Source organism: Lytechinus variegatus, chromosome 4, assembly GCF_018143015.1.
Source record: "Lytechinus variegatus isolate NC3 chromosome 4, Lvar_3.0, whole genome shotgun sequence".
Classification (NCBI taxonomy): domain Eukaryota; kingdom Metazoa; phylum Echinodermata; class Echinoidea; order Temnopleuroida; family Toxopneustidae; genus Lytechinus; species Lytechinus variegatus.
The window spans coordinates 14492155-14564243 of record NC_054743.1 but is presented as its reverse complement, the minus strand read 5'-3'; the positions used below and the strand labels follow the sequence as shown (position 1 = coordinate 14564243).

The 72089-nt window shown below is 35.3% G+C and overlaps 1 protein-coding gene and 1 pseudogene across 1 annotated transcript in view; one reads left to right on the top strand and one right to left on the bottom strand.

Moving 5' to 3' along the window:
- Positions 1-12040, top strand: part of LOC121413459 (betaine--homocysteine S-methyltransferase 1-like) — a 12103-nt gene extending 63 nt beyond the window's left edge. Inside the window, exons 1-7 of the mRNA XM_041606278.1 lie at positions 1-170; positions 2395-2585; positions 3274-3468; positions 4147-4258; positions 4680-4864; positions 5747-5828; positions 11387-12040. The exon at positions 1-170 is cut by the window's left edge and continues 63 nt beyond it. Coding sequence (XP_041462212.1) covers positions 152-170; positions 2395-2585; positions 3274-3468; positions 4147-4258; positions 4680-4864; positions 5747-5828; positions 11387-11670 — 1068 coding nt within the window. The 5' untranslated portion in view covers positions 1-151 and the 3' untranslated portion in view covers positions 11671-12040. The remainder of the gene's footprint in view (positions 171-2394; positions 2586-3273; positions 3469-4146; positions 4259-4679; positions 4865-5746; positions 5829-11386) is intronic.
- A 4673-nt stretch (positions 12041-16713) lies between these two features.
- Positions 16714-58081, bottom strand: LOC121413460 (annotated as a pseudogene).
- Positions 58082-72089: the final 14008 nt, after the last annotated feature.

Genomic DNA, 72089 nt, shown 5'->3' with positions numbered 1-72089 from the left:
ACCTATTCACGCTCACACTTGTTGGAAGGGTTCAATTCACCTATGAATGCTTGTAAATCCATGGGTTCACAACAAACGAGTTCTACATATAGTGTGATACTTGCACAATTCCATTTCAAGCACATCACGTCCTGAACAGAGCTGAGCAGGCATGTCCAAGAAAGTCAAAGGTAAATTCACTTGTTTGTAGTTATTTTGAGTTTGTTTGTGCATGTTGACATGATTTGTATGGTGTAAACATTGTATGTAATTACGAACATCGAGGGCAGTTATAATTGGGTTTTATGATCTCTTATTACATCGGAAGTACCCGGGAGGTACATTGTCATGCTAACACGTTTTTCTCCCCGTGTAAACAGTATAGTGATCTATTCAAGTTTAATTAGGGGTATCGCTTCCGACGATTGTGATAATTACGATTTGATTTTTTCGACAGCGCCTTGTATATAAGACTCCCTCGTAAATAAGAACATAATATTCCCAGCATGCCCGGTTCAGTGTATTAATTATACATTATTTTATTTATTCATTTATTAATAAGGATAAAACATGTGCAGCGCAGTTGTTTTACATGATGGTCCTGATTAACAGGTTCAAAAAATTAATAAAAAAATGATATCTATATGTTCTGGTATTAGATGTCGCGTGTATTTACGCATGGAAGTACATTCGATCGCGATCCGAGCTGATACTTTTAATTAACCTTTCTGTAAAATGACATGTTCAGCAACTGTTTGCTGTGACTCATGAGTATATACATTTCTCACTAATCAAATGTGGCACATTTTAATGAGAACACAGTAAACAATCGAAGCGCGAGCTGAAGTTTTCATAAAATTTAGAATTTAAAAGAGAACATTCGAAGTAATGTTACTACGGCGAATGTCGGCATAGAACTAACCATGCAACTGTTGCGAGCGTGAACTTATTTTCTTATTTTACAACCTGAAAATTAGACATTTTTAGCACTTATTGCAATCATGAACATGATGGTTTTATCTAATAAAAAGTAAGAGTAATCATGAAAACCATCTGTAGGTTTAAGCACTGTCCAACATGAAGAAAATGGATCACTGTCCGTACAGAACGAAGCGCGAGCTGAGAACTGTTGATGTTTTGACTCGAAAACCTAACATTTTCACACGGTTTTTAAATAAAGAACAAACTCAGCTATGCATATTCAATTTAACATTCTGTGTATCTTAATGCGAGCGCTAATATTTTTGATAATCTGGGTGCATGTATACTTCTTTGGAGTGGAACATGGGAGTACAATTGATTTGCACGTATATCGAAGCATTGTGTAAATAGCTGATCAAGTTGGACTTTGGACTGACTTAATTCTTTATATGTCCGAAGCAGCGCTGTAAGGTCAAAAATCAAACCAGCATTATTTACCCGATCCAAATTTGTGCCAAACGACCGTGTATACAATGAAAGTATGAGCATAAACATAAAAATGGATATAGGCCCTAATAGCTCCTATATATAATCTGGACATACTGCAGACTCTTTTTTGTGATCTTACATCAGTTTAGTATTGGGTCAAAGCTGGACAGAATCACTGAAGGCATGCAATCGCACATTATCGAAAGCAAACTTCTGAAATCATACAAGCATTTTTACTATGACATAATTCATTGCACTTCCGTACAGTGTCACACAGTCACTCAATTAATTTTTCCAAATAATTAGGCAAAACGCTTTTTCATGCGATGTCAAATTTTGATTGGCATTGTGAACAAAAAAACGTTTATCAGTTACGTAGCTATTGACTCCTAAACCTGTATTTTCACAGAAATTAGAAGAGAATAAAAGTTCAATAGCAAATAACACGTTATACCAATGACTTCTTAGATATTACAGAAATCAGAATATATAGCAAATTTGTTCGTGAATTGACTTGCCTAGTAGTAAAATGTCCTTTTTGGAAATGGGCCTGGTATCAGGCGGATAACATAATCTGCAACTGTTGTAACGACCAATTCGTCTAATAGCCAAATGATCTAATTGCATTTGAAATTCTACATGACCTATTTTGTTTGTTTGTTACGTGAAATAGGGCGGCAATTTGTGGTGTCCCCTCTTCCACAAATTTTCACCTAAATGAGGCGACAATTTGTGCAGGGGTGACAATTTGTGATGTCAAAATTTGCACGCAGGGGCGACAATGTAGTGCGACATCCCCCTCGATTTTCAACAGCAGCCTAGTGGAAATCGAGGGTTGTTTTATAAGATGAACCAAAATCTCATAAATCAACGCCTATGCATCTGAGCATATTCATTTCATATCGCGAAGTCCAAGTCAATCACTACTTCACAATAGTATAAAAATAATGAAGATATTACAAAACATTCTTTTTAAAACCTCATTTTTGTGTCATCTCTATAAAGGATTAATGGAGCGCCTAAGGGCGGGTGAGAAGGTCATTTGCGCTGAGGGATATATATTTCTGTTTGAGAGGAGATGTTACGTAAGAGCTGGACCGTTCGTTCCCGAGGTCGTACTTGATCATCCTGAGCTCGTCAAGCAAACCCATGAGGAGTTCGTCAATGCAGGCAGCGATGTCGTCATGGCTTTCACGGTATATTCTATCATCTAAGTCTTTCTTCGGGGATGAATTTTGTTCTGTACTTTTCAAGATCAATCATCACCTAAACGACTTTGATATAACTTCATCAAGGAGGCCATCTCTTGTGTAATCAATTTGTTCCTTTAATGGTGAAATTACAGTATTAGATTCATAGGACAAATGTAAGGTATACAATGAATAGAGAAGGATGCTTACTATTCTTTATCATTTTAAGCATCCCTTTGATGTCAACCCGACATTACTACGGACCGAAGGAAATGAGCTTATGGCAGCAGACTATTTTATAAATCACTTTTAAACTTCATTTTCAGTTGCTATCTTTTTAAAATTTATTTATACATATATATATATATATATTTTTTTTTTTGGGGGGGGGATGGGCGGAGGGATGAGTGATGCTTGAAACGAGTTTAACCCCCCCTCAAAAAATGTTTAAGCAAGAACACTAGTCATAATTTTTACATCCCAGGTCCAAACTGGGGGTCCAAATTAGGCAGAGAAATGCCTGTAATTCAGTTTTTGGAAGAACATATTTTGGAATAATTCCCATATATTCCAAAGCGTTCCACACAGTCTGGTTAGATCAAATTTGCTATCTTCTACCCATAAGAGCTCAAATGATAATGAATATAATCATTATAATTATTTTTCTTTAAACTCCGCATTAATTTTCATACAGTATTATGCGCATCGTGAGAAACTTGCTCTTATTGATCGAGAGAAAGATATTGAGAAGATGAACCGTACTGCTCTTCGAATCGCCAGAGAGGTAGCTGACAAGACTGGTACCTTGGTCGCTGGTGATATCTGTAATACCAATGCTTTCGATCCAAAGGATCCTACTTGCAGAGAGAAAGTTAAAAATATGTTCAAAGTAAGTCTTCCTGTCGGTGTTGTAGAATATATTTCAACATAACTTGTTTGAATATGGAATGATTAAACACGATCAGAGGAATGACGACTTTGGATACAAGAAACATTGTGTAAGTACACTGTAAAATCTGTGGTGTTAAAACTGACACCAATTGGTGTTAATAGAGGACCACACCCTGAGGTGTTAAAATAACACCCTAGAGAGTGAACATAACACCAAAGAGTGTAAATGTATCAACCATAGGTGTTGTAATAACACCTATAGGTGTAAGACTAACACCACAAATTTATTAACACCGGTGTAAAATAACTGGTGGTGTGGTCCTCTATATACATCGGTTAACACCAGAGCTTTTGCTGTGTACAGAATGAAGAAAGGTGATAGGGATAAGAGAACGATAAAAGAACGTAGATGGTATTGGGATGCGAAGAAGGGTCAAGACGATGATTTTGTCCGATGGGCCTTCAATTACCCTGGAAAAGATATACACGAAGGAGGATAGAAAAGAAGTGGACTTGGGAAGATGAGAGAAATCAAAGCGCATGAAGAACATTGACAAGAAGACTTATGGAAATAATTGGATGATGTCAGGTTTGATGGTGGTGGTATTGATAATGATGTCCTGATTCACGAGTTATTGCTCTCTTTTCTTCTCTTCTCATATCACTCATCTCCTAGGAGCAAATATTATGGGCTGTCGAGGAAGGGGCTGACTTCATCGTAGCAGAGACTTTCGGTATCTTTGAGGAAGCTATGATTGCTCTCAAGGCCATAAAAGAATTTGGAAGCGGTAAGATGAATATGGTATATCGAATAATCTTAAGATTTTATTTTCTGACACTTTAAGCCTTTTACCGCTCTCAAAATAAACTTGCCCCACCCACTGATTAAACAATTTGTATGTTTACCTAGTTGAATAAAGTTTGAATTTTTGTAGCAAAACTTTTCTAATCATGATATATTCTTCAACCAACTCTTATGATCTACAATTTGTAATTCTAAGGTCGATTTGCGATGGTGTTTTGCCTGAGTAGCGATTCGTGATTGGTAACTTTTAGTTAGTACAGCGTTAATTCTCTTGTGCCATAGAAATAATGCAGATTAAGACTGAAACACAAAACTTTCACAAGTGTCACATGCTTTATTGTAAAGATGGGGACTAAGTTGAGTTTGACCTCTGATGACCTCTATCATGTCATTTCCTGTTACAGGTCTCCCTGCTGTCATCACCCTGTCTGCATGTCAGACGGAGCCAGTCTCACTAGATGGAGTCGATCTTATCGAATGTTTCAGACAGCTGGAGGCTGCTGGAGCAGATGTGATGGGTCTGAACTGTGCCAGAGGACCTGCCACCATGTTGCCACTCCTAGAAAAGATCAAAAGCGCTGGTTTTAAGGTAAGTTATTTAGAAGAAAAGGAAAAGAAAAAGAAATGAAAAAAGATAAAGAAAAAAGAAAGATTAAAAGAAAACAAAAGGAGAAAAAACGAAAGAAAAAAAAGTAGCTTTCCATCCTCTCAAGGAAGGCTTCAAGATTAAAGCAGTGGTTGCCAACACATCAGAAGACAGAAGAAGAAGTATACTATTTGAAATCAGTTTCCAATCTCACCGAATGGAGCGTGAATTGAGCTCGAAGAGAGTGCGAAGATGAAAACTTGTATTTGATGTTTTTTCAAATATACGGGGGCGGGTGGTGGGAGTGTGGTTGTGAATAATATTGCAGAAAAAATAATCTTTAATTTCAGGAATAGATTATCAAATCTCCATTGAGTCTCAATCTATGGTTTAAATCTCTATGGGCCAGAGGTTTATCCAAGGACAGACGTATGATTCTGTATCAAAAAAGGGCAAGTAGGGTTATGCCGGGTAATTCCTGTGACAAACTCTGATTTGGTGTTAACTAGCTGTAGACTGTAGCAAGTTATTGGATACATCTCTTATGTGATATTTTTTAAATGGTCTAAATGGTATTATTAAATATCGGTCAATTTAGTTTGATGGGAAATTTGATATGCCAGAAATTTCAGTGCTAGCAGTGATAAGTGTAATTCGAACAAATAACTCGATTTATGTGATGATAAAAGTAAATGCAATTTATGAAGCGCCATATCCATTCTGTAAGAGATGCTCAAGGCGCACATCAATTAAGTGAAGTGGGAGCAAGCAAAATATAAAATGACAAAAATAACAATGTACAGTAACTGTTGTTTTGTTAAATGACATTCACTGTGGTAACCTGCTGGCTATTTGAAGGTTAAGATGTAATGATTTGTTTTTCAGACTCCCATTGCAGCTGTACCTGTGACATACCGAACAACAGAAGAAATGCCGTGTTTCTTTGGACTCTTAGACCCCGTAACAGGTAAGAATTCCCAGAAACAAACAAGATTTGTTGACCCCTTGTGAAAAGTATGATCAAACATAATTATGCTATGCCAGTTAGTTTTTATTTTATTATTATTATTCTTTTCAATTTACTTATTTATTTTTATTATTTATTTTTTTTTTTTTGGGGGGGGGAACTGTTAATCAATTTTACCTCTATGATCGAATGTGTTTTACATCACGAACAAAGTTTTCTACAAAGTGACACCCACATTCTTGTAGGTGTAAGGTGTTGCCAAACATATCTTATTGAAAACAAACGAATTGAATTCAAACAACAACATTTGTGCTCAGTGTTTAGTATATTATATGTAAAACATAATTATCTTTCTTTGCAGTAAACATGTTGTTTAGAGAAGGTACATGGCATGAGTCGTGCCTGGCTCACTTATCTGAATATAACTTACAAAACTATATAACTGGAAATGGTTTTGTTATTGTGCCCCTTCCCTGCATCTTCCTCTGCTCCAAACACACCTGCACACACCCCCCCCACACGCACACTTTTAAAGACGTTCAGGTGACAGAGCTTCTACAAAATACTGAGTGAAAACATGTTTTATACCTTTTCTGTAACTCGAGTCCTGAAGCATATACCGTTGCGACATGATGTGTTATGTGATGTTATGCCATAGCGTTATGCGTTAGAAAAGTTACGACATTATGCGTTGACTGTGACTATATGCGTTGGACAATTCAGGCATAATGTCACTTCCTGCGACATCATGCGTTGGTGTTACATTATGCGTCCCGGTTAGACATCTGGTCTGCAATTTCAAAGGTAGGACGATGAACGTATTAAGATGACCAATGATCCAACTTGACAGGATCTTCCTATCAAGACGCCACCCTGCCTGGCCGTCCGCATCGTCCGTTTGGCCAGAATCAGTTGGTTACGGAATTCTTCTTCGCTGCACATTGTCCGAGTTCGAGACACCTTTAATTCCGCAATGATCAAGTGGGGCAAATAGGACATGATAGATCGTGAGTAGGCCTAATGGGGGTAAGGCCTTAAAACACAAACCTAATTGCATTGGTTGCTTCCCGATTTAAGAATTTAGAAAAAAATAATGGCAGTTACTAAAATGACAGTCTTTCCTAAACGACCCGATTTGCCCTCAAAATTGATAAGCATGCTTAGACATATTTTCTTACAATGACTTCTCCCAAACAATCATGACAACCTTTACACGTTCATAAAATATGTGAATTCTACATTTTGGGGTAGAATTCACATTCCCGTCAACATATTCAATTTCTTCGTAGTCTATGTTCCCAGACCATATAAGCTCTCTACGACATTATGTAGGTCAAATTTTTCATTTCAAAGTACAAGTAAACTGTCATTACACAGTAAACAAGACGCACATGCGTACGCACATATAAACAAGAAAAGGTGTTTTTTTTTATTGACGAGCGAACTTTGGGAGCATTTTGATAAGGATGAAGAATACTATTAGTAGACTTGTTAAGAGGTTGAACGCTGCATTTTTGAGTACAAATGTCCCACTTGGCACAAATGTTCCTTGAGTCAAAAGAAAAAGATTCATCCAAAGAGACACGCTGTATCTATGCAAATAAGCAAGTAATTTGCATAAATTTGCATATTATGTCGATATAGTATAAACAAGTAATTCAGAATATATATTTCACCAGAACTGCCCTAAAATGGGAAATAAAGACTTAGGGTAAGACAGGGAAGAAAATTGTCATAAAATAATTGGGATATCCTTGTTTATTATTACCTAATTTACATAAATTATGCAAATTATAATCTCAAACAGAGTATTTTTTCAAGAATCCTGAACTGTTTTATAAATAACAGCAATTAATACAAAATGTCAACATTCTACATGAAAGAGAATATATTAGCGAAAACATCGATATGCTTCATGACAGTATTAGTGTCTTAATTTGCTTAGAAAGAGGGCAAATATGTCAAAATGTATGACGTGATATTGCGCTAAAACGAGACCAAAACAACCTCTATGTCACAGTCACACTCACGAATCGGACAATAAAGCGATCAATGGTATGTCATTCGAGATAACACAATCTCAACACAATAGCTTCCATCGGCTTCTCGTATCGCTTTTGTTGGTGTGTCTGCCACACCGTAATCTATGATACATACGGGCAAAATGCATTTCGGGATCGGTAAAACACTATTAATTTTGTTTTGTTTCTAATTTGTTTCTCTTGGAAAATTTACAGGAGACATTGCTTTGCAGGTTACTGCTTTAATGAAGCTCTGGCACATGAATCATGACGAATGTACCCCACCTCAATCCATATATTAACTTTGTTAAAATATATATCTTTTGGAGACCCCAAAGTGGCAAAACTGCATCTCCCCGGCATTCCCGCTACTTTACAAAACCAGTTTGACTTGTATTTTCAACTTGGAAAACACAGATGTATGGGACATCTAACAACACGATTCCTGAAAAAAAGGTTTTTTTTTTGTTTATTTAAGCCCACGGGAGCCCTCCGAATTTACCCCATCCCCTCTCCATATTTCGACTTTAAATTAAAAAAATATCATGTTTTAAAGCCATCGGCAAGGCAAATTGCGTTTTTGGTATAATAAAGCAACTTTTATATCTATATTTTTATATTTACATTCATCATTATTGATATTATTATAATTATTATTAATATTATTATTATTATTATTACTATTATTATTATTATTGTTCTGCCATTTGTAATAGTGCTCTAGCACAGTAAAGGCTATAACCCAACAGGAGCATGCCTAGGATACCCTTTCCCTTTTTGGTTTTATGTATTAAAAACTAGTTTATTGTCTTTAGAACTCTTAAAAGATTACTTTTGTTTGTATTGATACCTTGGAATAGTTTGAGGAGAAAATACTCTTCAACTGACGTGTAGAGGAGCTGTGGTAAATTGAAGAACAGCCACACGGTCCTTTATTGATTCCACTCTATGTTGAATTTAAATATTTTGAGAGCCCAGTCGGAAGAAAGATACATTTCTACTACACACAGTAAAGCCTCTTCGCGTTCTCCTCTTGAAAAAACAAACATAGTTCTAAGGCATTGTTTTATATCTCATAAAATAAGTTCGTGTACGTGACGGTGGCCTGTCGAAGTTGCCAAACAGTTTATTTTGTTTTTACAATATATATTTAGAATATCGTCTAAATGAAGCCCTCATCTGGAAAAGGGCACTTAGTAAAGGCAGCATTTGCATTATATAGAGGAGGCCTTGGTACTGGGAAGAGGGGGCTGAAGCTTGTTTAATTTCTTGGGACCAAAATTTTACATTGAACCTTTTTTGATTTTCAAATTTACATCAATAAATTTTACAGGCAAATAAACAAAAAGGATTGCACTACAAAATGAAGTTTTTTGGGTAACGTTTCTTTTTTTGGTCACATCTGCCGGAATTCCAGGGGGTGCTATCTATCGAGAATAATACACGCAGCACCCCCCCCCCCCCTCTTCCGGAAAATCAAGTACCAGGGCCTCCTCTATATAATGTAGATGCTGCCTTTAATAAGTGCCCTTTTCCAGATGAGGGCTTCATTTAGACGATAGTGTAAATATATATTGTCAAAACAAAATAAAGGGTTGGGCATCTTCGACAGGCCCCCGTCATGTACACGAACTTATTACGAACTTATTTTATGCGATATAAAACAATGCCTTCTATGTTTTTTTTTCAAGAGGAGAAAGTAAAGAGGCTTAACTGTGTGTAGTAGAAATGTATCTTTCTTCCGAATGGGCTCTGAAAATATTTAAATTTAACATAGAGTGGAAGCAATAACTGGGTTTGAGTATTATAGAGCTTACGTGTGGCTTCTCTTTTCAATGTACTACAGCTCTTCTACATGTCAATAAAAAATATTGTAGAGTATTTTCTCCTCAATCTATTCCAAGATATCAATACAAACAAAAGTAATCTTTTAAGAGTTCTAAAGACAATAAACTATTTTTTAATACATAAAACCAAAAGGGAAAAGGGTATCCTAGGCATGCTCCTGTTGGGTTATAGCCTTTACTGTGCAAGAGCATTATTACAAACTGCAGAACAATAATAATAATGATAATGATAACATTAATAATAATATTAATATAGATAAATATGAAATATAGATATAAAAGTTGCTTTATTATACCAAAAACGCAATTTACCTTGCCGGTGGCTTTTAAACACGATATTTTTTTATTTAGTGTCGAAATACAGAGAGGGGATGGAGTAAATTCGGAGGGCTACCGTGAACGTAGGCTTAAATAAACAAAAAAAAAATATCTTCAGGAAACATGTTAACTGATGTCTTATACATCTGTCTTTTCCAAGTCGATGATACAAGTCAAACTGGTTTTGGAAAGTAGCGGGAATGCCGCGGGGAATGCAGAAGTTGCCACTTCGGGGTCTCCAAAAGACATAAATTTAAACAAAGTTAAAATATGGATTGAGGTGGGGTACATTCGTCATGATTCATGTGCCAGAGCTTCATTTAAGCAGTAACCTGCAAAGCAATGTCTCCTGTATATTTTCCAAGAGAAACAAATAAGAAACAAAACAAAATTAATAGTGTTTTACCGATACCGAAATGCATTTTGCCCGTATGTATCATAGATTACGGTGTGGCAGACACACCAACAAAAGCGATACGAGAAGCCGATGTAAGCTATTGTGTTGAGATTGTGTTGTATTGAATGACATACCATTGATCGCTTTATTGTCCGATTCGTGAGTGTGACTGTGACATAGAGGTTGTTTTGGTCTCGTTTTAGCGCAATGTCACGTCATACATTTTGACATATTTGCCCTCTTTCTAACCAAATTAAGACACTAATACTGCCATGAAGCATATCGATGTTTTCGCTAACATATTCTCTTTCATGTAGAATGTTGACATTCTGTATTAATTGCTGTTATTTATAAAACAGTTCAGGATTCTTGAAAAAATACTCTGTTTTAGATTATAATTTGCATAATTTATGTAAATTAGGTAATAATAAACAAGGATATCCCAATTATTTCATGACAATTTTCTTCCCTGTCTACCCTAAGTCTTTATTTCCAATTTTAGGGCAGTTCTGGTGAAATATATATTCTGAATTACTTGTTTTTACATATCGACATAATATGCAAATTTATGCAAATTACTTGCTTATTTGCATAGATACAGCGTGTCTCTTTGGATGAATCTTTTTCTTTTGACTCAAGGAACATTTGTGCCAAGTGGGACATTTGTACTCAAAAATGCAGCGTTCACCCCTTTTTTTGCAGTTAACAAGTCTACTATATACGCGAGGTTCAAACTTGCACCCCGCCATCCGCTTCGGGCCTGCGCAGGCGCAGTGGCGAGTGAAAGGTGAATGCTCGTTTACTTGCTCTGCTCTGCACCTTTTCCCGATAAGTTGCACCTTTCTTCCACCCAATTTCTTCATGTTTATACCTTGTCGATTGTCCTTCTGTCCCATTTTTGTACACATCACATCCCGTCAGTCACAGTAGATTTCAAGGCACTTATTTTTCGTTGTTACTATCATTTTACCAAAGGTGAGAAGTCGTTCCCTCTCAACCTCGACTGCTATTTCAATACTCGAAATGACGTCTTTAAGTTCGGTCGACGCTGCGATGAACTAGGTATCAACTACGTTGGTCTTTGCTGCGGTAACTCACCACATCTAACCCGCAGTTTAGCCGAATCACTCGGCCGCGTCACTCCGTCGTCGAAGTTCTCCCCTGACATGACTCTTCATTGTATATACGGCACCGATGATCGTGTCAATACCTATTTAAGAAAAGATGTTAAGGCCTCTTTTACCAGCGAAGACGAATGACGTTATGTCGTCCGGGCGGGGGAGGGGGGCACTTGAGATTTCAGAACGAACGAACAGATCAAAACCTCATTTAATGACTCGATCAAAAGTACCATTAAGAACGATTTTTAAAGATAATTTCATAAAATCTTCTCAAGAAGGCCGTGCGAAATCAGCGTTCGAGACCGTTCGTATGATCACAACTTGTACGTCAATAACGTCAGTTTTAATAATTCTAGAAGCCTTAAATTCTTACGATGATTGTAAGAACGCCTTGAGTTGTTTATAGAGGGCTCTGACGGATTCGTTAAACGCCCTTCGAAGGGAGATTTGTATGGCGCTCTTACGATCGACTCTTTGCGTTTGTAAGGCGTTCGCAAGGTACTCGTAAGGCGTACTGTTGAGTATAATCTTCGACCATCTTGCGAGAAATCGTAAGAAGGCCGTAAGTCTTTCGAAAGAATAAGTCAAGGCATTCTTTTGAAAAACGTAAGAATTCTAGGGCTATTGTTTAACCGAAAATCGTTTCGAGTTTCAAGAATATTTCGAGTTGTATTTAAAAGGCCGTAAGAATCTATGCCCCATCTACGAAACTCAACGAACTTCAGAATTCATACGAACAGTGAGATTCGTACGGAAACATCGTCCGTATGGTAACCTATGTGACCGAATTTTAGGTCCTCATACAATGACATTCATTTAAAATCTATGTTTGATGTGTTTTAGTACGATGATGACAAAATCAGGACGAATTTTCAGGGATGCACTTAGTAGGTGCCTGTATTGGTAACTTGAATGAAGTATATGGTTGTTTATGGACATCACTTATGTTATTCCGTCCAAGGGCATTCTATAAAATGTGTATGTCCGAGATACAATTCCTTGTCTGTTTTTAGTCCATATCATATGAAAAGTTACAAAGCTTTAAAGGCATTATCACAGTTCATGAAATGAAATGGGAAGGAGATAAAAGGAAGCTCAGTTCAAAAAGGGGGTTTGATATTATACTGAATTGTCCCCAGGAATTATGTGAAGTTGCTATATACACCCTGATTCTTTGTAGCGATGCCATAAACCACTCATCCATTCTTTCATGTTTGATATTATCTTTCTATTTACCTTACTATCGATCTATACCACATTATCTCACTCTTTTACATTCATTCCACTCTATCTTGATACACACAATGTATCTTTCTTGAGTCTATAGGTCACACAGTATCTATATTTATATACTGATATAATTGACCTCACTTTAATTCTAAGACCCCCTCCTTCAACCTTGAATGTTGATATAAATTATGTACCTTTCCCTGATACCAACTCACAATCAATGGGCATAAAAGGTTTGTTCGTAATGCTTTTTATTACTGAAAATTATATGTATTTCATCTGGAATTTTATTTTATTCATCTGTGAAATTCATTGATTATGTATGTATACTTGAGAACTCTGTCATATTTTTATGACAATTGCCGTTCTTGCATAGCTATTTCTATTAATAATTTTGATACTGTCTTCTATGTGCAAGAAAACACGAACCATTTAATTATTTCAAGCTATGCGTGTTTATGTTTTCAATATGTGATTTACATCATGTAGTTAATCTGTCTCAGTTTGAAGAGGTAGATATAGGAAGAGAGAGGGAGAGAGGGAGAGAGAGAGGGAGAGAGAGAGGGAGAGAGATACCGAGGGAAAAGAGAGTGAGCGGGGAGGAGGGTGGGGAGAGAAAGAGTCGGACGTTGGAAGTTATTATTGAGTATTGTAAAAAACAAATCAGAAATGATGCAAACAAGACACGGTGCATATATCTCTAATATGACACGATGGTCTTTATTACTATCAAGTAATCATGCAGAAATAACCGACGGAATCTTATGTACAAGAATGTATATAGTCCATCAAAAGTACTTCATAGGACAAATAATCTTATATACATTGCATCTCGATCTAAAGTGAAAAAAAAATCAACCCTTCAATTTAGTTTCAAAATTAAAGTAAATACCACATCTATGACCGAGTCTATATGAACAGAATGTATAGCATTCAACTTCAAATAAATTTAATTTGGCTCTTAAATCAATTCAATTGCCTATACATAGTACATATTTGCCGTTGAATTATATAAAATTGTCGAAATAAAGATAGATTGTATTATATTGTAGCGCAAAGGAATGTCATAGGTTATCACTTTATATTGTATGACGTCATCACTAAGCATGGCAGAATAATTCCCATCAGTGCCTCGTGCAACCACCTCCTAAGTCCATAGTACAACTAAAACTCTTGTCATGCAAACCTTGTACAACTTATTATTTTTAGATAGACCTTATATTGTACGGCTTCAACATTATAAATATGATGACTGTACAGTTGGAATGGAAAGCCAATGAAATCGCTGTCCTTTGTTTGCAAGCCAATCAGAAACCTGGGGGCGTTTCATGTAAGGACTTGTCGGACGTTTTATCCGACAAGTCCCATTTTATCCGACACTTACCATAGGAACAGTACCTCACGGCCAATCAAAATCATGGAAAGATGTCAGATCTGACAACTTGTCGGATGAAAAAAATGATGAAACGCTCCCCTGGTGATAAAACCTTGGCCTCCCTCAGCAAATAGGATGCTATACACGACATCTGCGAAATGTCAATTTTAATGGAATCATGAAACTGCAGAAACATCACGAAACGGTGTCTTGTCGTATTCTGATTTCATTTGTTCAATAACATGTTCAATTACACAATGTACTTGGCTTGATGAGTAAACAGCTTATCACATAGTTTATACGAGAACATGGAAATGAAATAACAGGCATAACTTTTATTCATGCCATGCTACTAATTAAGAGGGCACCCCCTCGAAATTGATCGATATAATACAAGATATACAGTATAATGTAAATAAAATAATTATTATGTACATGAAATACATATTTTTCAAAATGTACATGAACGAGCCATCTCATTATGGACTGCATGCTTTAGACTATGCATACATCATTTTCTCTCTGAAACAATAAATATATTGCACATTTTAAGGAGACTTTCCCCGAGAGCGTAAAAATAAACATACACCACAAATCGATGAAAAATAGTAGAGTTTGTACCCCGCAACGCAGGCAGGGCAGTGGGAACGATTTTTAGATAGGAGTGCTGGGGAATTTGTTCAGGGGATTGTAGTAGTGGTAGTTTTAGTAGTAGTAGTAGTGCTGGTAGTGGTAGTAATAGTAGTAGTAGTAATAGTAATAGTAATAGTAGTAGTAATAGTAGTAGTAGTAGTAGTAGAATCAGCAGCAGCAGTAGTAGTAGTCATTTTGCGTAACAAACCAACATGGCGTATCGTTGGCAATATTTCTAAGTGCGAGTAAGCTAAACGTGCATGCTAAAACGTTGGCCATTAAAAGAAAAATCGAGTTTTGTGATATATTTTGACGTAATATTCAGATGTATTCCCCCTTTTCTCCTTTTTTTTATCGGTCATCACTCATGAACCTGTTTTTCTTGGTCCTTGGCCCCCAAGCCGCACATACTTTGTACGCCAAAAGTAGAAGTGCAGCAGTAGTAGTATTGGTAGTATTCGTGGCCCTGGGAAGGGGAGGGGGGGGGGGTGTGGAAGCACCCCATACCCCCAAAATGTCCATGGGGGTGCTGCATGTTATATTCTCCAGAGGCAACACGCCCAGGTATTTTAGAAGATGACTGTGTAAAAATTTAAAAAAATGTAACCAAAATATTTATACTTTCATTTTGTAGTGGAACCTTTTTTTTTTGCTTTTCAAAGTTCTCCGTACCAAGTCGATCTCCATTTTGTAGTGAAAGAGTCGGTTTTTTTGGCTTTTCAAATTTACATTAGCACCCCCAGTAAAAAAAAAATCGTTCCCAAGGGCCCTGGTAGTATTAGTAGTAGTAGTTGTGGAGGTGTTGGTGGAGGTTGTGGTAGTATTAGTAAAAGTAGTAGTATATTAAGTAGAAATAATAGTAGTATTAGTGATATAATTAAAAACAATATACTCAGTTCTTGTATAGTGCATATCACGTGATAAAATACCTTTATCAGCTTCCATAGGGAGTTTGATACTGCCATCCCGGTTTTAGCTCGGCAGCATTTTGTAGCGCTCATTCTGTCAGGCTACCCGCCATGTACACCTTACCAAGATTGGGTGCAGCGCTGAAGGAACTTAACAAGTGAATAACCTAGTAGTAGAAGTAGTAGTAGTAGTATAACTCGTAGAAGTAGTAGAACTAGTAGTAGTAGTAGTAGTATTAGTAGTAGAAGTAGTAGTAGGAGTAGTAGTAGTAGTATTAGTAGTAGTAGGAGTAGTAGTACTAGTAGTAGTAGTAATAGTCATATTATGAGCAGTTGTGGTGATATCAGTGTATACTGCATGTATAGATGCAGTTGTAATTCAGTCGGTTGTATTAGTTTAACAAAAACTATGGTAGTAGAAAAGGTAATGATGGTGTTGCTGGACACGGCTGCGAAGACATTACACAAAACGTGGTGTTTGTTAAAGGACAAGTCCCCCCAACAAAAACTTGATTTGAATGAAAAGAGAAAAATTCAACAAGCATAACGCTGAAAATTTCATCAAAATCGGATGTAAAATATTAAAGAATGTTATGACATTTTAAAATTTCACTTAATTTCACAAAAAAGTTATATGCACATCTCGGCCGGTATGCAAATGGGGAATGGATGACATCACTCACTCACTATTTCTTATGTATTTTATTGTATGAAATATGATTTTTTTTCATTTTCTCATCATTGTCATGTGAAATGAACTTGCATTCCTCCCTGAACACGTGGAATTCCATTATTTTAACATTTTGTGCTTCAGGCAAGGAGGTCCTAATCGTCAAATTCATAAAAATTGAAATATTGTGTAATTCAAACAATAAAAAACAAAAGAAATAGTAAGTAAGTGACACCATCGACTCTCTCATTCGGATGTAACTGGCTCGTTCATATAACTATTTTGTTAAATATAAGCGAAACTTTGAAATGTCATAACTTTCTTTATTTACATCCGATTTTGATGAAATTTTCAGCATTGTGCTTGTCTGATTTTTCTCTATTGATTCAGATCAACATTTTTCGGACGTGGACTTGACCGTTAATGACAAAATAATGATAGGCGTATCAGCAGCAATAGCAGTAGGATAACTCTTATTTAGCATCATCATAATACAATGTTTTATATGATTATTGTTACAGTTGTAATAATGCACGTAACATATCTTGTTCTAAGTAGAACGAAAAATAGCACACTATCCATAGAAAATGATATTTAAAGAAAATACTGAAGAATTTGCTAACTGAAAATATTCCATGTGAATTGCTGATAGTTTTTTTCATTAAGTGAGATCTTTTTTTTCGTGAATAACATTTTCGATCAATACGCGTTTTGATGAATAAACCGGAGTAAATGAAGAAAATTCAAATAGTGTAGCTTAATTTAACCTAGTAATTCGTTCAAATACCAGAAATTGGCTTATTTTTTATGTCTTTTCTAACTTCTTTCTTTATAATCATTACAAAAGTATCCAATTTATGTCCAGTAGAAATGAATACATTAGAAATATAAATCTATTTTTTTTCCATCATAACTTCATAAAAAATCTATTCGTTTTACTCTAAATAGAATAAAAGGCCTAGATCATTCTTAATTAACCATTTCGCACTACTCTGTCTTGATATCATCATTGTTCAAATATGTTAATGTCAATACATAATTAATTACGGTGTATTTCACAATCAATGAATCATTTCTATATTTTCACATTAAGCTTCATAAACAATCATGACAATAAATACGACAAATGGGGAGTTTCATATAATAAATAGATCTATAAAGCAGTATAAACGATAAATGATCTTAAATGGAAACAGATACAGTGATTGATAGAACTATAAAATTCATTTCCTTTCGTTAATCTCCTGATATAGACATCCGTATGTCAATGAAAATGGAGTCCGGCATCAGTATGAGGTTTGTCAGATTGAAACAAAAGTCTCTCAGTCATTCAGTATTGAATGTTTCCAAACCGGATATTTGTAAGACCGCTAGGTTTCAATCAGCGGTTCTGCGACATCGCTGCATTCGATCCGATTCTGAGTGTTACTGTGCACCACCACGACCTGCGCTTCTTTGCGGCAACTCATATCTTCCATCCGCAGTGAAGGCCGTTTGAGGTGAGATGGGCGACCCGACGAGTCGGGGAGAGCCAGGGTTGAACCTCGCTGGGTCGATGATGACCATGTGATCCCTGCAGCGACGATAAAACAAGGTGGGGAAAATAAAGGGAAATTATGGGAAGAGAAACAAGGAGAAAGGAGAAAGATGTACTCGAGTCAAATGCACACAACATGAGGAAAACAGAAAGAGGAAATTACGAGCAAATGCCAAATAGAGTATAAATCAAAAAGAGAAACGAAAGCACAATTTATGAACCTATATGACACAGCAACAGAAAAAACACCCCAAACCACAAAATCCCACAACACCATGAAAAAGTGAGAGTTTATAGCGACCATGTATCTACAGTATATGAGCATTTGTAATTGGGCGCAAAGGCTTGGTACATCAACATGATACTTGAGAGTTACATTGATATAGCTTGAATTATAGCTTGAAATTATTTTCTCATTGTTCTTTCTGGTTCATCAAATAAAAAGAAAGAAGAAATTCAACCTGGCCTCGAATGTGCATACTACTTGCTCATTAGCTTTTTGGTGATATATATTTGCTGATTTCAACGTTGAAGTGGTTACGGAAAAGGGAACGAAGCAAAACAAAAATAAAAAAAATAAATAAAAATGAAGAAGCGAACTTATAAAAGTAAGCACTTGATCGACATTATTAATGAACTCACCAATCAACAAATAAAGTTTGTGCTGTTCAGCAGGTTTTCGATGACTCCTAGCACTGAACCAATCACCATGCATGGAAATGCAAAACACAAAATGTGAACAGTGCAGATAGGTGCAGCGAAAAATGGTGGATGTGATGGTAGTGTTGGGTGAAAGTGCAAAGGTGAAGTGAATACAAGAAAACACAATCAAAATGAAATATTAAAATAAAAATAAACCATGTTCCACTAAAGCAAAAATATCGGCCACATTGTATGACTGACCTGCCTAATGGCGCTCGGAAAATTTTTAAAATTGTTTTTTAATATTTAGTCATACAAATTGGTGCTATTAGGACGTATTTTTCTTTTATTTTGTATTAACTTGAATAAGATCTTCCATGAAAGGTTTACTGCATATTTGATATAATTATGAAGAAGTATGATACAGCGATCTTTTCCATTTTCATTTTAATTTAGGAAGGGTATATCGTCACTGAAATCAGTCTTCTATTATGCACATGCGAAACAATCTAACAAATCAAAATTTTCACCACAATTGAATATGTGTTTAAATTAATTATGGATACCTTTGTTGAGTTTAGCCGACCATTAACCGATCCCGCCCTTGGCTTTCCGTTGTGCGATATTATCGATAGCTTGGTAGCAGTGATCTTTGTACCGGTGATAGAATCGTCGTAAGATCCTGATTGGTAAGCCTTGCCTTGTTTCTGACGTCCACATATACGACGGATCGGTCGTAGGAACTAGATTAGTGTTTAATAATGGGAAAAATATATATATTAGGATGAATTATAAGATGAATGACAAAGGATATAAGCGAAATGTTTTTTTTTTGTTCGCCGTAATCCTATTGTAAAAACCATGGGCCTAAATTTGTCCACAAATAGCGGCCATCATTTTGGTATCCCTTTGAATTTTGATTGAATTCATTGGTTTCTTTTCTTTATCAAACTTCAACATACAAAATCAGAAATACGGAAATTCAAATCAATGATAAACAGAACACAAACAGGATGAGTTTACAGTTGTAAATAGATAATATGAAGTAAAATTATGAAATTCCTATCCTTAAGGTGCGGATGTAACTTTGTGCCAAATTTGAAGCGAAGACAATTTCTAGTGTTTTAATTTTGAGTCATGAGTCAATTTCTTTTTGTAAACAGAAAGTGACCAATTTTGAATTGATGACCTTTCTTCATTGGTTGTAACTCTTTTTTGTTGTGCTCCCTCATATCCGTGGTTATTATTATTATTATTACCTCCTGATTATAGTTATACAATATAGCCGTATTTAAAGGACAAGTCCACCCCAATAAACATTTGATTTGAATAAAAAGAGAAAAATCCAACAAGCAGATCACTGAAACTTTCATCAATCTGATGTTAAATAAGAAAGTTACGACATTTAAAAGTTTTGTTTAATTTCACAAAACAGTAATAGGCACATCCCCGTCGGTATGCAAATGAGGGAACTGATGACATCACTCACTATTTCTTTTGTATTTTATTATATGAAATATTCTACTTTTCTCCTCATTGTCCTTGAAACAAAGTTTTATTTCTCCCTGAACATGTTGAATTACCATTGCTGAACATTCTATGGTTCAGCCAGGCTGGTCCTCATTGTCAAATCTGCAAAAAGTGGAATAATGTTTAATTCGAACAATAAAAGACAAAAGAAATATTGAGTGAGGGACACCATCGATTCTCTCTTTCGCACGTGACTAAACTGTGCATGTAACTATTTTGTTAAAATAAGCGAAACTTTAAAATGCCATAACTTTATTTTACATCCGATTTTGATGAAATTTTCAGCATTATGCTTGTCTGATTTTTCTCTATGGAATCAAATCAACATTTTTATGAGGTGGACTTGACCTGTAATGAATATCTTACCTTTTGCCTGAAGAACTGCGTGGTAACTGTATATAAGATCGGGTTGAGAGCAGAGTTGACTGGTAAAACGAAGATGGCAAACCATGCGTGCACTGACTGTGGTATGACTATACCTATTTTAGAACGAATGTAAGTAAAGATGATAATTTTGCGAAACCACGAGTTCTTTTAGTCATAAATTATTCATAATTTTATCAATTTCACACTGCCGGCTGCAAATTTAATTGCGTTCATAACTGGAAGATAAGAAGCTTAGACTGTAATTTTGTGAAATACAAAATAATTTCGTTCGCTTTCTTTAGGCTTCTGTGATGTAACTCCTTCTTCTGGATGTCGATAACACGTTCAAAAAAAAAACAATCGGAAATACACCATGCATTTTCTAAGAAAAGCATCCTGCGCATCACCGTTACCCACCATCACCAACACAACAACCAACCTCTAGCATTTTACTTACTTCTTCTACCACCACAACCTCCTAAAACCAATAACTGTACACCCACACGACCTACTCTACCACCACCACCACCATAACAACGCCAGTATGTCCATCATCATCTATTCTTACCTGCGTAAGATGCTATCTTGACCAATATGATAGGCATCCAGCAGATAAAGTCAGTAGCGACAATGATCGTGAACCGCTTCAACAAGTTCCAGTCTTGCGACTCTTTCGTTGATCTACAATCAGACAAATATTTTAAGATATTATTTACATTTTTGCTCTGATATTTAAATTGTTATAGTGCATATAGAAGTTACCTATATCAATCGTGTTTTCAGAAAGCCTTCCCATCATGTTCAGGAAAGTAATAATTTAGTTCTGAAACCGTATTGATAGAATTGGCCCTTTTTTGACAATTCTTCCTAACGTTATTCATTCTAGGAATAGCCTTTGATCTGGTGCCTATCATTATCTCCCCAATCCGCTAAAAGTAGAAATAATTCTGGAAATAAAGTCCCTTGCTCATAAAAACAAACAAACGTATTACTACTCTTATTATGTGAAAAGGTATCATGAATCTGACAACTGGTTATTTATCTGTCATCACGGTCTTGTACCAACCTCATAGCAAGGCTTGACTTCCGTACGGTGGCGAACATCTGCGCGTATGCGTAGAGGATGAAGATGAACGCGATGAGATTGAAGAGGACAAAGACCACGAGGGTGAACTCCCAACCGTGATCGAACGGGCGATCGAATTGGAGTGGGAGACACACGCCGTTGCCGCCGTAGAAGAATTCGCCAAAGTAGGATCGGTGGAGGACGGGGAGGATGGCGATGAGCATGGCGGCTAACCAGAAGGCGACCATGAGGATGACAGCGTGGGCGAGGTGACGTTGACGAAACTTGAACGGATGGACGATTGAGATAAACCGATCGGAGGTTATCACTGATTTGGGGAATCATAAAGAAATCAAACAATACCAATCATTATTCATAACTTCTGTTTATGAGGTGGAGGCGAGGAGGAGGTTGAGGAAGGGGTGAGAAGGAGGAGGTGGAGGAAAAAGAGAGTGGGAGGAGTAGGAATGATGAATAGTACATTCATCAATATAGACCCTTTTACTTTTTGCTTCTCAAGGACTTTTAATGAGATTTTTTCCATTAATTTTTAATTAAATCCTTCCAATCCGCCTTCTTGTATACTATATCTTAAGCAAATTTTAAAACTTCTGCAATTACTTTTGAAAATATTCTGTTGATTCATATTAACCCCAAAAGTATTAATGATAACATATTTTTTTCATGCTTTGTGTATTTTTATAATTCTATTTTGATACTGTTATGTTTTATATTGTTTTTTTATGTAAAAGTTCTGTACAATTGAGCTCTTGCTGCAAACAGTCTTGAAATAAAATACCATTATTATAATTATTATAAGCAGAATACTATTAACTTTGTCGCATTTTTCGCGGGGGCAGTAGTCCAGGTACATGCCTGCACTCAAGACTAGAATATGGTGTGCCAAAACGTGAGACCACAATTTTTCTTGATTTTCATTATGAAAAAAAAACAAGCACATGTAAAACTGAGCAAAAGTATACTTTGCCCTAAAAGTATGTCCTAACACGTGCCCTTACTCTAATTATTCGAAAATGTGTCCTCTGAAAATCAATTAATGAAACCGTGAGAATTATAGTAGAAAATCAAAGGATTTCATATCAAAATTAAAGTTAATTGGAAAGTCACGTACGGATCGACCATAACAAAATTTACAGAGTAATTAGCAAATTACATAATTATACATGCATTACCATTTACAGTACGGGATTAAAGAAAACAAAAATCAAATTTGATTTTCATTGGAAGATTTTAGCGTTGGATTCTATTTGTCACTGTAATCTGTAATATCACTGTTTCCGTGCATTCGCGAGATCATAGTGACTTTACGAATACCTTTAAGTTTTTGATATCATTACTATCATTGCCATGAATAACGCCCCTCTTCTACACCTTAAAGTTACTGTATGAATATTTACAAGTCACTCTCAATTATTGAGATAAAGCTCGAAGGAAAATTAATCAACCTAACAGTACTTCCATTATATACCATACAACATCAGTCAAATCAGTCAACGTATTCGAGGTTGCATGGGTCAAAATTAATAATACAATGAAACGAAATACTATTTTGAATATTCCTCAAATTATGTGTAGATATGACTATCAGAATTATTATTATCAAGTGGGTTCTATATCAATTGACAGTGTCCAAATTGGACTGTTAACTATTTAAGAAGGTTAATCATATTTGAACAACAAGAAAGAACAAACATGAACTATGATGCCATGCAAAGCAGAGGACCAAACATGCAAAATGAACACGTTGCCCGGCACATTGCGAAGGTCAATCGGTCTCTGCCCTGATCAACCTAAAACAGTATATTTTTTGGATGGAGGGGCGCAAATAACAAATTTGGAAATAGAGGAGGCGCAGACGACAATTGCAGGGCTCGAATTAAGAATTTAAAGGGGCAAGGCCATTTTTTAAAAGGGCACTTAAGGGAAAGGGGAGGCAGTTTTCACTTTATGGGACATCCAAGGCCACCAAAAAAGGGCATCAATAATAAATGCACTTTTCAATGGGGCACATGCACTAGATTACCGCAGGGCACCAAGGCCACATAAAAAAGGGCAGTTATTTTGGCCTTAAGTCTACAAATATTTGAAAGGGCATCAAGGCCATTTCTGAGGGCATCTAAGGCCATTGCCTTGGATGGCTTTGGATTAATTCGAGCCCTGCAATTGTCTCTGAGATGTAGTTATATGTATTTTCATTGGGCAACTCACTGAATATATATAGGGCAAACCCTTGCGGCCCCTATACGTCACTGATCAAACTAATCCTTTCGACGGATAATTCTCTGGAATTTCAATCGAGGATCACAACAGTTTTTACGATTGATTTGTATTGATTATTCAATTTTTTTTTTCAAGTTTATGAGTACAATTTTTATTAGTATGCTGATTTAATTTTTATACATGGTGTTAAGCTTTACAGAAAACAGAACACTTAGCAAAGCTCGTAAGCCTATAAAGTAAATGCTTTGTATTATTAATATCTTTATGATTATGACCTAAAAATATTAATAGATTGGTAAGGGGTAAACAAAGAATGACAACAAACCTGTTAATGTAAGTACAGACATTTCACTGGAGAGAAGACTGAGTAGTCCACACATCCTACAGACCCAACCACTTCGCCAGTTCAAATCTTTAAAGATGTATTCGCCTCTGTTGAAGAAGGAAGGGATAATAACCAGGGGCCGCGGAACATGTACAAAACGTAAAAATGACAATCTGATTGTGATTTTTTTTGTATGGTCAGCCCCCCCCCCCCCCACTTTCAAAATTGTTCCGCGGCCCCTGATCACTGAGGGGAAAATAATGGTAAGGGAGGGGGAACGATTAAAGTTGGTGTTCTTTCTATCGACAACCTTTTGGATTTTTCAGATTGCACATTTCGTAATCCTACTTTTGCCTATATGTCCATTCAGTTATAATTGAAGAGGTTCATTCTAAAAGGGATCAGGCCCATTTTCCATCAAATCTTACTTATTTGCCTAAATTATATACTTTCAGTACCTCTATATAACACCAAGAAAGACTTGAATTTTCGATGAAAAACGATTTCATACTGGCCAAGAAAATGTACTTTATTTCAAAAGGGGTTATGTCCTTGTTTTATAATTTCCAAAAGTTGTTAGCTCCTCGTTTATCCATTTTGTGAAAATTATCATGTTTTTTAATTCTCATACTAATTCTCATACACTGCAATTGCAGTTTTTGGAAATGTAATGTAACATAATTCTCCACCATGGGAATGTTAAATCACATTTTGAAAAAAAAAACCTTCGAGTCTTCACTTATTCATTTTTCTTTTAAATTTTCATTTTTTTAAACTAACCTGTAGGAGATATTTTGTGAGAGATGTTATGTCACACATTGCGAATTTTGACTGAAGCGAGAAAGCCCGATTGAGTTTCATAATTTTCAGACCTATATGTTTCCGGCGGATCTCGAATCATTAAATCCTATTACCTAAACATGACGTCATGCAGTCCAATGATGAGCAGATAGAGACCCATGAGAAAATCCGCCACGGCTAAATTCATGATAAAGAATGAATGGACCTTGTTATCCTCACTGACGAAGCATCGGGCCAGGATAACCAGTAGGTTGCCAAATGACCCGAGTAGGGCAACTAGCCAGACGGCACCACGTAGCAACCAGTTGCCCAACAGATCATCGACATTCGAGATGCCATCCCCTTTGGGCAGACAGACCCGGACGTTGGGGGCGTACCCGCACATAAAGAAGTAATCGAAGTAGCTGTAAAGAGAAAATAAAAAGGTAATTATTCTGATGAAGAAAGGAAGGTATAGAAATAGAGAGTAGGTGAACATTTTATTTAAAAATCAAGAGCTACTTCGGTAATCGGAATCAGCGAAATACACCACCGTTTATGATGGTGACTTTTATTTCAGCTGTACCTCAAGATCTGAATTGGAAAGTACATCTGTATATATATAGGCCTACATGGTTTATCAGTTGACAACCATACAAGCTTGGTCAAACCACGGTATGTAGTTATGTCAGTAGAGTTTGTATCTGCTGCAATATTGAGGCAGATATTTCCGAAAGTTTGGTGTTTATAGACTTGTAAGAGGACGTCTCCAACTAGTTTGTTAAAATTACCAAACCCCTGACATCAAGGAGGTTACCTTCCTAAATAGGTACTGATAATATTGCTTAATTTTTAATGAATTTAAGATGAATTAAAATAAACTCCGTCAGATTCATTGAAAAAAATGTAAGTAATGAGAGGAAGTGAAGTATTATAGTAAATGCGTATTAAATGATTTTGAGAATGATTTATCTTATCTTACATATTGTTGAGATTCTCGAGTGGTGTGAAGAGCTCTCGGGGTACTTCGGTTAGCTTGTTCTCCCGTAAGTCTCTGTTTAAAAGAATGAATAGCATGATATATTAATTGTATATTATTAATGATTGTATAATAGCATGTGTATGAATTATAAATAATGGTCGATTGACTCATGAATAGTGACTCCTTTCCACTTTTATGAACAGCTGGTTTACCAAAACATAATGCCCATTTCAGTAATAAAAACAAAACGAAACAGGAAAACAATGTTAACTTGATAGGAAACCCAATCCCATGCCAGTCGTTCTATGTAATATGCAATCTTATCCAACTTTTTTTTCTCGAAAAGGATGGATGGTCGTAGGGCAGAGAGGTTGAAATGCGGTTGAGAACGCCCATGCCATTCCTAGTAATAATGATTTAGGGGAATACATGCGAGAAAATAATTATATTCAATTATTAGAAATAAAACTGATTTCACATTTTTAAAGAATTCTTCAAGAGAACGACTTCCACACCTCGGGATTGTCTGGTTTTTCGGATGGAATTGATTATTGATTTATATCTGCAAGGTGTCATACTCACAATGATTCTAGCTTTATCAGATTATCGAAAGCATTCTCTTCGATAACTTTAATTTCATTTTGGCGCAAACTCCTGTAAAGAGAAGGAAACATTCCATTGTGGTATTCTTGTAAACATATACATTAATAAAACAGAATCAATATTACCACAAACCACACACCATTTACAATGAACTCGGTGCAGTGCGGAAATCATTTTAGAACACAAGAGACTCGTAAATAATCGTATTGCATTTTTCAAGGGTATGCGAAATCCATGTGACGAACACACGCCTTTTCATGTCCATTGTAGCAATTATATTCATGTCTTGAATAAAAAATGAATGTACCAACGTAGTATGATCGTTTTTCAGAATTATGAATAACAAAAATGGTTAAATACTAAGTTTAACTTACATGTCTGTAACGTTTTCTAAGCCATCAAACATTCCTAATTCAATTCGACTCAATTTATTCTCCATGAGTGTACTGCATTTAGGATGAAAAACAGCAAATTAAATCAATGACATAATGATTAACGTACCAATGGGGAAATAGTTACAATAATACAAACTGGCTTTTAATAGCTTTGTTTCCTCATATAAAATTTTCTACTGTGAGTCGGAACTACTTATAAAATTCACAACTTATAAATACACAATACTTATAAATACACAACAACGATATGTTTGCTAGGCCACACATATCAGTAAGCGTGGTATTAATTAAACCATCTTTCTTCTTAAAATCATTTACCATTTCTTAACACTTGTGCACACTTTCATCTTTAAAGACACCAAAACCATCTTTAATAGTATCAGCCACAGTAAAAACAAACCTAACCATCCTACATTCCTTCCCAGAATGCAACGATGTGATTATATAATACATGACCGCTACAAAAGTATGTTACACTCTTTACAATAAACATACCCATAACTTACCAAGTTACCAATTACATACTGAGCACTTTGTGCTTCCAAAGATTTTTCCTATTCGAAATGACTATGTTGTCATTGTTATTATTCGAAAGTTAACTTTATATTTTCTTAAAGGTATATGTTTCAAGACTTATTATCTGACACAGAAACTTACGCATGTGTGGGATTCACAAGGGGACGGTCTCCATCTAAACTTGAGGTTTAGATGGAGACTGTCCGTCTAAATCTTAACTTCAGGTTTTAGTTCTGGACGCAAAATGTCCAGATCTAATGATCTGGGTAGATTTCTGTTGACATCGACATTCCTGACTGAGGGAGCTGCTTTATCGAAAGAGCATAAAACATGGCTAGGAAGAATCTAATCAATTATCTTAATGATAAATCGAAATAAAGCATACTCACAAATGTTGTAGATTCATCACAAGTGAGAATGACCCGGGCTCTATCATATCAATCTCATTCTCATCTAATTTCCTGCGAGAATGGGGAAAACAAGATTTAGCTTTAATCTGCTTACGTTTGATAATATCCACATCTAAGTGGTGGATATTTGCAAGAAATAATGGAAGATTACAAAATGTTGTTGACGAAGGTGACAACAGCATGAACTGGAACTATTTTACTTTACAAAATGTAAATTTGGCATTTATTTTTCTCAGGATTGTATTTTTTGAAGTTGTTACCTTATATTCGGATTCAAATGGCAATGCAATACTGAGGTGCATTATTATAAGAAATGCCTATTACCTTCTTCAAAACTAGACTAAAAACTAAACTGAAAACCTACCTTTTTCAAGAGAGTATCAATAAATGAGTTACTTTTTGTTGTAAAATTTGTATAGATAGTAGGCTTCTACTTTCCAGTATTTAGAATTTAATCGTACTTTCGTGTATTTATCTTAATTATTTTTTACCTTAATTATCATGATTATTGTAATGCGCAGTTGAGTATATACAAATAGAAATTGCGCAATGTAAATGTACAATTATTATATAATTATACATATTATCTTAGGAATCAATAGCGAAATCATTAGAGGAAGTCAAGCCCATAAGTTATATCTGCCTACTCTGGGTTTCCTTTTGAGTTAGTGATATGAATCTTGGTGAAAATATAAGTTACAAGCGAGTATAGTAAAAACAAATATTCTACCAAACATGAAAGTATAATGCGGTTTGAACTTACAAAATGACTAACTCTGGCATAAACGGAAATACTCCAACGGAAATGTTCTTCAGTTTGTTGTCATGTAGCAATCTGGGATGAAAAAAAAGGATCTAATGTATCCATTTTAGAGGTGATTAAAATTACACATTTATGGAATCAATACATTTAGCTTGACAATTTGACAACAGATGGGTAATCGTTTTGAGTGGAGCTATTTCAGACAAGAGAAAGCAAAAGTTTTTAAAATGAGGAACAACAACTTAACGCCAAAGAGTTAAGCTTCAATAGAAACTAGAAATGTGGATACTAGGACATAGAGGTATTTACTCAATATAATAAAACCCATCATGACCATGAGTGAAATAATGTATATAATATTTTATGAAGTACTAGGGATAGGTTTGTAAATGGATATGTCTAGTTTTTCTGTACTCGATAATATGTTTAATTTCATCAGAGAAACTCTCTCTTCTATTTTATATCAATTACCTAAATAAAAGAGAATGATGATATGAATTGGCAGATTTTCTTAATGACAACAGATTGATTTGTAGAGAATCTCTCCCTAAATCTATCTTGAAGTCATGTTTTGCTCAGACAATCTTGAATATAACTTGTAGATTGAAATAATAAGGGTATTGGGGAAAGTAGCAGAATACAAAAACCTGAGGCGCGCAAATATTAAGGCGGCTTTCTAAAGAACTTTAAAATCTTTAAAAAGTATAGTCTCATCATAACATATGAATATTTAGTTACCCACCCAAGAAAAGGTTGTTAACCAGGAGAAAAACGAAAAAAGGTGTGATGTTTAAGTAAGAATAATGGAAAGTGTTTTTTTAATTGCATGTCACTTCATTTGAAATTTCCAAATCCCTCGTCTAGTCATCTAATCGGATTTCTGTTAAAATTACACGGCAAAGAAATAAAATTCCAATTTGTGAGGTATTCTAAAAGATAATGCATTATGGGATAAAGGCAAAGGAAAAGGAATATCCACTAAATCATAACCACAGTCAAAATACTAAAAAAATAAGACAAAAACTAATTCGTTATCAAGTAAATTTAGTAGACGGCAGCATGATCATGTCGGCGGAACGTGATGTAATATTTTGGGTCAATAATCATATTAAAGTTGACTAAATTGAAATGGCCTACATAATTTCCTCGATATTGTGTACAATCATTCACCTAACGTGCTAAGCCAAATTGGAGATAATGCTATAATGCTTAAATCATATTCCTATTACGAGTATCCGTGATCATTCGTAATACTGATCGCAGAACTCAATTAAGTTGGGAAAAACAAAAATAAAAAACAAACCTCCTTATATTACAATTGTTCCCTTTTCCCAGGGGGAAATCATTGATAGGATTAGCAATTGTAACCCCCATAACATTGTACAATAGCAATGTTTTTTAAACGAACACACGGGGAAATCCCTGGTAGGCTAGTTAAAGCCGACTTGTAAATTAATAAATGTCAGAATACTACTTTTGGCGGAAACTTACATTTTCAAGAGTCTGTCCATGCCATCAAACGACCCATTCTCGATATGTGAGATGTGATTGCTAGATAAATACCTGGAGTTTCAAATAAAAACAATAATAATGATAAAACAATGATTGAGGTCACTCTGTAAATAAACACATAAACAATGAAACAAATGAAGCTGGCCTGGAGAGAGACAGTGACTTCACAATATTGCTTTCACTTTATTGAAAACTAATTAAATAATTCATAGCTGTCTTGGGATGATAACTGAAGTAATTTTATTCATCATGAAAGCAAAGGAAAGCAATTTATTTGTTATTTATTTTGTTTAATGGAATGTCTTTATACATGATAACATGCTCAGATTGACAAAATAGTAAACATTGGAACAATGATATTAATATAATTTGTTGACTTCCATAAATTTAACACAGAGTTTCACCGTGGTCCTACTTAAAAATGCACTTCAGAATACGGGCCTATGATTTTGGTATTTCTTGTGTAGGGTGTAGTGCTGCACTACATTCATTATCTTTATCTAGTCAAATTGCGCAGGCCATATTTTATGACAAATAAATATATATATATGACTTGATTACCGTTGGAATCGGATACAATTAACGCATATACTTGTATTAAAGATGATAGACATTCACTGTAGGGATCACATTTGAAAGGGAAAAACATTTGAGATAATCAGAAGTAATCAAAGTAAATTATAAGTTCCTCAGTGTAGGCTTTCGAGTCCAATTTTATCAATGTGCGCCTTTACTGCATCACTCCTCATGTCAAAATGGAATCACTTGTAGGCTTATTATAAGACCGAACACTTGAAATGCACATAATGACACGAAGCTAATATAAGAAATATATCACTACGAATATCATGGTTTACACAGCCGCCACAGCAGCGATTATAATGCCAACATATTGCTGTTCCAAAGCAGAGGGAAATACACTCAAGTTAACACTAGGAATGGGAGCTATCATCCATATCTTGAAAATATTTTGAAGCCATATGACCTCTAATATAAATTGAAGACCCTACACTGTAAAAACTGTGGTGTTTAAAACTGACACCAATTGGTGTTAATAGAGGACCACACCCTGAGGTGTTTACACCCTAGAGATTGAACATGACACCAAAGAGTGTAAATGTAACAACCATAGGTGTTGTAATAACACCTATTAGGTGTAAATCTAAAATTTAATACCGGTGTAAAATAACTGGTGTGGTCCTCTATGTACACCGGTTAACACCACAGTTTTTGCTGTGTATTGATTCCTTTATATACTTACAGATCCTGTAACCCCTCAAGTCCATTCATATGCGATGGCATGATTTCGGTGATTGCGTTGTAAGAAAGCTGACTAAAACAATTAAAAACATAAATCAATCAATAATATTACAATATTGATTGCAATGCTTCTAATACACTGTAAAAAATGAAGTGCTAATTCAGCATTTACAGAGCTTGTATAGTGACTGCACCATGAGTGCTGATTTTTTTTGTTCAAATTTAAACTAGAAAATCAGCACTCGTAGTGCAGTCACTATACAAGCACTTTAAGTTCTAAAATAGCGCTTCATTTTTACAGTGTAACACTTTTTACAACAGTTCCATACTTCCCTACTGGAAAGAAAACAATGTGTGTCACAGTATGCTCACAGTGTGGTACACAATGAAATTACATTCACACAGATAAATTTGAGCATTTCAACAATGTGAATCACATATACACTGCTAAACTATGGTGTTGATTTAACACCAGCCCGGAATCTATTATATGTCCACACCAGAGAAGTGTTAAACAATACCAGATTCGTTTTGTTCTCACACCAGGTAGGTGTTTATTCAACACCAATTAGTATAAAAAAGCATCGGTTTGATTCAAAACTGGTGTTGTTTCAATACTCCTTTGGTGTGGACATATATAGATATATATATAGATATACTGTATATATATATATATATATATATATATATATATATATATATATGGCTAGTGTTAAATCAACAACGGACTTTTTGCAGTGTTGTCGACCATGTGAATAACTGTGACAATACTGTGTGACACTGTCTTCTTTCCAACAGGGTCAAGCAAGGGACCAGGGGCCCGTTGCAGAAAGAGTTGCAATCAACCGCAGCTCTAAAAATCATGCGCAACTTGATTTTCAACCAAACAACAGCGCGCATTTGGGACTTGCGATTGATTTTTTGACTTGTGTTTAAACGCAACTCTTTCTGCAATAGGCCCCAGTTTTTACAAAGAGTTGCAATTGATTTTTTTTATCTGCATGGAAACATCAAACAACATGAGGTAACAAATAATAGATTAATTTTTTAGAAATATAAATTTATATAGAAAGGACACGAACAGATGAACAAATCTCGCCCATGGTATTTTTATGCTGCCCTTTTCGCCAATACAGTAATGAAGATAATGAAGGGAGATAAAAGAAAGATACCACAAAGTAAGAAAAACCTGGCAAGGGTGAGGAGATACCAGGCATAAGAGATTTAAGGATTAATAGTCCATGGAATAAAAAGATGGTGTGACAATAATCGGATTGTATTCATTTATATGGTAATCGGAATAAGAATAATGCTAAATTCCAATAACCATAAGGTACCTGCCTGCACCCATCTTATACATGAAAGGTCATCTTCAGCATAATAGGCGATAATGCGAGAAATAGTTTTAAGACCCCTTCAGGCTTTATCAGAAAAATATCCTCCAGCCACTCTTAATATGGAATAAGAAATGATAAGGACATAGCATACCATCTTCCAGTTTTCATATTCAAAGGCTTTGAGGAGCAGCTCATATTATGATAATTATTCAATAGCGACAATGTGGAAAGAGTCTATTCATGCTATGTATCATATGTAATCTGTTCACGAAAGTTATTGTATAAGAAACTTATGCTTTTCCATTATGATCTACACAAGCAGCCAAAGGGCAGAAAATGAAAAAAGAAAGCCATTGACACTCGGAACATTCCTATTTCAAATAAGGTACAATCCTTAACATTCCTTCCAAATCTTAGACGCCATTGGTGCGCGGAGGGGTACGACTAAAATATATCATGGGAAGAAAATTTAAAAGAATTAAATAATAAACAACTAAGGACAAGTTCATTCATGAAAGATAATAATCTTGTAATTAAATGATACGAACTTACAGCACAGATAGGCTGTGAAGATTACGGAACATATCAGGCGTTAGCTCTGTGATCCCACATGCTACCAACTCGCTGAAATAAAAACATGAATTAAATAACAATTCAAAGCAATGTATATGATTCAATAATGTGATGAGAAACACAGAGAGAGTGGGCTAGAGACAAAGAAAATAGAAAACCAGAGAAGAGAATGGTGTGTGCATGAGGGTGCGTGCGTGTGTGCTACTTGTGTGTTGGAGATAGGATATGCGTGTGTGTGTGTTCGAGTGTTCGCATTTGTAGATCTATGCGTAAGAGATAGAGAAGATGGAAAGGTAACAGGGAGAGAGGGGGAATGATATGAAAGATAAGAAACAGAAAGATAGGGAAAAGCTGAACTTGTGTGTTTGTACATTATGTTTGTGTTTGAGGGAAGGGCAGGATCGGAGAAAAGATTGCGTTTTAGGGTAAAGGGCATATGCGAAGAAGAGGAAGATCAGGTAAAGTGAGCTGCTGGGGAAAAAAATCACCCCATCGTTGACTCGACGAAAAATATAGGCCTTACTACATTCAGATTGATCGAGCTGGCCTTTGAGCGGAGCGAACACTGGATACCACCGGAGGCCGGAAGGCGTGAATCGAGTCTGAGAATCCGGTGACAAGCAGATAGCTGGTGAACAACTCTCCCTGAGGTGGGTATTGTATTTATTTACTTCTCTCATGGCTAAGGGACATGATAAAGACGATTTTCATGTTTATTTTGAAAATCGATCCTTGTCGGCCGATGATGGAGAGAGTAAAATATGAAGACGCATAACCTGTTGAGTTCTTCAGTGAGTAATACATCAACAAAATGGCCTTCCAGGAAATAACAAGAGGAATCCTTTCCTGGCTTCTTTTCATCATGTTCATCGACTTGAATATCTTCAAATTTGTGCTTGTCTACTACGATATATCATCTTACATCTTCAATAAAATGTTACTAAGTGTCTCATTATTAACCTCCCCAAATATTGATTTGACCAACACAAGGCTATTTCGTGGAATCTTCGTAATACCCAATCGACAAGATTGATATTTCACTTTCAGAAATTGATGTAAAATAACAAGAGGCAGGAATTTATCGTGAAATAAAGGCAACGTGTTGAACAGTATAAACGGTCAGCCCTTGTAGAATCAGTTACGTAATATGCTTAGTTTAACACCTAATTGCCGATTTAAGTAGGCCTATCATTTCAATTTAAAACATGAAGATACAGTATCAGAAAAAAGGTAGCAGTAATAGCGTTTATTGCGGAATATAAAATATATGTAAGATACAATTCACTTTCCAAATTAAAACTAAAATCTCGAGCTATAACTTTAAAAATGATTACTTATCATGACGAAATAAAGCAATGGAATAAAACCAAGGACATTATAAGAGTGATTATTGGCAAAGGGTGATACTTACAGTTCTCTCAGACTAACCAGATTCCGGAAGCAATCTCCATCCTCGCACCGGAAGTGATTCCGTGAGAGTCGTCTATGAGAAAAGAAGTAAGAGAGAATGAGACGGGGGGGGGGGGGAATGAAAAGATTATCGTCTCCATTGGCGATTTCAAACATATAAGAAGTTAATGTACATTTAAATAAAGATAATGAAATTAAGTTCGTTAAAATTTGTTGGAAACCTTACACAAAAGAATTCCGTTATGCTGATCCAAAGCCAACATCGACCAAGACCGAGAACACATCCGAAATGTTTTCAGTTTGGGTGTGTTCTACATAATCGTATGCTGAATTATGGGGAAAGCGTGGAAAATATCTAAGTAAAATGGACCATGAAGAGTTAGATTTGATAAAATCAGAAAATCGAAGCATACACTTGTCAACAAAGTTCACGAAATAATCCTCTATTAAGAATGCAGGAGTAATACATATCGGCATATATTGAAATTTGCAGGTATTTACTAGTTACAAAATGTCGTTCCCGACAAAGCAGAAATCTATATCGCGAAATACACCAACGAAACATGGATAAATCAAGTCAACTAGCAATACGGTATTATTACATCGGTCATAAACTTACAATAGAGAAAGTCGTCGTAGCGAGTCGAAATGAGCTGATGTTATCCTCTCAATTCGGTTATCTGACAGGTCGCTAATGATAACAAACAAAAGGTGACAATGTTAGAGAAATGTTAATGCTTTTCATAACTTTTGGGAGTTGTTTATACAGAAAGGTTTGTAAGATCATGGACCTGCTACATGGTAAGATTTTCAGCTTCATAAGAATTGGGAAGAAATGAGAAGAAAACATACAATAAAGCAGAATGAAAACCGACAAAAAGTTCATATCTACTAAAGATAATAAAATTGAATAATTTTTCATGCAGTCAGGCTAAGCTTATAAGGCAACCCCTGCAACCGTCTTAAATCGATATGTAATGGACGAGCGATAACTTAGTCAGTAACATAGAGCGGGGGTTTCGGATTACGGTGACCCCGGTTCGATTCCCACTCGATGCATTACCAGGTCCCGAGGAGAGAACCTTTAGCCGTCGGTCATCTGGTTGCTTGCTTTCAAGCATTCATGCTTTCTTAAACAGTAAAAAATATTACATTGTTTAAGCCTGCAACGCTAACCACTTGTTTACATTTTTTTTAATTGTTTAAACGTTTTAAACAACTTGTTTAAAGAGGTCAAACAATTGTTAATTATAATGATGTAATACTTACAGCATTTCCAGACTCCTTGTGTCGTAAAAGACATCTTCGTCCATTGACTGCATTTGGTTGTGGGTGATTACTCTGTATTATCAATTGAAATGGGGGAGATAGGCAGAAGAGATAGGCGGAAGAGATGTAGATAGATAGAGAAAAGAGAAGAGTGGGAAATGGAAGATAAAATATGATCAGGGTACGGGTGTGTGTGTGTGACAGAGAGAGAGAGAGAGAGGGGAAAGGGGGAGATAAAGCAATTCAAATAAAAAAATCAATATTGTGCTTTGATAGATAAATAAAAAAGCAGTACAGAAAAGAGGGGAGACAAATAGAGGGAGAGAAAGAGAGGGGGAAGAATGAACGAGAAGAAGAGTAGAATCACAGAGCGAGGATGGAGACAGGCAAAATAGAGGGTGTGGTGAATATGAGCAAAAAGTAAACAGGGAAGTCTTGCATAGAGAAAAAAATCTAAGACGGACAGACAGACATTCGGACACACACAGATAAATTGGAAGATGGTAGAGTGTACTAGTTTTTGGTTTATTTTATTAATATAATAATGTTCTGTTGGAACCAACATTCTCATGGGAGGTACCTTTACGTGCCCTTCTCGGTCTTGGGTAATAAAAACCGCCAATATTATTTAAATCTGGTACCTTGGGACAGCAATGTTTGCGATTAACAAACGTGGTCTGATTTCAAATCTATATCGCCCTTTAGCAAGTATGATGCGTTGGAAATAAAATCACTCATGTTTTTAGACGGGAAAACTCGACGAAGAGGAAATTAGGAATGTCATCGATCGTGCTTACATGATGTGGGTGCGTCACATTCGGCCATTGTAATAATCAGTCAGTATTCAACATTATTTGGCATGGGCGTAGTAAAATATGATCTAATTATGGGATTGTTTCCTTCGCTTTAGTGATTTTTATTTGATAAATTAGCATAGTTACAGGAAAAACTTTCGGGACAGACAAATTTATGACACTAAAGAATGTCTATCAATAGTGATTTAAGGCTCGACATCTTATTCATTTCATACCAGTTAACAATCCCCCACACTGCATCCATCTGTATCTGATAATAGAATTTCGAAACGATTTTATGCTATGTCTTACAGGAAATAATTCTACACTTACAGTATGAGTATGTGTGAGATATATTTTCTATTTAAGTAAACTGTTTGATATTTGCTTGTTAAAACTTAAAGCTGATAAGATCTATATATTTTTTTTTATTTTCTTACAAGATCGGATGAACGTTTTCACATTCAAACTTGGATGAAGTATGCCAAGAGTCTTTGATGAGAGGGTTGCAATAACATCAACACGGATTGCTCACTTTCAACTCAACAAGAATACGAAATTACTAACTTGATATATTGACAAACTATCCCATGCATAGCTGTGGAAACAAAATTATGATTAAAGATTCCTAATAATCATTACATAGCACCGAGCTCGGGTGTCATCCCACATGCTCTAAATGCGAAATGTGATATCTCTGTGCGTGGCCGTGCAGCTTTGTGTTATGTCAAAAAGGCGGGATAAAAGGATACATGCACCCATCAGAACTTGCACGCAAAGAGCGCCAACGATCTAAATAGTGCCCCTGGACTACAATGACTTTCGTACATTGACCCCTCTAAGGCATCTTCTTTTGCCGGAGAAAATTATGTGCAACATGATATGAAACATCCTCGAATATGACACTGTGTATCGCTGAAGCCGCGGTATGATTGAAGATATACCCTCGCTCAAGCTTTAAGAAGAGCGCTGTTGACGTACTTGTCGCTCAGGTGTTGGGCTTAATACGACGCGTTTAAGTATTTTTGTATATCTTTTCAGGGAGAGGATAGAGGGTAGGTTTGGTTTATTTTTGTAAAACTTTTGGAAGAGCTTTAGGTAAGTTTGTGAGTTTGAATTTGTGCTTGTGACGGAAAGGGATGCAGTAGTAGCCTTTAACAGCAGTCATGGAGGAACAATCTAGTCATTCTTTAAACATGTTAAAAGGGCCGAGAGATTGACATTGATTTTTTTAAGGGTGGAAAGCAATGTCACTCTTCGGCGTTTCAACACATTTCCAACCTTTCCAACCAAACCATCTCATGTGTTTTTAGAGTTTACACACAGCTGAGCCGCTTGAATTCCAGGAAAGGTAGCAGAGGCTCTAAGTCCAATCCGTGTTTATTCCTCCTACGTTACATCTTAATCCACAATACCAAACCCCATCTCAAAGAGCGCCATCGTCAATATACAGTGCGTCCCACAAAAAACGAAACCGAAATTTATCGATGATTTATCATATTTTAATCACGAATACAATAGACAAATGACCTACCATTTTAAAGCTTAGAATCTCTTCTTTCATCTGCAATTACTTAAGATTATATTTTTCATTCACGCATGAGTGAGCAAAAACAATCTGAACAGGGGATACCAAAAAGTCACTTGGCGGGCCGTATCTGGGTTTTAAAAGGAAAACCTTATTTGTAAAAAGTTCAATATCTGCTCTTTAATTTGATACCTCAATTACAGAAAATGGTCAAGAAAGAACAAAGTTCTTGTTATTTGAAATGAGGCTTGAATTGCAACAATTTCATAAATTGAAGAGGTTTTAAAGGCTGGCGTTGCAATCGACACTCCGTTTTGTTGACAATCAGCCATACATTTAGTGTTTTGTTACCGTGCGATAGCTTCTGTGGGAAACCGGTGAAAACACGTTTATTTAATGAAATTATGGAAATACAAGCATTGTTTCGAAGGATCATAACTTTTTTTTTATTTCTTGACCATTTTCTGTGATAAAGGTATCAAAGAAAAGAGCAGATATTAAACTTTTAGTCATGTGATGTTCTTTTTGAAATTCAGATACCCCCGCCAAATGGGTTTTTGGTATCCTTTCTTCAAATTGTTTTGCCCACTCATGCATGAATGAGGTATAATCTAAGTAATACCAGATGGAAGAGGACATTCTAAGCTTTTCTTCGGTAGGTCATTTGTCTATTTTATTTATGATAAAGTTATGATAAATCATCGCTAAATCTCGATTTCATTTTTTCTGGGACGCACTGTAGACCGACCCACTTCTACCAAAATATACTGTTGGGTAAACTTGCTTGTTTTGGTGTATGCGGTACATGACGGCGAAAGAAAAGCGAGAGAGTACCATGGAGGGTGGGTAAATTATTCAGTTGTTGTATCATGCATGAGTGGGACTAAAAGGCGTAAGAAGGGATCGAAAACCACTCATGTTCTTATCACTCTCATTACCCCAGGATATCCCCATAAAAGGGCATTATTTTCAACCTTTCACTCACTTTGGGATTTAGGATACTGAGAAATGAATGATTTGCTGGTGGCAAAGAAGAATACAGAAATAAAAAATAGCCCAGTCTGTTTTTTTGTTGCTCATAGTGGGTTGAAATCCAAAAGGAAGTAGGAATTTAAGATAATGGACACCGACAGGATGGTTTTAATTTTGAAGAATAATTCTGGATTTTATTGAAAGTGAACTACGTGCGTGTGCGGGGAAATAATTGAGGAGAGACTGTGGCTTTTCATACCCTGTTCATTAAATCCACAAGTGAAAAAAGGGATTTTTTTCATCAGCAGTCTTGGTTGATTTCCCGTATTTAGGGCATTCCCGCCCCTACTGATTCCCGTCATGCGCATGCATCGTCATTGCGTCAATCATCGTGCACATAAAACTTACATAGCAACATTACCCTAGACGTGGATCGTTTACCCCCCCCCCAAAAAAAAAAAAGAAATACGAAAGAACATGTGCTTGCCTATGATGAGAAGCGCTCTCCCCTTTTTTAAGGAATCCAATCTTTTCCTCCTCAAGAAATTTAGAGACTTATGAATTCGTATTTTAAACAGAGCTTATTCCGACATCTTGCGTCAGTCAACTTCCAAGGAAGAGCGTGGTTAAAACAGTAACTTCCACAGTCAGCCAGCGAGCTTGAATTTGATGTCTCTGTATAAACACTATGAAAATTAACGCCCTCAATCTGTCTGATGACGAAGGATTCTATTTAAAATCGATCTATGATCCAAGAAATCATTATCCATATCATTCATGATACCCGCATCATTAAGATGAAGATCATTCATTTTATAACTTAGTGTCTATCATCAAAGTATATATACATCATGTTGCACTTACAGTTCTCGAAGTCTGGTCAGATTCTGGAAGCTGTCGCCATGGAGATGAGTAATACGATTATCCGACAAATCCCTGCAGGAAAGAGGAATGTATAAATTTACATATTTATGATCTTAGATATTTAAGTGTGATCTTTTGTTGATAAGGGGGAAATAATGGTAGTTTTTCTCTTCTTCACTCTAGAAGATAATTTTATCCAAGCAGAATGAGAGAAATGACATGCTCATTTGTACATTGATACAGATGATATAAGATGAAGTCTACTGACGTGATTGAAGTATTTGAATGCTATTCACGTATGATGCTATAATCTTGTTTTGTACACATGATAAGAACCAAACCGATTTGGATATTTCATTGGATTGCCCCGTCAGACAGGCACCAGATAGTTTCTACGCGTTTAGGTCACATATAGATGGAAAGTCTAGCCGTAAAAGTTTTCAAAATGTGTACAAAATAAGTTTTGGTTATGAAAATTATATGGGGTGCCTTTTTTATGGCGAAACCTTTTTTGCTTGTCAAATTTAAACCAGCACTCCCTGTAATGTGCACATAATACGAAAGATACTTAAAAAAAGAACAGTCATGAAATACATGAAACAAACAAATTAGCCCACGCTAAAATAAAAGGCTATGTTTGGTCTTCTCTATCCGAAATTTGAAATTTAAGATATAAATTAATCCAGTAAAATCATGTTATGATATTTCCTTTGTCTCAGTTCAATATCAAATTATTTTTCAACAGAATCGAAATGATCTGTACTTGCTGGAGAGTGTTTAAAGTTGAACTTTATAGGGACAATTTTACAGAAATTTAGCAAAACTACAGGGGTTTTTTATGCAACATTTAAGCAACAATTTAACACTTTAAAACACGATTAGATGGAACTGATGTATACTTGAATTATTTATAACTTTTAATTCGTTTGATCGAAAATAACGTGGGCCATGTTTGGTGTTTGCGATGATATATCGCTATAGTATCGCAATTTAAGTTAACCGCTAAAATGGATGGCTTTGGTGCGTCTCATAAAAGATTAAATAACTCTATCTTCTGTATAACTATCCCACCCACGGGTTATGTACATTTCAAGTAAAATGATCCTTTCATATCAATAATAATAATAATAAATTGGTACTTATATAGCGCATAATCAATTGAAATTTCTCTTCAATATTACAATTACACTACAACAAAAATAAATATGTTTTTAAAGGTCTTTTAAACGATTCAACAGAAGTACATGATCTAAGGTGAATCGATCTTAAAATGTACAACTGCCGACGGGGAGAAACATCTTATACACATCAGTCACGCCAGCCAGAACGACTCCAAACCGATGGAAGCAATCACATTATTTCGAATGGTATATTGTCGGTCGATTTTCTTTTGCTCCGGTAGTGTAACTGTGGCCTTATTACTGACTGAACTTAAAGGGGTGGTCCGGGCTGAAAATATTTACTTCTAAATAAGTAGAGTAAAAGTAAAATTCACAGAACAAAATGCTGAGAATTTCATCAAAATCGGATTACAAATAACGAAGTTATTGAATTTTAAAGTTAGTCAATATTTTATGAAAACAGTTATAAGCACATTGTCTTGAATATTCATTAGGTGGGCTGATGATGTCCCCACTTTCCCTTTTCTTATGTTATTAAATTAAATGTTTCATATTTTTCATACATTTGTAAATGATGTTGCGGCAATAGATAACTAATGCACTTAATCAGTTGCCAATCCTATTGTTTTAGTTCTTTGTAGAAAAAATTGAATAATTTCATATAATATAATACAAAAAGAACAAGTAATAAATATTCATGAAGATATAGAACTGTTCCACCGGAATAATGCAAATCTTTAAAATTCAATAATTTCGTTATTTGTCATCCATTTTTTAAAATCAATTTTCAGCATTTTGCTCTGTGAATTTTACTTTATTTATTGAGATATAAATACCTCAATCCTGGACCATCCCTTTAATACTGAATTTGCGGGGGTATGTTTTCCCCTTTCTTATTGTTGAATTTAAAACACTTCGGTAAGATGTTATCTTCGATCAAACTTATCTCGCATGTGTAAATACATGTAAATCTCTATATTCAGTGTCACGTCATGAAGCGTGGCCTAAGAAATATGGGACATCAGGGTATTTGGAAATTGAAAGAAACGAGCCAAGAACTGAAACATCAATGAATAATCATAATTACATATACAAAGTTCCCGGTGGAAGCCCTTCTGGGACTCTTTCCAGTCGTTTTGACGTGCACACTATTTCCAGCCCCAGTGGTTCACTTGTTGCTCCAATTGGTGGTTCAGCGAAAACGCTTGGGTATGCGTCTTGTAGCATCGATTCATAGTAGTCGAAGTGAGCCATAGGGTCTTCGTACAGGAGAACACATCTGCATTCTTCTGGGTATGTTCCAATATCTGAAAGTAAAACAATTGATTTTAATAGGTTTGAATGAATCATGATGTTTTCAATTTATATAGATATGGGTGAAAAACCTTTCATCTTAAATTTAAATGGATACAAGGTATTACATCCTTCATTTTTTTTTGTAGGGGGCGGGGTGTGTAAAAAAAATTGAAGAAACCTACGAAGAGACATAGCTTGTCATTGGGGCGCTTTTGCATTTTCTAAAGTGAATTTAAAGGATATTTATGTACACTTTTGTTGAGTTTTAAAAATATTTTTAGTAAATTTCGGGGGGGGGGGAGGGCACATTCCCCTGCCCCGCTGCGTACGTCAATGATCAAATCTCGAACACTTACATTCTTATTGAGTTAAATGGTGTAATCTAGACCAATTCTAATAGAATTCTTGTTCTGCAATGACTAATTGGGCATGTGACCTGATTATGCGTTATGTTATTAGGCATATCACTTTATTGGGAATGTTTTTTATGACTCCCAACCTTTCAGAATACTAAAAAGCCAACAATAACATCCTACTCGGGTAGAACGAACTTAGTCTCAAGTAGGTCGATGAATGATTAACCATGCATGTCATATTTCGAATAATTAAATGTGTGTGTATCCTGAACCCGTTACATTTTATGGGTCACCGAAATTAAAGGTCAAGTCAACCTCGGAAAAATGTTGATTTGAATCAATAAAGAAAAATCAGACAAGCATAATGCTGAAAATTTCATCAAAATGGGATGTAAAATAAGAAAGTTATGACATTTTAAAGTTTTGCTTATTTTCCACAAATAGTTATATGAACTAGCCAGTTACATGCAATGAGAGAGCCGATGATGTCACTCACTATTTCTTTTTTATTGTTTGAATTATACAATATTTCAATTTTACGAATTTGATGATTAGGACCTCCTTGTCTGAAGCACAAGATATTAAAATAATGGAATTCCACGTGTTCAGGGAGGAATGAAACTTCATTTCACGTGACAATGACGAAAAAATCAAAATATTTCATATAATAAAATAAAAAGAAATAACGAGTGAGTGATGTCATCAGTTCTCTCATTTGCATACCAACTGAGATATGCATATAACTGTTTTGTGAAATGAAGCGACACTTTAAAATGTCATAACTTTCTTATTTTAAATCCGATTTCGATTAAATTTTCAGCGTTTTGCTTGTTTTCTCTTTTTATTCAAATCAAGTTTTTGTTTGGGTGGACTTGTCTTTAAGTACAAATTTCTACCAAGGTTTTTGTTCGTTTAGCTAGCGTGTTAAGTATACTTTCAAGACATGGTGCTTAAAATACCATGGTCAATAGAAAAAATATTTTAACTTGAACATAAGTATTAAAGTAGCTGCATTGGCTATTCATACTTAAAATCACCGATATAAATATGGTTAACGAATGTTAAAGTAAACTTTGTAGACATATACATACATACAATCTGTACCACATCGAAATTATTACAGTAATAAGTAAAATCAAACTCGATAAAAAGAAGTTTTTAAAATCCGAAAAAGTCATATTTAAGCGACAAATTCTCGTTCCTTATTTTATTTTAGACCATTTTAAAGAACCGAATTGTAAACTGGAACAGGTTTTTGTCTGAAAGAGTTAGGCAAGACAGGTAAAAGAGTATATAAATTTTTTTAAATCTAGTAGGGGCGGCTGATGAACCATCATTTTGGATACACACATCGACGGGAGGGAGGTGCGAGTGGGCATTAAATTCACAAAAATATTTATTTTTTGGGATCCTCATTTTTTCACGGTAAAATTGTCTTCATGAGTATTGATAACCGTTTTGGGGTTAATCATTTGAGCACCCCCTCGACTATTCAATCCTAGCTCTGCCCGTGATGATACTTACCACATGCTGGTGGTATAAAGTCATCTTCCTCCGATGAGTCGTCAGTCTTTCCTTGATCCATAAAGGTGTATACACGCCTGTTCTTGTCATCGACTGAAAAAAAGATCAATAAAATTAATCTTGATTTGAATGATAATTGTGAAGATGTTCAGGGAATTTTAGCTCTATTCTTGACATGAGACCAATAAGTAAAGGCATGGTCACACCGCCCGAGCGTTGTTGGAGCGGTCGTGGAGCGGAGAGAAAAAAAAATCATTACCGCTCGCTACCGTTCACCATTTTCGATTTCGATTTTTTTTTGGTTTTCGTTTTTTCCCCAATTTTGTGAGCGAAATTCGACCCTCTCTCCCTACCGCTCCACGACCGCTCCAACAGCGCTCGGGCGGTGTGACCAGGCCTATATGTGCACACGTTTGATTGTACATCGGTGTTCAATGTACTGATTAAATCTACCTGAGAAAGTAGGGAAGGTCATAATCCTCGCTGGGCATGACAATGGACATCACCTTAGCTGGAATGAAAGTAATCACGGGTTAAAACTCTCGAAAGCAAATGTTTTTCTTCTCAATTGCTTACAAAAATAATGCTTTCTTTTCCTCTTGTCAAAAGTTTTGGTTTCATTTCCTCCCTTTTCTTCCTCCACTCTCTTTTCTACCAGCCAATGGGGGCTGCACCATTGTAAAAAGCATTGCGCACTGTTCTGCTCCTTTATTAAATACATTAAAAGATGAAAAAGATGACGTAGAATGACATTTAAAATGTTTACAATGTAAAGTTTTAATAAGAAAATATGATGAGTATATGATGTGATAAAATTTAAAAATCAGAACTGATGGATGTTAGTGACTAGAATGCTAAGGAGGAAAATTTAAGGACTTCATTGCCTGATAAGGATGTGGAAATATAATACATGCCACTTTGTTTTTGTATTTATTAAAAGGATTTGTATCTTTGCTACTACTAATAGTACTACTACTACTACTACTACTACTACTACCACCACCACCACCACCACTTCTACTTCTACTACTGCTTCAACTATTTCTACTCGATAAAACAGTAGAAAAGACTGCATATTATCAAGCCCGTGGTATTCGGTAAAATTCTAGTGTTTCATTCATCTCTTTTGTAAACCAAAGAAACCACCTCCATGACTGTATATTTCTTTTACGAATCATAATTTCGTCTTGCAATTATTTTGTAAAAGATCATTTGTGGTTAACCAGTTTTTAAATCTCTTCATTATCCTCCTCATCTTTTCCGCCACTAATCACCAGATAATTTTGGATCGGGAAATGAAACCCAACGTCATCTTCAATGTACGGGAGCACGCAAAAATATCGACTCGTCAATCCAGGATGGTCTATATTTTCATAACCAATCTGGAACTGATACGGTGTCTTAGGTTCGATTGCATGTCTGTCTCCAAAGCACCTACTGATTCGTTTGACCTTACAAATATCAAGATTTCCTCGCTGTCTTCCCCATTCTTTTCTCGTTCTCTCTCCCCTCTCTTATCCCGTAGCTTTTCTTGGCGATGCCTTCTCTACATATTTATTGCTGTGTTTCTTTGCAATCATGATCACTGAAGGTCTCTCATTTTTTAAAGCCTCTTTCCCAAAATGTTCACTACTCTCTCTCTTCTTTGATTTTCACTATTACCCGTTCATCTGTGTCTACCACACATTGCAGTTTAATGCCTACACTACCGCAGAAACCAAGGAAAATGGTATCTATGTCTGTTTTTTTTTTATCTCATCTCCTCATATCGACCGCATCTGAGATCCTGTCTATATATGTTTTCAATTCCTCAAATATTCGTATATCATTGTTATCATTATTAGTATTATTGTTATATTTATTTATTTATGAATAAATTCTTAGAAAAATATGTCAGTTGATAAAGCGAATTGGGGATGATAAAATAAATGCAGACTAAAAGACGGCTTTTTCTTAAGGAATAAACTAGAATGAGGAATTATTCACTTCGTGGATGAATATGTCAATACTGTACTTAATGTATAACTTGATAAAAGATACAATGTGCTGTTGGATGCAAGTCCGACAGAAAAGTAGTAATGACAAAATAAATTCGGTACATAAAACCAATAATTTGGTAAATCTCCATTAAACCTGTGGTCAGACACAATCTGTAACACAATGGTTATATTGACCAAAACATTTTTAAAATGCATTTACTTTCCCAGTGCATGTCATTTGCTTTTCTTTAAGGGATTTGTCTTTTCCAGGACACCAAAGTCACAAAGGAGGAATGTTTTACGATAGCCCGACCCACGTAGAAATAAGTTTGACTGCCTGTTACTTTTTTACTGTCATGAAGTGAATATAGGGAAATCCTTTTTTTTTCGCAAATTCCTTATTTTATAGTACATTTTATTCTGAATGAAAATCGATTTTCGTAGTTTGACGCAGCTTCAAAACATAACACCAAAATCCTATAAACAGAAAGCACTACTCCCAAGAATACAATCAAATAACGTCAAAATTATCAGACCCCATGCAAATATATTTTAAGTATACGAGCTTTCTTCGACTTAAAGTTTGGAGATATACCCATTACTTTCGCATTTATTAATCCCGAAATGTGCTTTCGACAAAACGAAGAACAATGACTGGGCTTAGCGAAGTTCGCTTGATATGTTTTCACCGCATCCTATGGTTATCTATCTGCCCTCATTTGGGAATCCTTATTGAATGAAATGGAGTTTATGTATTTGGACTCGTTTGCTGGGAATATGAGACGAAATGATGGGGGATAGCCTTCGCTTGCTTGACCTGGAAAATATAATATTGGCCTGCGCAATAAGAAAAATCATATGCATCAATATAAATATGATATTACAAAAATCGCGATCAAATCATATTAGACCTACTCGAAATGTTGTTAGAATGGTTCATTTGAATAAAATTGAAGAATGAAAAGATAGAACTTTTGAATCTCGATTTGGCTTACATGATAAACTTTGAGAAATTCTTATTTCGAATTGCAAGATTGCAGAGAGAGCTTATAATCTTACTAATTTAGTGAAACCACTAAATTAAAACACGGATTTTAGTTCGCGCGATTTAGAACACATTGAATACGGACAAGTAGCAGACACGATGTGGACTAAAATAGACTTATCTATCATAACCACAATTACATGCATAAAAACGCCATCATTGGCTATTTAGCGCAAAGTATTTTTTTTAAATAATTTTTTTTCAAACATTCATCAGAATAATAGAGTATTTGATTTCAAATATATTTTCCGATTATTCGATATAATTTGAAAAAAACTTTCCTTCAGAAAAAAAATGTCGGACAAAAAAGTATTATCTCACCCCCATGGATCCTATACTAGCAGGATCTGTTACCCTACGTACAAATACGAGAGACAAGTCTGTTGGTTTAGCTTAATGCTCTGAGTAAGGTAAGTAGGTCAAACTTGCCCATATTTGCCCGCTATATCAGCTGATTTGTATTGGAGGTATGAGTGCCCGACGGAAGGGGGGTAGATGTATAAGGTTATCCAGAGTCAATGTAACCATATGTCCACAAAAAAAAAAGAACTGACATGGGGACCTTTTCATCAATTATTTTTTTTCTTATTCAAGTGAATGCGTAATTTTAATCAGGAATGCCGTTAATGCTTATTATATTCAAAGCGTTTTCAATGGAAGAAAGAAATCATTAATCATTCTAACTAATGGAAGGGCCAGTGATATACTGTATGTATAATGCTTAAGTTTGGAAATGATTTTGTAAGTGTGCATTAGCGTTGTTACACCTGCCATGTAATATTGTAACGGATATAATGCATCCTTGTTATTATTACAAATAAAATTCTTGCAATATATTAGTAAAGTCTTGACATTTCCCGGCTTGGTACATTGAGCATATATGTTGAGTCTTATTAGAAACGTGGAACTTGTTTGTGATTTGGAGCAATTAAACTAAAACGAATCATGTCATTAATACTCTGATGTCATTGGTTTAGATGGAGTTATTCCAAATCGGGTCTTTTAATAAACTGCTTCACCTTTTCACCTACATGTACATCATGCAGTAAGTAAATCACTTTCAATTCTCAAGAGAGGAAAATCGAAGACGCATTGTTGACGGGATTAACATCGTCCAAGAATCGCCGATCCCAAACTTAAACTACGACCTAAATACATCAGAGCAGCGTTCAATTTTCGGTCGATCTTACTCTCGTTTTCATGGTTGTAGAACGCGCACACTTGAAAGAGGAGTCTTTAATCGCACATCTTTTAATCACTGAGCGAGACATTCGATCCCCAGGCTAACTTACGTTTTCGTTTTGGAAGGTAGATTATGTCCAGTTTTTCTTTCCCTCTCTTGCTCGCATTGTTATCGCTCTCGCTCTGAAGTCCATAGCTCCATACTTCTCCTATTTTTTATTTAAAACTTTCTATCCTACTCTTCATCTTAATCCTTATACACTTTCACTTACACTCTATTTGCTAAATAATATCCAATTATTTTTTTCTCTCCAACCATCTCTATCTCTAGCTCTCTCCCACTCTTTTCCTCAATTCTTTCCCTCCCATTCTTTTGCTTTCATAAAATATATGTTTTCTCATCGTTAGCTCTGTGTTTGTTGCTATTTCTTGTTTCTTCTCATATTTTAATCTCCATTTTGCATCAAATTCATTTTTTCCTATCTCTCTTCCCCTTGCCCCAACCCTCTCCCCCCGTCCTTCCTTTGAATTTTCTGTCCTCTAACAGCGAGCTGACCCAAATTCCAGGAGTCGAATAACCGAAATTAATGCAAAGAGAACATAGTGAATGATGTGAAAATTCTCAAGATTTGACATCATTCAAAATAGAAGATATTAAGAGATGGGTAAACAATACCTCTAGGATTCTAAGCTTCTTGAAATTTGACAACTCTCTTATAAAAGAAAGAGTGAGTCTTGTCATTTTGCGTAAGATATCGACGAATGGCGTCATGAGCAAAAAAAACAATTGAATGGGTGGGTGGCGTGATCAAATTTCTCAAAAGCGAGCGAGGAATATTCTTTACCTTTTCAAAATGAAAATCAAATTTTAGATCCATTTTTATATAATCCGAAAATAGCATATTATCTTATCCTTTTCCGTTTCTTTTCCCCTCTTTTCTCTTTCCTTTCATTTCCTTTTATTGGTAATGGATTTTATTCATCAGTCAATTTCTTTTTTTTTTTGGGGGGGGAGCGCATGGGTATTCCATCGATGAAAATAATAAGAACGGATTGACCGAAAAACCTTTATTAGGAATTATCCATTGACGTAATCTAACTGCCAAACACCTTAAATTTCGAATTGAGTATTGTGTGTAGGAAGAATCATTCACATAAATGTGTTAACATCTACCGTAGATTAGGTAAAATGAATTTAACAGGATGATTAGGGATTTTCATTGCCATCTGGAATTTTATAAATACGAAGTACTCACGATGATCTGACTGACAACGTAAGATGTGTGTGAGTGTATGCTCTGTTGTGAGAGGAAGAGATGGGTGGAATGACAACATATAAATAAGAAAGAACAGGAGAGAGACATGGAATCGAGGGAAATCGAAAGAGGGAGAGAGAGAGAGAAGGGAGATAAAGTATGAGGGAGAGTGGTCAAGAGGGGGAGAGAAAGAGGGAGAGACAGTGTGTGTGTGTGTGTGTGTGTGTGTGTGTGTGTGCGTGTGCGTGGCGGGGAGGTGGGTGTATGTGTTGCGTCTGTTTGCTTGACTGTGATGCATTTTGGAGGTCTGTCTTGGCGTGTGTAGTTGAACGATAGCACGGAGGAGGGGAAGGAGTATATAGAAGAGGATTAATGTTACGTAAAATAGCTTTATGACAATATATAAAACCATGCATAACCTTTGATAGTAATATATCTCCATTCATGAATGTGTCTTTTCTTGATTTTTTTTTATTTTTAATAATCAACCGATTATTCCGTGCATTTTGATGATAAAAGCTCATTAATAATATATTATATAATTAATTTTCATATTCTTATGTTTATATAATGTATGTTATATAGGATTTCTTGCCTTAGTTCAATGGAAGAAATAGATTATCTTAAAAAACAAACAAACATCTGTGCGTGGGTGATTGTGGGTATGTGTGTGAGATACAGAGAGGGGGTGGATGAGATAACTTACTGCATTCTTCATCCGACTCGTCCGATTCGTTGTCGCAGTCGATGTTGCCATCGCATATAGCTTCTTGAGGAATGCATTGCGTTGAGTTTATACATGGGAACCATTCACCACAGTGGGCGTGAGGGTCGGTCGACATCGGAGCTTGACGACGATGACGGATGACGGGCGCATCATCGAGATGGTCATCTGGGATTAAAAAAAAGAATACAAAGTAACTGGACATAGGAAGTATGAAATTTGTCATGTTGGTTTGAATGATTAAGGTAAAAAATATGAGGTGTTATAGAAAGGAGAGTCGAGAGAATAACCAGAGAGAGCTTGTTTGATAATAATGTTTAAAAAGAACTGCATGGATATGGATACGTAGAAGATAAAAAAGTTTGGAATAGAAAGAGGGGAAACGGGAAAAAAAGGTGATGTGACTAGTGTCTAAGTGAAGATATCTATAATGAAATTCCCAAGACCCAAAACAATTTCTCTCAGCTAATAAAAGTTGTCTGTCATCAGGCACCGAACATAACCCACTCGTCCCAGCAAGCTATCAACACAATCCAAACCACACGTTACAAATTCAATAAACCATCCCCTAGGTATCTAATATCAGGAAATATCACATTTTCCGACATGTCTTCGGCGTTGTTTCCATCACGAAACTTCTGTTGACAGTGTAGTCATAGCACGATTTACAATGAAGCGAATTCGCTTTGGTCACCTGTGTGCGCGGACCAGCTCTGTCAATAAAACGAGACTCGAATCAGAGCATTGATGATAATACAGTATCAAAGGCATATGGACATCATTGTAGATACAGCTCAGACAGAAAAGAGGACTTATACTATTGAGTATTGTTATCAGGTAAAGGAGACCGGGATTAATCCAATTTTCGGGGGTATAAACAACTCGACAAAATGTTGTGGCTACATTTATATGATCTAGTTCAAATCGCATACTAGAACGATCAACTGAGCATTGTTTGATTAATTCATTTCATTTAGTTGTGTTTTTATGTTAGAAATGTTAAACTGAAATTATGATACAAAAATAAAGCTGAGGAAAATGAGACGTAAAAAGCCCCAATGCAAGGCATATCATATCGTGGTAAATTTACATAGAGTGTTTTAGCACATTAGGAAAACAAAATAATGATCAAATAAAGATTTGCAATATTTGCAGAATAATTGCAAAACATTGATAGTTTTCACGTTTTCGACCTTGGCGCAGGTAATGGTCACTCAAACTGATAAAGATGAGTATAATAATAATGATAAAAAAACCCATACACCTATCAGCGAATCCTGTCGGATCATCATCATTTGGTTGTTATAGCATGTCCTTCACATTTAGTAAAGCCCTTAAGGGCAATATTTCCCAAATTCTTTTTATTTTGTAACGATAAATGAAATTGATTTTTTCTTTTCTCATAAGAGGAAGATGATCATCTTACAATTCAGGGAACGAATTTAATCATTTAAAGAAAAATGCGAAGGCGTTGATAAAAGAACGTAATATGATTCTGAAGATTTCCTAAAAATGAAAAAGTAATATTTGAAAGCCTAGGGAGTGTATAAATGTTTGTGTGAAATGAATCTTGTGGTGTCGATGCGAAAAGTTATAAAACAAAGAGTAAAACATGTAAATCCATGCAGATCTTTTTCATAATAAGAGGTTTTGCAAGAGCTTTAAATGACATCAAGTGTAACAGCAATTCTTCCCCCGGGAAATCCTTACGTTTTGTTTCCCAAATGTATATAAATGAGTGGGATGAAATTATGTTTTCAAGATGAAGCCATTCAAAAGATTTAAAAACAAAATATTCTTTACGATTATTTCCATGATTTTGTGGTAACCAGTGCATTCAGGTACCTATGTATTTTAAATTGTCTGAATTCTAGATGCATTTCTGACTTATTTTCCTATTTTGTTTTGCTATCACATTTTGAGATTTTTTTTTTTACTTTGTCATTTCACCTTACAAATATTGATATCTTTATCAGTGTTTTCTTTTTTCAAACCTTTTTTTTTAAATTACCAAACAAATTGATTTGAAACTACAATTTGTCTGCAGAACAAATGGGAACTGCTGTTGAATTCCTTTAAATTATCTTAAAAAAAGGTTTTTCATGACAACAACAGAAAATTCTTCTGTCTAATATAGTAGTAAATTTGTTAAAGGACAAGTCCTCAACAACAAGAACTTGATCAATTCATTAGGTATATTGTGTATAAAAAACAAGAACAGAGTGGTGGTGGTTATGAGGTTTTCTTTGAGATAAACTGTCTATATATTTCTGTGCCAATGGTTCTTGGAGATTCTGAGTACTGTTTTTCACCAATGACTTGAAGCCGAATCATATCAACGTGAAACAGTATGATTCCTGCACTTTCTTTAATCACAACTCTTGGTATTTACCATCCCTCATGGTATCTCCAAATAGTCATTCAACCATGCCAGCATCCAGCGGTGTAGGTTTGTCATTTTTATCACTATGAAATGAATGATTACAGTTGAAATCCATGCCCAAGAGGACGAATCTTATATTTTTCTTATGATCGCCTTAAAGATAATATTGCATGATGCTTTCTTATGGATTTTCTAACTAATTTTCCCCGCAGCTCACTCGATCCAAAACTCTCTACTACATCAACACGTGTCCAAGCCACTTGAGGTGTTCCGAGCTGCCGAAAGCTTTTTGGCTTTGTAAACAGTGAATTGGATTTCACCCAATTACTTCGACGTTCGTTCGCGCCAAAAACCAAAAACATCAACATTTTCGCGCGCCCCGGGATCACAAACGTTTCATTTCTGCACTCCTGTTATTCAGCTCACCTTTCGAGTGTTTGTAGTTTTTGCAGGACGGAACTCTCACTGTTGGTGTGGATTGAGAATGGGAGGGATTGGTTTCTGAAAATGAAATGCATTAAAGGAGGTGTTTCTTCAGGGAATCTCTTACAATCTCCTTTAAATATTGCTTTTATGTTTGTATCATGTGGATGAATCGGCAGGTCTTCGTTGAGTGTTCTTTGTCCCTTTGATACCTATAGAAGGAACCTGGGAAATATGATAATTGCCCATGCTTACGAACAGAGATAGAAATCAACACCGTATTCGATAAGCTCACATCCTGTAAAAAGTTTAAATGCGAGAGTTTCGGCAATCATGAAGAATAGTTATTTGGTCTTCAAAAATGAAACTGTTTGGAATTAATTGATATAAGTTAAGTACCACTCTATCTGTTGCCAAGATGAAATAGTTTTTATTTTTTGCTAGACTGCTGAAGGTTTTCAAATTTGTCTCACGTTGTTCAAGCTATATATGGTTCGAATCTTATACTGTAAAAACTGTGGAGTTAAAACTGACACCAATTGGTGTTAATAGAGGACTACACACTGAGGCGTTAAAATTACACCCTAGACATTGAACGTAACACCAAAGAGTGTAAATGTTAAAACCAAAGGTGTTGAAATAACACCTATAGGTGTAAAACTAACATTACCAATTTAACTCCGGTGTAAAATAACTGGTGTGGTCCTCTATGTATACCGGTTAACGCCACAGTTTTTGCTGTGTAGTATCTGTAATTTCAAATGTATCTGAATCTTAAGTCTAAGTTAGGCCGAGATCGTATGGTTTGGGGTTGAGCGGGATAAGTACATGTGGATACAGAAATAACATAACCAGGGTCTGTTTTACGAAGAGCGTCCATAATATACATCTATATTGAAAAGGTGTATAACCTGCGCTCACACTAAATGAAATTATTCCAGTATCTGCACTGATTGTTTTTAAATGATAATACTTTTGTCAGTTCGACATCTGGGGAAAATCATTGGACAATAATGAGAATAAAGTAACTTGATTTCAAATGCTAATTCCTGTTTAATAGTGTGTTTCGTCTTAGGGATCTTATCGTAAAGATAATGCTGTTTTACATCACACACGGGCTTTGAAAGATATATATCATTTTGACTTATCATTGGCCAAATAAAAGAGAACTTTAACAAAAAGAATTATTGAAGATATATAAAATCAAGTAACTTTAGCACTAAAAACTCCATCAAAGTCGGAATTAAAATTTTATAAAGTCATGGCATTTTCAAATTTCCTTAATATCTCATAGCATATGTATGGATACTTTTTTGCGAAACTATGTAATATGATATTTTTGGTCTTTATTTTTCACTCGATTCGGTGAAAATTCAGGACTGCGTTTACTTATTTTTTAATTCTTTTTTATTCAACTTAAATTGTTGTTGTGGAGAATTGTCTTTACACACTTCATCAGTTTTCTCAAACTATTTCTGTCTGCTGTCTGATGCTGTACCCCTTTGGAAACCTAAAAAGTCTCGATGATCACATTTTAAACATGTTAAACGTGCAGTCACTTTTGTGCAGCCTCTCCCATGCAGCTTCTATTCAACGTGCTACGCGTTGGATCAACCTGTTTATTACCCTGATCCATTCGATGACAGACATCATCTTGTCACGATTACCTCTTTCAGAGAATGAGGGCAAGAAATACCCCTTCAAGAAAGAGAGCATTAGTGACAGGAGATATTTCCGTCGGCAAGGCTTGCCATCTCTGTGCCGTAGTCACACCTACGAAACCGACTCGAGACCGACTAAAGCTATTACGTTATTACCATTGACATTCAATCAGTCGGGTTGGAGTCGGTTTATTGGTGTGACTGTATCATGATGACAGTGTCACCGTCAAACCGGCAAACTCGGTTACAAACCGGTGCAAGCTATTACGTTATTACCAATGACATACCATCAGTCGGTTTCGTTGTTGTGACTGTACCATTAATGGGCAAGGACGCTACTTCTTGTGACGAATAAAATATGCAAAATTCCCTTGTTCCATTCATATTTTAGACCCTTAATGGATACCTTCATTGTTATCTAAGGCCTTTAATGGATACAAAACTAATGCATCTACTATTAAGATAAAAAAGTAACTTTTCGTCTTTGTATTATCATAACACAAAAGGTTAGATCCGAATTCCAACTCTCTCACTATATGTTGAACAGTAAAAAGTAAAGATTTAAAAAAAAAAACCGTAAAAAGAAATATTATGCTTCCGAGCTTAGTAAAATGAGTAGGGTCTCACACGGAATGATAAAAAACAGAATCACCAATACTTGTCCAATGTCTATTTCTTATGATTATGAAGACGTTGACTACTGAATTTTGTAATTATCAGGGGCTTTTGTATACAAGGTCCACCCAGTTGTGGTAGGCAGTGGATCAAATATCTTCGAGATGCCATAATTCATAATTTGGCATATAATGATGTAATGTAAATGGTCTTATTATGTATTAAGTCTCTTTCCTTCCCCTCTTTACAACGATGTTCAAGGCAAATTATGATATACAGCGCGTCCCAAAAAAAACTATACACTTTTGAAATGGCCGCCAAATAAAAAATCTAGCACTTTGGGGAAAAAGACTCTCATATATGGAAAGCCAATGAAGTCAACTTTCAAATGACACCAAAAAGTTGGAAAAATATTAATGCTTGAGCGAGCACTGCCCACTGAAACAAAGGGTATGAAAATTAGGGTGGGCTGGAATTAGCCTTCCAATTTATTTCAGTTGTTGAGAGGCAAATCATTTCGAACTTGCAAAGTTAAGGGCGTTGTGATAAATTAATGATCAGCCTTGATCAGTTTTGATAGCTTAAGCAAATTTTTTTAAGTTATTAAATTGAACTTTTATGCATGAGTGAACACAAATTACACTTTTGGAGCAGCATTTCAGCTTTATCATTTGGATCTCTTTGGGGCAGCATTTCAACTTTATCATGGCGATCTCAGCAATGTGTTCATGGGAGTCGGCCAGTCGGGAGAATAGGGGGTGAGATAGGGCTTAAGTGGGAGAAGTAGGTTGATGGAATAAGGGTCAACAGAACATTCAGCCCCACCCCCTCCCTCTTTCCCACCCTCCCCTCCTGTTGAGAGACTGATGGCTATTATGTACGCGTGAAGTCCAGAGCAGAATGTTGGTTTAATGACTAATTCTGAATTAGGGCATCAACTTTTTCCTATCAATCATTCAATCAACAATTATTTTTCAGTACATTAACTCATTCAATGTGCAATGTGATCAATAAAACATTCATTTTTTTCCAATAAATTATTTCATTAATCATTATAATCATTAAATTTTTTTGGTAATCATTCAAACTGACCATCAGCCACCGGTCACTTGGCAGTTAAGTTTTGAAAAGGCTACAATCCAGGAGATGAGACAGAGAGAGGGGGGGGGGGCTGGAAAATGGAGGTGAAGAGGGGAGGGTACCTATGAATTTTAATTTGTAAAAGGACAAAATGAAGAGGAATGCCCTTTTAACCAAGTCTTAGCATACCTCGACCTCTTGCTTGTAACAGGTACATGTACCATCACATTACTCTGACTCTCATGAACACACTTCTGATGTCCACAAGATGAATATGCTACACTAAAATTGCAATTCCTGTTCACTCATGCAGTACATTTCAATTGAGAAATTCATGAAATTTGCCTATTAAAACCAAAACTAATCCCACTCATGAATAGCAGAACACCCTTAGCTTTGTAAGTTCAAAAGGACTAACCTCTCAAAAAACTGTATGGCTAATTCCTGCCCAGCCTAGCCAAGCTTAGTCTCCCAGGAGGAGAGAAGTGGGGGGAGGGGGTAGAGATGGAGGGAGGGGTTGCTAAATGTTCTGTTGACCTTTTATAAGCCCATCAACTTACTTCACCTACCTAAGTCATATTACCCCCTCTTCTCCTGACTGTCATGACCCAGTGTCATGAACACATTGTTAAGATCCACATGATCCACATGATAAAGCTGCACTAAAAATTGCAATTCATGATCACTCATGCATTAAATTTCAATTTAATAACGTATGAATTTTCACAAACAACAAACTGATAACATCTGATCTTTAACTCACCAAATAACCTTCAACTTTGCAAGTACCAAACAAAAAATCTGAAAGAAATTTGAAGGCTAATTCCAGCCCACCCTAATTTGCATACCCTCTGTTTCAGTGGGCAGTGCTCGCTCAAGCATGAATAATTTTCCAACTTTTTGGTGTCATTTGAAAGTTGACTTTATTGGCTTTCCATATCTATAAGTCTTTTCCCCCAAAGTGCTACGTTTCTTATTTGGCAGCCATTTCAAAAGTGTATAGTTTTTTTTGGGACGCACTGTATATGTTTCAAAAATACAAATGCATTTTTGTTGTTATCATTTTATGGAATGCTAGTGCGCACCATTCTTACCTTTAGTGTTATGGGAAGCCAATGAAGTATCAAAGAAACTCGTCACAACTACCATCAGCAATGCCAAGTTCATAATGAGCAGAGTTGAATACTTCACCACAAACATAACACGAGTACTACCAGCGTTGCTTTATATGTTGCTATCAGAGTTGCTGCCACTTTTGTCGTAGACACTGCTACCATCAGCTCTACCACATCCTCATGTGGATCAGTGTAACCGACGGAAAGTCCTTTTGTTCACATGAAATTACTTTGTGATATTTGTTGGTGTATTAATATTTTCTTGGGGCTTATCCGTCACTCCTTTCATATCATCATAGTAGAAGAAATCGATCCTGAATGATAAAAAAACCCGGAGAAATAGAGGAAAGAAATTATAGCATTAATCAATATACATATGATTTGAAATAGCCGATGTATCACAATTTCTTTCAAAAGTCTTGGGTATCCAAGAGTACGAATATCACATGTCGATTACTTAATCTACACTGTAAAAAAAAATATTGGGTAATATTTACCACCACGAGGGTAATTATGGGTCCAACCAATTTGGGGCAGTATTTTACCCCATGCGGGAAGCATATTGTCCAGTAATGTTTAATAATTTAAAAAAAGTTTAGAATGAGCTAAATTTTCATCACACTGGATAAATAAAAATGCCCAAAAGGAATCCCCAATGTTGGTTGGATACATAATTATCCTCATGGAGCATTTTAGAGTGTAAAATTGTAAGCATGTAATTATGAGAAATTAGAGAAATTGAATCGATCTCTTGGCTAAGCTTACAAGCATATTTGTAAGAACCCCAACTGAAAGTGCTTTCACACAATACCTTTTTGTATCTGGTATGAACATGATTATTTAAATTCTTATATATTTGTATAGCCATGGGCCTGGTATAGCCGATAAAAAATGCGTCTGCCTATAGTTCGCAGGCAATAAAGTTGCAAGTTAACGCATAGTTGGATGGTATTTTCGGAGTAAAACAAAATGGTATGTTTTTTGCCCCTTCTTAGTATGTGCCTCTCTTAATATAATATTCTCTACGTCACCGTGACGGGCCAGAAGAACCTAATTTTAATTTGATATGCATCGTTGGGAAGAAACATAAACATGCTTTTTCATAATACACTTGCCACTGATGTACCATTAACTTAATTTAATTTTTTAGTTGAAAAAATGTACAAAAGTATTGTTGTCAAGCATTCAACGTTGCCCTATTAACCTAGCGTGGGAGGAGGAGAAGGGGAAGGGGGGGGGGGCAGTTATATGATATTCATTATAATATTTAGAAGATAAATCGCTACAAAAAGCGTGATATTACCACCAGACATCGATTTTTTTATATTCTGCAACAAATGGGTTTTATTCATTTATTCACTTATAAAGAAAGACCAAAAACGATAAAAGACCCACAAGATAGTTCTTAAGAATTTGCATTGACGTAAATTTTCCTATTAAACGATAATGGATTTTCTACAGCCATTACAAGATGATGCAGTTTGGCTTAATTTCTTATTCAGTTTTCATTTTAGCGCTATATTCTAATGGCATTAAATGTCATAAGTAGGAGTTCTATACGCTCCGTACAGTCAATGTTTATTTTTGTTGTCATGGTACAGCCTTTACTTTGAAGCCTTTGGGTTCCTTAGAATTTTTTTTCGTTTTTTGTCCAGCAGATTTGCTTAACGAGAGAAGAGTATACAATTATATGAAAAATGTAATAATTATCAATATTCAAATAAATTCTTAATGCTCTGATCCTAGTTTTCTACACTTTTAAAACGAAATTAAACAAAGTGTTCATGTTTTTATCAAAATAAAATCTCGTTATGTTAAATTTCGATAAATCTTTGAAAATTTCAGGAGATTGATATAGATTCAGCGTTCTAGAACTAATAGATACCGCTTTAAATCTTTAAGATCGTTATCTATCTAATTGACCTATATCGTATACAGCAATGCAGATACCGTTATCTTGATTGTCAAGTATTTAGTTTGCGAGTTGCGACTTTTATCATCAGGTCATTTAATCTCTATATTTAAGTTATCGGCCTCAATGCTAATCTATTAGGACGATAGTTTAATCTAATCCAATCACCACTTATTATTCTATCAAACGATATCTCAAGTTTGATAAGTAATTTAGCCGTTTAGGATAACGCATATGAAGAGATACTTCAATGAAAATGAATGGCCTTTAGTTTTCCGACTTACAACGATCTTCTGCATTTACTGGCTGTTGAGGACAAACGAGGAAACATACTTTTTCGAAATGCAGCTTTAAAATGCAATTGACTTTTACCCTCCGAAATATCCCATTGAATATAGCAATAATTGTGGTTCAGATTCAAGACGAATTTAATGATATGATAGTACATCAATGTCATCTTTCGTTCAGGTGTTGGGGATTCCCCCAATTCTTCCCCAAATTTTACACCCATCATGCTCATCAAATCATTCATACTATTGTCAGAGAATGACAGAAGTTATCAGATACTTCCCAGGAAATTACGTACTTCAGAGACCGTATTTACATTCATGTACAATACTTCAAAATTGATGTAGGACATTAATGTGTAAGTTGGAACGAGGAATGTGCTGTATTTATCGCAAGCGGGACGCCACGAAGCGCAGATTGACAACATGTGGGGTTTTTTAATCACTAATTCAGTATTTATGATTATAATAATGATAATAATACTAACAAATGTGATTTGTAATGCGCCAAAGGCGCATTAGGTCGGAAATTCGATTTTATGAACATTCCAAAGGAAATGTCCTCAAAAGCTAAAATACACACTACTCCATTAATAATTTTATGATAGCCAAAATACTGGAAGTTAATTAAATAAGTGCACTATCGACTATTGAAAATTATTCGAACAGAAACAACAAATAAAAAACTGCAACGTTATCAATACAAAATTAAAGTATTCGTGTGTAAGAAAATTCTGATAAAATGAATAAAGAATAAAATAACTACAAAACTAAATCAAATCTGTTGAATGAAAAAAGGTGAATAAGCGAACTGTACATGAATAAACAGAAGTTAAAAGCTTGGGATATACTTTACAGGCAAACTAGCTAACCAGATAGGTAACGAGCTGAATAAACAAAGAAGAAGTAAGTGAGTTGGAAGAAACATGAAATCAAGTATAGTAAATGAGGAAGGTGGCATAATTACGAATACATTGCTAATTCAATGGATAAAAAGTTAAGAAATACCTTCATCATACAGAAGAAATAACGAATTTGAATTTAGAAAGATTAAGAAGTATATGAATATAGTATGACTAATCAACTAAGTGAAATACTAAATCTAATATCTATTAGATGTTTAAAAGCAAAATACATAAAACAATAAAAAAAATTGACTGTTTACATTTCATCTCAAGGTCGCCCGACTTACACCACCTGCAGCCCATTGCCCCGGTGGTTAAACAAATTCAATTTCCCAAACTGTTCTACAATCTCTGAATATTTGCGCTTTCTCCTAATCTCCTTCAGGCAAACGAAAGCAAAGTCGATTGATTATGGGCTGGTCTCGAATATTATTGCTTCCAAGATCTTCATAAAGAAATGAAATCGTAGATCAAACTAAAGGGGGATAATTGAAAAAGAATGGCAAGGTTGTAATATAACGGAGCGCTCCTCTTCGCCCTCGGGCTGGTTTGGGGGGAGAAATGAAATTATGGGACGTGGGTTTTTGACATCTGATATAGGCAGGAAAGAAAAATGTCCCATGGGTCGTGGCAGAGTTGACTGAACCAAGTCTTGGACTGAGGGTATTAGCGTTACATTTACTGAAAAATCGCAAGTGCTTTAATCGAAAAAGTAAATTCATTCCTAAATTCAAATCGCCCCCATGAGATGAATTTCCAACAGTGATTTACAAATTGAGTATTCAATTTAAGGAAATGCACAGTAGTAGTCGAATTAAAAAAAGTGATGGCCTTCTTACAATGATGTATTATATGATTACGGTTTCTCAATGTTATATTAATTATCACAGTGGTGTAATGAGTCACAAATTTTAGGGGGGACCAGATATGGCGTATATCGGGCAAAATTTCTGAAAAGAAGTTGGGAGCGAGCGAAGCGAGCCAGCAAAATTCTCACAATTTCATTACAAAAATCAAATTTGTGATAGATTTTGACATAGTATTCAGAAATAACATCATATTTCACCTTTCTCTCGTCGATTTTCTTGGTCGATTTTTTATATTCCATTCATTTTTAATATAAATTTCTCGTCTGGGTATTTCAAATGTTATATATGTATTGACAATATAATCATTATCACTGCCTTTGTTAAACCAGTAAAGGCTAGTGAGGATCGATCTTGAAAATTTAAAAATACATTATGAATGATTAATTAATTTTTATTCTGCTGGGTATTTATTAGGTCGAGTAAAATGATAAAAACAAAATGAACTAAACTAAATTAGGAATTATACGTAAATTGAACTAGAGATCAAAGCAAAAGAAGCCTCTAATAAAGGAACGTCATAGGCATGATATGTGATCGTCAGTAATGATACCAATTGAGAGACTGGGTGAAAATTGGGCATTTAGAGAATACTGATACAAAATATTATATCATATTCTTTTGAAAGCCAGGGGGATATGATTAGTGGATGACCCATTAAACCATATACTGAAGATTTCTGACATCATTTATATCCATAAGTTTGCTTTGTGTCTTTTTTATGAGCCATGTAACTTGACAACTATCTCTTCAGATTTGTTCCTCGGAATAAAATCTCTTTAACGTACTTAACTGGCCGCAAAATCTGAATAAATTCTTCGAGACAACCGATCCACGCTATCGAATAGCATTCTACCCAGGATATGACAAAAAATGTCTTTAAATTTGCCGAATCATTATTTTGATTATAGTGTTGGGATAAATAATAATGCGTAAGATGTTCCGAATATTTTATAATCGACAGCTGAATGCTTCTTTCTCGTTTTCGTAATAAAAAAGATAAACCATGTTCCTCAAAATAATTTAATGATACATAGTAAAATTCGCACTTCTGTTGGAAAGAAGTGGATCACAATATCTTAAAAAGTTTATAGGAATAAGTTATCCCTTTTAAAATGGCTGACACTCTCGCCATAACTTTATCAAACTCGACAAAGTACTGTCACACGTTTTCCAATTGATCATTTGATGACGTAAAAGTCGATATTTAGTTCCCTTTTCGGCCGTCTTTCTTACACAGAGAATCCATCACGAGTTGTGAATATTTGATAGCATTTCAGATTCGATCTGAAATATGAATATTCGACCTTCGTCAATATCTCGACTAATCGTTTCCTTCCTCACGAATGAGGGCCCCTGTAATACTTAATAATTCATTCACAGCCAGCACCCACAATTATATTCCTACAATGCAAAATTAGTTGTTGGGAGAGCGGGTTTGAATTGAACTAGCCGCCCTTTCACACGGTAACAAAATCGTAATTTGAATGCTGGATTCCAGTGAAAAATAAGGCTAATGACGAATTTTTAGCACGTGTGAAACCAAACTAGAACATGATTAGAATCACGGACTCTAATCAAAATCACGAATTCAAATTCTATTCCGGAGGTGAATTCCTCTGAAGTTTCACTCAAATTACAGTACGAATTTTGCGTGTGAAATGCTAGACCTCCAAAACATTTTTTTTTTGGGGGGGGGCAGAGCTTACGTGAGCTTTCAAGCACTTCCGTAGATAATACACTTGTCATGCACTCGTCGTAGTTTGTATATATAATGCAGAGCTTTGATTGACACATCACCATGGACTCATATCGCCTTCAGTCGCTCGGGAATTAGAATTCAAATCACAGTTTTCGAGTGAGCGTGTGAAAGGTCCAATGATTCTAAAGACGAATTGTGATCATTCAAGATTCACGTGTAAAAAGGCCCAGTGGTACAGTGTGAAACGAAATTTCGATTCTTACAATTTTCCATTGAAATGCAGTCATTCATATTTTAGTTACCTTTGACCCTTCATTGTTGCACTCATCTACCATAACTTCGTTTTCGAAAATAATTTGTAAGGTGACAACATGGCAATTGAACAGCCTTTCCTATTTCGTCTCCAGGCAAGAGTGAAACTTTTTTCGTCCAAAATTTCATCAATAATTAATGTCCATTTTCACCACTACCAACTCCTCTCCAAATCGGACAACCCTCCCACCATCCTGTAAAGATCTATTCGATCACTAAATGAAGCCATCGAATCCTCTATCTCGACATCATCACTCAACGTCAGGATGCTATTAATGTAAGTATATCTTTCAAACATAAATGGCTCTCTTCTGAAGTTATACCTTGCCCGAGGACATGAACTAGCGCCACGTTATGACGCGAACGTCATCAGACATCTCTTTCAAATGTTTTCGGTCACAATTATTATTTCAAGACGGGTGCAATGGGCGTTGATTCGGGGCACGAACCATCAATCATATAAATGGTTTCTCACTTTCAAATTGATGGACTATTTGTTTTAGGTAGTATTATATGAAAAAAGCTCAAGCTTATTTCAACATAACGGAAAAACCGGTGGCTTGATATTTGATTTTGGAAAAATTGATTAAAATGATTTTTTTTTCAAAAGGATATTATACTACGAGAAATAACAAAGTCTGTTGGTGTAGACTGTCTCCCAGACAATGACAAATTTAATGAAATTTTCAGGTAGCCCCAAGACGATTCCATTGTCAATCGCAAGGCCCCCCCCAAAAAAAAAAATCAAGAACACAAAAATACAAATAAAAATAATTGATGAATGGCAGAATTATATGCGAGCAGCATAACGGAAGACTATTCAAATATACTTATTGAGTTGATTAACCATGCACAGAATATTAAATTTGAGAAATATTATCTACTTAAAAGATATTGGTAAAGCCATCTTTAAAAAAACGGACGATGACTCTAATGTACGATAATATAATTTCACCGTGCAGCAGTAGCGTACCTAGGATTTTCCAAGGAGGGGGGGGGGGCAAAATCGTCTGCCCAAAAATTTGACAAGAAAAAAAGGGCCTCAACAGGATATAAAGGACATTTCGCACCAGAAAAAAAAATGACAAGCAAAAAAAAAGGTCTTTAACTTCAAAGGAGAGGGGCCGGTTCTGACTCGCCAGGGGGCAGGGATACGTCCTTTACATAGATACGCTTACGAATGTATGAACAAATTTAGATTCAACAACTTTTCTGACGAATCTTGGTGAAGATGCGTGTGTCATTAGCTTAATTTATATAATTTATTGGTATTAATAGCTCATATCTTTTGTATTGGAATGATGGAAATCTTGATGTTGGTATGATAGAAATCTTGATTTCAAATTATTTTTTATGCCCCAAGAAACAAAATTCAATAAGCTAATATCATGAATATATATTTTTTTATATAGATACATGGGATCAAACTTTATGTTAAAATGGCTTGCCATATTAGAATGTGTGACAGCCTCATTAGAATTGTAAGTGTTGCCCCGTTGGATTGAGTGGCACCAAGATCCCACTCGGCCGTGAAGCCATCGTGGTCTAGAAGTAATCATCCTCACTGTTGAAGCAGGGGAGGGGAGGGGGAGTCGTGGGTCCGAATCCCAAACACTTGTGAGGGAGATTCGGTATCCGGAATTCATTGAATGATGATCTTAGCTTCGGGCTAAAAAAACTAAATTTAGGTATAGATTTAGGTAGAACGTCTACAAGGAATGCTTTAAATCATGAATATATTCATTAAGAATCATTACGTGTATATATACACGTAATGATTCTTAATGAATTTGAACTAAAATATCAGCACTCGTAGTGCAGTCACTATACGAGCACTTTCTATATTAGCACATCATTTTTTACAGTGTATGTCTTTGATGGGGCAGTCTTTTCAATATCAGACCTCATGGTCACCGGTTTTTGAAATGGTTCCATGACATTTGCTCCGACGACAATTGTTCCGATTGAAAATCTGCTTGTTAAGCTAAACATAAAATCTTACCTCTAAAACAAAATAAACCCTAATCCTTATCTTTACATTATTCTCTGAACCGGAAGCTCTCCTACAATCCTAACCCTATGCCCTTTGAGGCCGGAGCAAAAGTGAAAGTGTGTGTGTGGGGGGGGGGGGCTGATTATGCGTAAAATCACAAGCAGATGGCAATATTTACGTTTTTGTACAAGGTTTTGGAAAGAAATAGGGGGGGGGGAGTGGAAACTCGCCAAGACCCCCCCCTCCCCAGATTGGATTCTACAAGGTCACATTATTCAGATACAATATTGATCCCCATTGCGTGACTAATCTTCTGATTAGTACATGTCTGTACCTCATACTTCTATACACAAATTGATAAATAAACCAAGCATACCAATACAAACGAAATCCATCAAATTCAAGTAAAACGATGTACGGTACTCTATACGAACATTAGAAAAAAAGTATTTGACATTCTTATGCCATTAAGGCATGGTACTCTTTACGCCCAACGTACTTAAATCGAGAACGATAATATTGCCAATCCCTTGCTGCGGATAGAGACATTATTTCATGATATAATGTACATTAATCTAATTATATTTCTATATTTTGGAGCATGCATGTGTCCTTAATTTAGCAGATACCGGAGTTGTAGAGGTCTCTGTGTCCAAACCTAGGAATACAAAACTACCTAACGCTCAAAACATTACGTTTTGCCCTGACAAAAAGCCCAAAAGTCAAATTCTATTATTTTTGTACTGTAATTGATAATTTCCACACCAACTATGTCAACTCTAAGCCTAAACCCCGATTACTGTGTATCAATATCATTTGATCTCCCGCCCTTTTCAAAAATTAGCCTGGAAAAGATGTCAAGAGAGCAATATGTCATGTAACCTTTTTTGGGGAAGAAGATTAGGCTGTGAGCGAAAGCCATGGAACGCTTATGACGCACCAAGCCACCAATTATCGGTCGACTAATTGATATCAATTATACCCTTACGCCATCGGCATCAGAAGTCTGTCCTTCAAATTAAATGAAAATAAGATTCTGTTTGAAATCGAAATAAAGTCTAATCTTCGCCCAATCTGACATCCTGGGATTCATACTAGATAAGCCTACGTCTCATCTGTTAATATATTTCGCCCGTCATTCTAGATGTTTTTATTAATTAAAAAAACATTTTCGCATCTATATTTTTCTTTAATTGATGGGCTGATTATGCGAACCGGTCAAGAAACTTTATCATCATCATATATATCCAAAAAATATAAACCGCCAATACAAATGGAAGTAACCCTTTCGTGGTTAGATAATACCTTTTAAAGTGATGCACAAGCAATCCGAATATGTGAAAGAATTAAACCATGCCAAATATAGTTGAAATTACTCGAGTGAGAGTGAAAGAAAAGTGTTGAAAATGCCGCCAAAAGGTAAACGTATTATGATTTCGTTATTTCAGTGAATTTTGATATATTCTGGATTTTTGAAAACCTATCTACTCCCTATAAAATGCAAAGAAGCTAATCCGGTCCCCAATCGCGCTCCTCTCAGAGTGAGATGAGGGACCAGTCCTGATGGAATAAGATTTTAATCTAAGAGTGAATTTTAATTTTTTGGAGTGAAAATGTGCATCTTGTTTACTATTTCACTCAAAAAAATGTGAAAATCACTCTTAAAATATTGAAACCTCATTCCATCGGGACTGGTCCCTCATCTCACTCTGAGAGGAGTGTGATTATGGGCCAGATTAGCTCTTTTGCAATTAGAGATTAAAAAATAAGGTTTTAGTATAAATAATTAAACTCATTACATCTTAAAGATAAGTGATAGCTGTTACTCTCTAAATTCCAAGGATTATAAATAAATTCAGATCGGCTGTGAATAGTGACCATTCGAATATTATATTAAGATTTAGATTTAAACCTTGATGACTTGAATACAGATGTAAAAGGTTTGAATTTAAATATTTTTAGATCTAAAAGTTTATCCTTAAGATCTGAAATAAATTCAGATTTCAGCTGGTCACTCTATTCGCAGCCGATCTGGATTTATTTTAAATCCTTGGAATTTCGAGTGCACTATTTTTAATCGTTCTAAAAAAGATTCAGATTCTCATTCAAAATTTCTTTATAATATTACAAATTGAAAATGAAGTGAAAGAAGGAATTATAAATTCGAAAAGAATTACATTCAAATAATTTTATCTAAAGATCAATTCATTATCATTTGTTTATTGTTATTGTTATTTCAATTAACATCAATATATATTAAAATATGTAACATTCATCTTCTGCTTTATAATTTGACTTGAAAAATCATTCTAACCACCTATCCATTATTATATTTTATTCATTCAAGCAAACTTAAGGAAGAAAAAACACTTAGAGCAGACTGATCAATATAAAGTGCATTCTCAAGCATCTGATTTGAATTTGGTGATTCCTTGTTGATCTAATGTTCCCTAAGGCTACACATATCTAATGCATACAACATTTTCGCAAACGTCAGTGAATATTCTTAAACATGAGTGATTTGTTTTACGTGTAGCGTGGCATTTCATTATGAAATGCAAATTTGAAAAAGAGTGGTAATTCATAATTATTGGATCAATTCTGTCATTATTAAAGCTTGGGCGTTTCACATGCGAAACGCGGAAGATAAGTTTGTAAATATTTTCGAGCTTAAGGTGGTGAAAATGATGAATTGTGATGAGATGTTAAGAATATCTTAATATCACCTTCAATCAGTAGGATTACCCTTTCTAGATTTACAGAAAAATGGCGTACCACTGCAGTCTGAAAAAAGGATATAAAGCAAGTAATGGACATCACAATTTAGCTAGTGTCATCCTTATGTTTACCATTTTTATAACAAATAAAAATTGATAAGTCATCAAGTGCGCGTTGAAAGATGTGCTCGTATATAACGTATACTATATTGTAATTTTACAATACAATATGTATAAGATAGCATATAAAAGTTTAAACAAATTACGGTATAAGCACCAACAATTCTGCCTGGTGAAGATGTTTTAGAGCATAAATGTTTTTGAGGAGTTACATAAAACATTATTTTCTTAATGAAATTAATTGTAAACGCGATAATGTTTCGAGACGAGTTTATTAGGTATTAAGAACATGCAATACAAAATACTGGAATCTTAGAAAGATGGTTAAACACTTTTTTGTTTAAGGTTATGCAAATAAATCAAAGTTATATATTATCATTACCGTGACTGACTGTACACTAATCACTGAATAAATTTTACCCAATATTGGCTAGAAAGGAAACGTGCATGTTTGCTGGGTATATTTTTTTACCCCATATTGGGCTATTTGAACGCAACATTGCGTAAAATTTACAAAATATATGGTTTTTTTTTTACCCAACGAACATGTATGTTCCCATTTTACCCAATATTGGGTAAATGTTTTTTAACAATATATAAAGGTTAAAGCTATTATAGTTTCTTTAATCTGATTTTCAGAAGATGTTGGAAAGTAATTATTTTCCATGTCACCGAGTAATGTAAAACATTTTTACGAGAATCTGGTCGTTTGTGGTGAAATGCTGCTGTGTTATTGCTATTCACACAAAATTGCTAGATGTATTTGTAGTACTTCCAAGATCAGCAACTTCGTAAAAATATCGTACTTCGTGCAGTGCTAGAGGAGAACGCAGTCAATGAAATTTTGAAAAATTGCTGATATTTCTCATTGAAAACTATTTAAACCTTTATTAAATGAATTTTCTAAGAGTCAGAAACGGATCTGTAAATCATATACTCTCTTCAAAAAGGATTGATCCTAATAAGTGGTGTGTTGTTAAAGGGATGGTTCGGGTTGAAATAATTTATATCTAAATAAATAGAGTAAAATTCACAGAGCAGAATGCTGAAAATGTTATCAAAATCGGGTAAGAAATAACGAAGTTATTGAATTTTAAAATTTATAAATGTTTGTAAATATAGTTGCAGATCATAATGAATATTCATTAGGTGGGCTGATGATGTCACATCCCCCTTTCCTTTTTCTTGTGTTACTATATGAAATAATAAATGCTTCATTTTTTCATACATGTGTAAATGATGTGTCTCTATTATAATGAAATAAGTCGCAGCAATAAATAACTAATGCACTTAATCAGTTGTCAATCCAATTGTTTTAGTTCTTGGTAGAAATTTTTTGAATAATCCTAATTTCTTATAATAAAATACAATAGAACAAGTAAGGATATGACATAATCAGCCCACCTAAGAAATAAACATAAAGACATACCTATTACTGTTTCACCGGAATAATGCAAATCTTTAAAATTCAATAAATTCGTTGTTTTCCGAATTTGATCAGATTTTCAGCATTTTGCTTTATGAATTTTACTCTATTTATTGAGATATAAATTTCTCCAGCCTGGACAATCCCTTTAAAATCTGGGTCCGAACCCCCAAAACTGGCATGAAAAAATATAAATTAGGATATTTTTTTAAGAAGGAAATGATAATAATAATAATAATGTGGCTTATAAAGCGCCAAATCCACTCTTTAGAATGCTCAAGGCGCATAAAGAGCCAAGAGTTAAATAAAAAAGTTCAATTTTTATCAGATACGTTTTCAATAACGCGTAATTCTACTAATAATTGTTAAGATTGTGTATATAACCAGATTAAACCAGCACAAAAAAGTGTTATGGTCTAAACTTTAGGTCTCCAATGTTAATGTAAACAACAATTGTTTCCCATTGAGCTCTGTAATCTAGCAATATATTGTTATGTGATTAGAAGCTGATAACTTCTTGTGAAGTCTGAGTTACGAGTCATCAATGTGTCAAGATTAAACAAAAATATTGCACCATGGAAAAGCGTTAAGTCATATTAATGATCCAGTCATGTTTTTCAATTAGTAAATTAAAGCGTTTTAAAATCACTTTCAGTAAGCTCTAAAAACACCGAGTAAAATTTTACCCAATATTGGGTAAAAAAGGGAACACACGTGTTTGCTGGGTATTTTTTTTTACCCCATATTGGGGTATATTTCAACGCAGCATAGCGTAGAATTTACAAAATATTTGGTATCGCTTTACCAAACCAACATGCATGTTTCTATTTTACCCAATATTTGGTAAACATTTTTTTAGAGTGTAGATATGTTTTTTTTTTACAGAAAATGAAAAGAAGAATCAGTGAATTCCTTTTCATAAAAAGACAAATCTCACAAAAGTCAATAAAGGTGAATATTGTATACGATGGACCAAGGTAATGTTTTCATATCTAAAAAGAAGTAGGTTTTTAAATGAAAATAAGAGTAAGCTTTTTATTGGTGGATTTAGTTTAAATTAAGATAGAATTAACATAAAATTAATGTATAGAAATTCTGTACTTACCATAATGTTGGCAGATAATTATTTTTTCCGAATCCGGTAATCACTTATCAAAAAAAGTTTATAATTACGTCCCAAATCTTCACTTCAAATTAACCAATTAACTTAATATCTCCTGCTCGTGATCGGCAGGGAATCCTTCAAAAATCCTCGTTCGCAATCCTCAAGTCAACACCAACAGATGACCGCCAAAAAATAAAATAATACTGAAGCTTTTGCTCCTGCCCAGCGCCAAAGTATTGCGAAACAAATTAAAGAGAAGCAAGTAGCCCCCGGAAGACCGGACAAATATTGATTGGATGCATCTTGACCGTGGAGGTATATACTCTGCAAGATGATGTCCAAAACGCACGCGAGCAACAAGCCAAATGGTATACGAGAGTTAGGATGATGATGAGTAAAAGTGAGGTAGGTTGGATGAAGCGAGAGCAGCTTGCTCTCCAAGTTCAAGTTAGAGACTTAGGGGCATTAAACCTTACGTAGTATTACTGTGAAGAGCAATGTAACGGGAAAAGTGAGAGATTGGAAACAAGGTAAGCAAAGTGTGGTGGGGGGGGGGGGAGATGTTAGGGCGTGTTAGATCTATCGGTGAATCTCGAGGGATCTAGAGAAAAAATGCGTGCATTCAGCTTCATCCCACCTGTTTTCTTGTTAACTTGGAACATTATCACTAATTTGAAGATGATTTCCCAAATTCGTTAGCTTATCCCTTTCTTTATACATTCTAATAATTCATACGTTTCTTCCTTCTTCCATTGCCACCATCTCTCTCTCCCCTCTCTCTCCGCCTACCACCTTTTCCGATAACATTTGCTTCTATTTTCATTTCCAATATACATTATAGATACAAGTAAACATTTATTTATGCAGTTTAGTACGACCACCACCAACCTGCGAAAATTCCCACTGTGCCTGTTATTCCAAGAAAAAAAAAATAAAGGCGCACCTTTACATATTATGATGG